The 72,089-nt window shown below is 36.9% G+C and overlaps 2 protein-coding genes across 3 annotated transcripts; one reads left to right on the forward strand and one right to left on the reverse strand.

Moving 5' to 3' along the window:
• Nucleotides 1–1,050: 1,050 nt before the first annotated feature.
• Nucleotides 1,051–32,714, forward strand: LOC140165064 (F-box and WD repeat domain containing protein 10B-like). 2 transcript variants are annotated; one of them, XM_072188484.1, is made up of 12 exons: nucleotides 1,051–1,366; nucleotides 7,831–8,477; nucleotides 11,097–11,385; nucleotides 12,445–12,474; nucleotides 14,328–14,532; nucleotides 16,941–17,179; nucleotides 18,160–18,363; nucleotides 19,825–19,946; nucleotides 21,422–21,570; nucleotides 27,207–27,394; nucleotides 28,790–28,948; nucleotides 29,793–32,714. In XM_072188484.1, exons 2-12 carry the CDS (start codon nucleotides 7,937–7,939, stop codon nucleotides 31,657–31,659), a joined length of 3,993 nt encoding a protein of 1,330 aa, XP_072044585.1. In that variant the 5' UTR covers nucleotides 1,051–1,366; nucleotides 7,831–7,936; the 3' UTR covers nucleotides 31,660–32,714. The 2 variants fall into 2 exon arrangements, with proteins under 2 accessions (XP_072044585.1, XP_072044586.1); XM_072188485.1 differs by lacking the exon at nucleotides 12,445–12,474.
• An 8,058-nt stretch (nucleotides 32,715–40,772) lies between these two features.
• LOC140165065 (uncharacterized) lies at nucleotides 40,773–55,866 on the reverse strand. The gene is made up of 7 exons (XM_072188486.1): nucleotides 55,435–55,866; nucleotides 52,556–52,858; nucleotides 51,449–51,639; nucleotides 49,747–49,873; nucleotides 48,600–48,684; nucleotides 45,103–45,314; nucleotides 40,773–44,556 (listed from the first exon to the last, which is right to left on the reverse strand). The coding sequence occupies exons 1-7, from the start codon at nucleotides 55,580–55,582 to the stop codon at nucleotides 44,264–44,266; spliced, it is 1,359 nt and encodes a 452-aa protein (XP_072044587.1). The 5' UTR covers nucleotides 55,583–55,866; the 3' UTR covers nucleotides 40,773–44,263.
• Between the last annotated feature and the right edge of the window lie 16,223 nt (nucleotides 55,867–72,089).

Below are 72,089 nucleotides of genomic sequence, written 5' to 3' on the forward strand. Positions count from 1 at the left end.
AGACATATCGAATTGCATTCTGAATAGGCCTACGAAGAATGTCCTTCTGATATCAAATAATTTGGATTTTTTGAAATTCGCAATGTAGGCCTAATACACATTTAATGGCAAATGATTAAAAGTTGATATTTTTGATATTTAACAGTACTCGAAGTAACCTTTATAAATCTGATGATTTATGTATGTAGGTGGGATGAAAAGCCGACGATCAATTGTTGACCTTTCGTATTGAAGATATGGATTTTTTTCCCAAAACACCCAAAAAAATTAGGTCTTTTTCGGAAAAAAATCCATATCTTCAATATGAAAGGTCAAAATTTTCAATTGATCGTTGGCTTTTCCTCCCAGCTACATAGGCCCTACACTTTAAGAATAGGCCTATGTCATTAGATATAGCCTATAAAATTTACTTCGAGGACTGTTAGGCATATCAAAAATGTGAAAAATATCAAATTTTAATACTTTGTCATAAAATGTGTAGGCTATATATCGTGAATTTCAAAAAAAAGAAAATTATTTGATATCAGAAAGACATTCTTCGTATTCAGCAGGTATTCAGAATGCAATTCGATATATGAAGATCTTTGTTTCAAAACCCCTTACATCCACTTGCCCATTTTTGAGAACACATCTAAAAATCATCAAAAAAAATCACTGATAGGGCCCTATATGGGGGTTTGCAACAAAAACAGTTTTTGGTGGGATGTTTGGGTAGGATGAGCATCCTGCCAAAAACTGCTTTTGTTGAAAAACACCTTATACGGTATCAGTGATTATTTTGATGATTTTTTGATGTGTTCTCAAAATTGGGCAAGTGGATGTAAGGGGTTTTGAAACAAAGCTCTTCATATGTCTAATGTGCTCTCATGTCCCACAAAAATAGGGGCCTATAGTCGAAACGCTCAAAACGCTCATCTCATTCCAGCTCCAGATCCCTTGAAAACAACTTTCGTTGGTGTTGGCAACGAAGTTCCCGGCAGTTCATAAATCCGCATTGGAGTAACGTTGTAAGTCGCGTGTCACAAGAAACCGGCTAGTCAGTGTGCAGACACCACGAAAGTAAGTCAATCAATTAATCAACAGCGAGAAAGTCAATAAATTAAGAGAAAACAACCGTAAACAAGCTATTGATTTTCTTGGTATGGTAAAATGAATCTCAAGTTCTCAATAACGGTATGTTTCACAGCTTGAATACGCGTAATTAATAATGGAAAATCAAGTAAAAGATGACCAAAACAAACCTGCGGCACTGCCACTGCTACACTGCAGAATTCGGCAACTTTTACCCCTGGACAATTTTGCTTGCTTGGTCGCACTGACTGCATGACTAGCTATGACTGGGTGGTACACTGCATGTAGTAAAAAGGTAAGTGTGGATGTAGAAATGTCTAATTTTGTACTTGGCAGAGAGAGGTTATAAATAATAAATAATTTTTCTCAAAAATTATAGCGCATTTGGCGGGGCATTTTTGGTCATCATCTAGTTCGCAAGGCAAACTTAAAAACCGGGCAAAACAGACGTGTCATTTATCGGTATGACATTTTCGTTATTGACGCTGCCCTATTTTAAGTTTGCACAGAAGAGGCATCTCAGATTTAGTGCGTTGATTGTCAGTAAATTGCACATATACTCACTCTAAATTGTTCATCAAACTAATCCTGCGTTCCTTATGAAAAGAACCATATGCTGCATTGTATATACAATCACCAAAAAAGATGAAAAACGCATCTAAAAAATTTGGTACGTGCAAGCTTACGGGACTAAAATCAAAGTCACAAAACAGCTTATAAACAAAGTGACGTCATCGCTTTTCCACAGAGCCAATGACGTAGCGCTGACATGTACCATGTGACACCTGATCATGTGATATTTCATATTTACGGCACTAAAAGTTGAAGTTGCATTGAAATTGTGTGCTCAGGAAAACTTATTTTTTTTTCTTTTTTTATAATGGAGTATTAATTACAATTTCAGCCATTCACGTTTAGGTAAGAAGTACAACAACCCGTGTAATTAATATTATGACAAACATGCAGATATTTAAGCTTCTGGAGCCTTGTACTGTTTATTAATTGCTCTAATTGAAATAACGTTGCACTCGCTTTCTGCATACACATCAACCCATACCGTACTAGCAGAGCTAAGTACGGTATGGGTTCCTCGTACTAGTCATCATCAGGTCATGTTTTTTATACTGGGACCCTAGGTGGTGCTGTCACATTTTGCTAAATCATTTTGTCTACTTATTCCTATATTTTTGCTAAAATTCATCATGAACAAATGGTTTTGGTCTTATTTTGAAGATAAATTATTAATATAATGAATAAATAACAAATACAATTAAACAAATGTATTAATTAATTACAACAGCTTAATTAAGTTAATTAGTCAGGGGTGGTGCCGGAAGTGGAGGAGCCGGAAGCGGAGGAGCTCTGTGTAATTCCAATGGGAAGTTGATGTTCATTAATAAAATTTATGCACTTTGTTGCCTAGTAGTTAGTAAAAATGCATTTTGCATATTAATGTTAATCTTATTTTTTAACTTTCTATAACTATAATTGCCTAGTTAATCTTAAATGAACTTAGTAATTAAGGATCTAACAAGCTTTTAATTAATGCAGTGGAATGTGGGTCATGCAATACAATGGGCTTTAATTTTGCATGCATGCATATGAAATAAATTTCAATATTGTTTTATCTTTGAAATATGAAATAAATCTTCTAAAAGGAGATTATTACAGTCAAAGGATTTAATCTGATGACATATTGATCTCTGGTTATTGTAAAATAGTTTATTGATGTAGGCTAATTGTACATGTACCTTTGTTACTAATTATTCACTGAATATTGATTTTTGGAACACCCTATATGCCGGGCCTATATGTGTACATCCATATCAAAACGATGCACTTGTCGGCTGCTATACATGCGTCTCATTTCACATAATAGCTAGGAATAAATACCAGACTCATATCAAGCAGAGGTCAACTTCAAATCATCCCAAGTCACATGGTTTAGGAACACAGAGAACATTCATTAACCCTTGATGACTTGGGGATGATTGGAAGTGACCTCCACTTGATTACGTGAAATGAGACACATGTAGCAGCCAACAAATGCATCGTTTTGATATGGATGTACACATATATAGGAATTGGATAATTTTAAAAATTGGATATTATAGCAATTCTGTAAACTATTTTGAATATATCTTCCAAATTTAATGGCACTTAGGGAAATTTTACATAAATTAAAAAAAATAATTTAACTTTTTTTCACACCCTGTATAACACAATGGGGTTTAACAAATATAGTGCAAACTATACATTTGAAAGGACTAACTGTGTACATTTCAAATATCAAGTTCATTTTCCAATTTTTATATACTACAATGTACATTATGTACATGTATGTAGAAATATTGGAGCGGTAAAGAAATTTAATTTTTTCGGTATTTTTCAATGGAATCACCCTGTATATTTTTTGGTACACCCTGTATATCCATTCAAACTTTACAGATTTGCAATCATGACAATATATGCTTTCTAAAAATGTATACTTTTACTAGTTTGGGTGAAAACTTTTTGAAATATAATCAGAAATACAAAAAAGGAGTTGATTTTTGACAAATTGCAAGATGTGACACAATTGGGTCCCATCTCAAAAAACATGACCATTTGATACAAGTAAGATATGTATATTGGGCAAGGACTACAACTACTGCACTGAAAATTCAGCAACTCAAGACAAGTAGTTATTGATTTATTGATCAAATACTGGTTTTCCTTCATTTTTGACTGTAACCCCACAACTGTTGTTTTTGCTGAAATAAGATTTCCAGTGCAGTAGTTGTAGCCTTTGCCCCTATAATATACATATTTTACGTGGCACCAATGCGCTATAATTTTTGAGAAAAATGCAAAAATAGGCACAAAATTGGGCAGGGGTGTAGTACCCCCTTAAAACAACATCTAGGCATTATTGTATACGCTAAAACAGCTCTAAGTATGGGTATTTACACCAATTTTGCGATAAAAAATAGAAAATAAAAAGCCCCCTCTTCCTCCTTTTTTTCGAAAACCCGGACGTGAAACATAGTGCTGTAATCGATAAGCTTTCTGGGTATCGATATGTCGGGAGGCAAACATCCGACATGTCGATACTATTATCGATACTCACGCAGTTTGAAACACAGATTTGAGTTTACCAATTTTATTATCAGTAAGTTCCAGAAACAAGTTAACAACAAGTGTATTGAAGCCTAACAGCTAAAACTACATGGATCATGTATCAAACAAACGAAAGTGGTATTGCAAATCCGCAATTTGAGATAATCTAAGCATGTGTGCCATGTCGTTTGTGTATCGATACTGACATTGAGTGTTTCGACATGTCGGAAGTCTATGTATTTTCCGACTATCGATACTTACGACAATCGATTACAGCACTAGTGAAACATATTTAATTTTTTACTTGGCCTAATGGGTGTCTATCTTGTAGGTATGCCAGGTGAATTCAAATTTGCCATCAAACTGCATCATTTTATATATCAAATTAAAGCCCTTGAGTATTGAAAGCCAAAACTGAAAAGGGCTACATGTAAGAGTAAAATTGTACAATTGTGTTTGGGAGTGGCCTTCTCTCTTTTCTCTTTTTCCTAGCTATTTCCTTCCATTTCTTGCTTTGTTTATCAAAGCTATCTAGGCCAGCATGCATATATTAGCCTACACTGGCTATCCAGGCTTGTGCATTTGTATGAGCTTGGAACGGTCCATGGTTTTCCATGGATTAGCATGTGTTCCTCACGGACCAACCTGGGTAAACAAACAAAAGTTACATCTTGTCAACGATTGACTTTCATCAAAAAGATTCAGCTAGCAAAATTCCCAAAAAAAGCATTTCGGTGGTGTTTCTAGATCTTAGACCTCATGTTGATAGCAGCTTTTTTAATGGAACTGCTATCAAAATCCCTCTAAAATTCCATGTGCGAGTGACTTATCACCATAAAAAAAATCATATATTTGGGTTTTAAAAGTGAAGTATCTAGACAACATATTAAAATGTAGGTTTCCTTGACTGGCCAGTTCTTTTATATTTCTATGTAAATATATGTACAATGTATTGTGTTCTAGGCTAATTTGGCTGACTAGCAAATGTGTTAATTAAGGTTTGCCTGGCATACCTATATCTTTCTTAGAAGTACTACGCCTACGGTCATACAGTGGGAATTTGTTGTGTACGTTTCCCCGATAGCAAGTACCGGCACTACTGACTGCCACACAAATTCAATAACTGTGGGTAAAAACCTTCCCGCAGTTCGCATGTCATGTTGGCTCCCAATCTCCAAGCATGCTGTGGGGATAAACTTACAGGTGCGGTGGATCACCACGATCTTCTGTAATGTGTTTCCAGGCTATTTATTGACCAACTTAGTGGAGAATCGTGTTCCGTTTAAAAAAAAATGTCAGTATGATAACAGTCAATGTCTGTGCTGACGAAAATAAGTTAGATGCGGACAACTAGTGCATGCCATATCAATAGTAATACATGGTGTAATGACAGAGTCTTATTTTTTCCGCCTTTTCTATAAACTGAACAAAGAAAGTATCGAACCTATACCGTATGTCATGACCGTTGTTCCTTTAGGCCTACTATTACAAGCTGTCACCGACGGTATAGGTCTTTCTTATAATGTATACACAGAGTGGGTGCAACGCAATTTCAATTAAGAGTTTGCACTAAAAATACAAGGCTCCTGTACCTTAAGGGGGTACTACACCCCTGCCCAATTTTGTGCCTATTTTTGCATTTTTCTCAAAAATTATAGCACATTGGGGATGAGTAAGATATTTATATATTATAGGGGCAAGGACTACAACTACTGCACTAGAAATTTTATTTCAGCATAGACAACAGTTGTGGAGTTACAGTCAAAAATGAGGGAAAACTAATATTTGATCAATGAATCAATAACTACTTGCTTTGAGTTGCTGAATTTTCAGTACAGTAGTTGTAGTCCTTGCCCTATAATATTATCTTACTTGTCACCAATGTGCTATAATTTTTGAGAAAAATGCAAAAATAGGCAAAAATAATTGGGCAGGGGTGTAGTACCCCCTTAAATAGTTGCATTTATCATATTATTAATCACACAGGTTAGTGAAGCATGACACTATGTAAACAACGCCGATCACAACGGATATAGAGCCCAAAAAAAATGCTCAAATCCGTCATCAAAATAAATTTCGGTAACATTATTCTGTAACACAAAGAATTGTAAAATACGTTTGAAAATTGGCAATGATTGAGTGACTGAAGTAGTTATAGTTCCACACTCTATCTTCTATCCACACAGTAAACACACGGTATCCAGGGTTGTCACTAGACTGAATTTAGTGCCGGCTAAATTTCCATGATATTTGTCCAAAATACTCTCATGCGTCACTTTCCAGCTGTTTTTTAGGGTAAAAAGTACAATTTCTCTACTTTAGTGCCGGTTGGCAAGTCCTCATATTCCCTTGAGTGCCGGTTGGTCTGCCTGAGTGCTGGTTACTACCGACCGGCACCGACCAGTGTAGTGACAACCCTGACGGTATCATGTTGTTGTGGATAGTACATTGTATAAGGGTCATACAAGTTGTGTTTAGTATGAAATAGGCGGAGTAGTTACAAAAGTTTTTATTTTTTGTGTTTTAAACTAGACATCAATTTAAGTTGGAAGTATTTACAATATTGCATGAAGTAAAGTATCATTTTATTCCTAATACGGTACTCTCTTCTTTTCCCGGGGGAGGGTGGGGCACTCCAGTCCAACTGTGGAGGTGACGCGTATGTAGGGCCTTTTCAGCGTCGCTGTCAACCAAAGACCTCCATATTTTTTTACGAACACATGCTCTGTCACCCGCAGAGCCCCTATTTTTCCATTTGATCTGTCACCAAAGACCCTTACAAGTTCAATTTAAACAGCAACTTTTATTTATCACTGATTTTGTTACTTATTTAAAAAACAAAGAAATTTGAAGCCATTTAGAACTAGGAAGTTGATTTTCAAGGTTTCTGTGGTGCTGTTTCGGCTCTCACCCAAAGGTTCCATTTAAAAAAAGGTATGTTCTCTCCAGATGCCCAATGACCCCATATTATTTTACATTTTGCTCTCACCCAATGACACCACACACCCAAATATGTAAGTTAAACACCCACTTTTTACCAACATGGCCTATGTACACAAATCATTAAATTTACACACCCAGGTTTTTGAATTTACACACCCAAACCTTCAAATCTGGCCAACTTTATCCAACTTTGTAAAAAAAAATTGGCATTTTTTTTAGTAGCAGTATTTCTCTGGTTTCCAACCTTGAATAACAAGTCATTTTGGGCCTATAACTTGCTTTTCTGGCCAAAAATATTTTTTGAAAATTAAAAAAAAATTTTTTTTAGAATTTTTTTTATGTCGACACACTGTCGACGTCTGTATACGAATTATATCGACATGTCGACATAAAAAAATGGTGCCGACGACTACTGTCCACCCACCTATGATCATGATAATATCAGATTACTACCTTTCTTCATTGTCATGGTTCTGAGAAAATAACCAGAGAAAATTGCTGATTCCAATCAGTTTTTATGTCTTACTAAGTTACTCACAACACTCCTAAGGCGACAAGAAAGAATTAGAAGGAGCCTATAATACACTGAGAACTTTACAGTGCTGTGAGTAAGACATAAAAACTGATTGGAATCAGCAATTTTCTCTGGTTGTATTTCTCAGAACCATGACAACGAAGAGTTTTTAGAGTTAATTATTCTTTACATTTTTTTTTCAGATTCCTGCCATGAAGGACAAGGAAGAGATGTAGATTCACAGTGGCTTTGGCAGCTTTCATGTGTTTCTCCAGGCCTTGATGCCTTTGAAAACTCTAACTCCACAAAATGAAGCATCCACCAGAAAATGCAGAACACTTTGAGTTCAATCTCGGCAAAGCTCCCAATCTAAGATGCGTGAATAGTGAAGTCACTGTATGCAACGAATGCGAATGCTGCCGAATGCGCATCCTGCTGACTGAAACCCGAGAATGGTTTCCACGGGCGGGTGAACACACAAAGCGTCGTTTCATCCTGGGGCTTGTGAGACGCTTCCATAGCGTCAACTTACTCCAGTATGTTATTATGTTATTAAAACCCCTAATAGGGAAAGACTACACATATGCTCGTTCAAGAACTAATCCCGGGATCGTGGGTGATCGAGCCGACATGGGATGCAATAGAGCCTTGAGGAATACGAGTGTTGACAATCAGATAGCTAGTCTCTGGGACTGGTTTAAGGATGCACAGTATTGGAGTAAAGCTAACTATATCTTAGGCCTGCTGCAGTTTTGCGATGGTAATTTACTACACACTATTGGGACGCAGGCTAGGACAATGCTGGCAGCAGAGTTGAAAGCTGCTGAAGGGTTTAATGATGATGACGATGGTAAGAATTTAGGGGACAAACCAAAATATTTCTGTTAAAAACGTCAATGCTATTTTGACCCACTTCCCGTTTCATTATTTTATAGACAGGGAGGGAGGGTCAGCTAAGGAACAAAACATGTATGGCTTCACAATCTTTTGCTTTGTTCCCAATTAGCACCTACGTATGCTTACATACGATAACAACTTTGTATATTTTTAGGTCATTTTATAGCCTCCAGAAAGAAAGAAAGAAAGAAATTTAAAAAAAATCCAGATCGACTGACCACCATACTCAGGGGGCCACTCAGAATAATACTTGTAAGCATCCGTGTGAAAGAAAACACAGAGTGGTTTTGAATTTAAGCAAAACGAGGATCCGCACGGATCCGTGATTAGGGTCTCAAAACACTAATTTTTCTAGATGAAGGGGTGTTTTCTTAAAGGATGAATCTCGCTTAGGGTAGTTTTTTTTTTCCCAATTATCGACCATTAGTGGGTAAGGCTGGCATTTTCGGGTTTGACTTGCTGGTACCCGCCCGAGATTACATTACCCGGGCAGGAAATACCCTGCCCGGGTACCCAAAATTCAAAAAAAAAATGAAGCATGAGTGCAGTGTCCCTGGAATGCTTAGGATCATTTTATTTATTTATTTTTTTGCAATTTGGGTACCCGGTTACCCGCCCGAAAAATGCGCCGGGTACCCGGGCACAAAATTACCCGAAAATGCCAGGCCTATTAGTGGGGACATATTTATCAAGTTATACTGGACGAAAGAGTGGTTTCCGAGTGTGTGGCTTGGTGTACATGTACATGTACATACTCGCTTTAATAGGGTGTTTTTATTTGTGAGTAAAATCCTCATTTAGGGTTAGTTTGACATATTTTCGACATCCTAGCTTAGGATCATTTTTGAAAGTCAATTCACACGCATGCTTACAACTTTGATACATGAGTGCCCCCCCGGACCCGGACATATACTTGAAAACCGGGGGCACTCAACTTTGAAGTGACGGTATGTGCCTGTCAATAGGCCCGTCTTTGAAGTCGGACTATACCCGATGACCCCTTTTTTTGAAAACCATACCCGATGACCCCCCTTTTTTTAGTTGCGGCTACCCAATGACCCCCTTTTTTTGGTTGAGGCTACCCAATGACCCCCTTTTTCTAGAATAGCATCATCAAAATGGAACAAAAAATGCGAAACTGTCAAATTTTGCTCAATTTTTTCAAAATTATGCCGAGATTTTCAAAATTTTACTCAATTTTTTCAAAATTTTCTACCCGATGACCCTTTTTTAAAAATCTTATACTCGATGACCCCTTTTTTAAAAAAAAAATTGTACCCAATGACCCCCTTTTTTATTTTGTTTGTACCCAATGACCCCCTTTTTTAAAATAACGCTTTGTACCCGATAGGCCCCTACTTCAGCGACTCGGTAGGCACATACCCGTCACTTCCAAAGTTGAGTGCCCCCCCGGGCTTGAAAAGTATGTATGCCCGTAAAACAGTGCTTATTTTTCGTAGCCTAAAACACTAATTATATTCACCCATTGGAATTTAAATTGCATTTACCATGTTTACCACAATGTGGATTGCTGTACTTGTAATTCAATAATTCTTGGATCCTCACAGACAATAAACAGGAAAGTGATGCCTCTAAATCTATACTTTCATAATACATTGTAACAGCTACTAGGTAGTGAACAGGTGTTTATCTGTGCAGAATACACAGCATAATATATACTCCCTGTCAAAAACAATTATGAATGCTGTACTGCTAATGACAGGCGGTAGCCGGTAGCTGCAGTAGGTTGCATCGAGGTTCATTATCCATACGGATCATTTGAAAATGTTTTGATTAAACATGAGAGGAACAAATGACATTTTAATAATTGGGATAATTTAAAAAAAGAGTTATCATCAATATGATTTCTTTCTTCCAATGGGTGTAGGATTTGATTGCTTTGTTCAGATTTGTATATGGTACTGTATGTACAGAGGCCTTGGAATGAGGTGGATGCTAGCAGGGACTACACCCCTTCCCCCCCAATAACTTAGGTTCAGCCTGGTAGAATACCTTTCAGCCCCACCCCCAATAATTCCAGGTGAAGTAAAAAAAATAATGTGATCAGATACTGAAAAAATAGCAGTTTATGACCTATATGATGCAATATTTTCTGACTCTGAGCCCCCCTCAGGAGTCGGGCACCCCCCTAGGTTTATTAGTCCCCCATGTGGAAATTCTTCGTGCACCACGTATGAGCTTTTTCATGATGACTATATTGTTTTCAAGTTGATTATTACAATGCATATTGATATTCCTTGTGTCTTTGATCTTTTGGATGCATGTACATAATACATTATAATTCAAGACTGAATTAAAAATCCTGTCAACTAGACCGAAAATGCCGTACTACGCAGGTCAGCAGCCAATCACGCCACGCCTTTGCATTGACGTCAGACGCCAACTAGTCCTTTTAATTCGGTCTTTGATAATAGATACAACATGCTTAAAAAGGCAAACAAAGAGTTCTTGTTATTATTATATATCTATTGTTATAAACTTAATTGATACAATGGATACCTTGAATTAAATCTTTAAAAAAAGTTTTCCTTTTTATATTTTACCAATTCAGAGAAAGATGAAACTGAATCACTCGCTGACACCGAATACTCCTACAACACCTGGGACCATCCTGAAAATGCACCACTCAGACTAGCTGCTAAAGAATACTCCAAACTCAAAGAATCCCCACTGAGGACTAGAGTACGCAGTTCAGAAAGCTTAGATTCTGAGCATGTGGTGGTTGAAGATGAAGGGGATGAGAATGAGGTCAAAGGTCATGATGATGATGATAGTGATAGCATTGAATCTTCAGATGTGTCCTCCCCAGATCCTACATTGCCCATCATGCCTACAGCAAGGTTAGTCAATTTGAAAGGCTCATTTTTGTTTCTTTCATATTTTTGGTGGTACGTCCTACACCCCCTGATAAATTTTGTGACTAATTTTGCATTTTTCTCAAAAAATAACCACATACTGGTAACAAAAGTTATGTATATTATAGGGGCAATTTGAGGAAAATGCAAAGATAGTCACAAATTTATCACCTTAAGGATTCTTATTTACTCATCATTTCAAATGAGATGAGAGTATAAACCATGTCCCTTGAATGTACTTTTGTACAGTCTAAAAATCACATCACTATTGCATTTAAGCTGAAACTGTAGAAGTAATCATGTTGTAGGGGTGGCGTTGATGACATGTTAAGGTGGTACAGGTGTGTGCTGCGGTCAAGGGTCCCTTTTTCAAGCCATCCACCAGTTCTGAAGACCCCCAGTTTAATAGGCATCATGCTCTAGTTCAGTATCTCTAATGGCTATTCCAGTTGAAATCCACACTACATGTTCCCCTAGTGGAAGATTTTGGAAATATTTTTCATAGAGGGAGAATGTAACTCGTCAGGGTTAATCATTTTGAAACCCATACTCATTACTCCCCCTGTATTATAGCTTTACCTACATGGATGTCTTCCACAACTGGTGTGAGTATTTCAAATGGAAGTTACCCAATTGTTGATTGTATTCAAAACTCATACTCCCTCTGTAGAAGACTTTAGCTAAATCTTCCACAGGGGTAGTGTGGTTTAATGGAATAGCCCAATTGAGTAAAACTCCCAAATTGTAGCTGTTGTAGCCAAAATTTGGAAAGTTTTTTTTTCATAGCTCAACCTATAAATTGGCCCAATTTTACTTCATTAGACCAAACACATGGCAAAATTTCAGTTCAGAAGTCCCCATTTATGTTAGGAAATTAGTTTTCAGTTAAGTTCAGCATCACATGTGTACCTTATCAATAGGAATGCTATGTCACTGACAAGTTTATATTGATAAGTTTGTTTCAGTTTTGTAGTCATACATTTTACAAATTGTAAATATGAACACAATTACTAAGGTACTTATTATGTTCTACTATATTTTTAGTCCACCAGCCAGTCCAGTGAAAAAGAAAAGGTACATTCTATAATGGATAAAGTTTCCGTTTAAAAAGGGGAAGGTGATGTTGGCAAAAAATTAAATAAATAGAATAAACTGTCAATTTGTAAGTTTATGTCAGTGTTCACTATAAAGGGCGTGTCTTTTCATTGTTGTGTTTGACATTGTGTTTGACATTGTTAGTTGTACTTGTATGTAAAATAGAAGGGGCAAACTATTAAAATGCACTATTTTGAGGCAAGATTTTTTACTATTAAGAAAAAAGAAGATGACTTAAGTGAAATCTGAGAAAATTTTCATCTTTTCAAATCATGGTGTAAATGAGTGAGGAGATAAAGTGGTCAGCATCACTCTTCCCTCGTTAATACATGAACACTTTCCTATTGCGGCTGTCTGCACAGGTACACCTGACTGGTAGATCACACAGAGTACCTACACAGTACCAATGCAGCTGCACAGAACCCACCAGCAGTGGTACTGCACTGGTACTACATGGGTACTCCTCTTGTACTGGACAGTTAGGCCTACCAACCTAGTACCTTGTGCAGGCGGCGGCAATAGGATCAGTGTATGGTTCAATTTTCCCAGGGTATGCAAGTTGCTTTCATTGTACCTGTCATTTGGTTGTGTAATCAATTGTTTAGATACAAGCTTTCCTCAGCTGCATTTTATTTGCTTATATTGGTATCATGTATGATAAACTGTTAGCTTTTATTTGACATGTAGGATGTATGTATCTCAAAGTTGTGGCTCATTTGCTCTGTGTTTTTCCCCCAAATTTACTTTTGTAAGTTGAACAATTATATCGTTATTCCAGTTAAAAATCCATTCATCCTCTATGGAAGATATGATCTTCCACATAGGGAGTATGTATTTCAAATGGGGTTACCTGAACTCCATTTGAAATCTACACTCACTCTGTGGGAGATTATAAAGGTCATATATCTTCCATAGGGGGGTGTGTGGATTTCAACTGAAACAGCCTAATGTCACCACAACCAGGGTCTTAGCTAGAAATTGAGGGTTGCCCGTCATTTGAATAAAATTGTCTGTCCTAATTTGACCTTTAAAACATTTACCAGACATCTATAGCCCATTGGGGGTTCAAAGAGTTCAAATATATGCTGATATGGCCTTGTTCTACAAATTGGGTCTACTAAAAAGGTCAATTAGCTTCTCAAAACATACAATTTATAATATAGCATCTGTCAAAGGCATTAATTTTGCCCGTCCAGGAGCAAACTGGCCGTCTTAAATGACGGCCAGACGGGTGGCTAGCTAAGACCCTGACCACAACCATGTAGACCAGGAGAAGATGGAAATGAAACATCGTGATCGGGTTGACTCATTTGTCCATGGAATAATTGGTCTTTTTGACATTTTTTTTGCTGGAACATTGTGTTCTGTGAAAGCTACACACTGTATTTTCTGTTACAGCAAAGTAAACCCCATGAGAACTACCTTCTGATAGGCCAAAAAGAAGTTTTCATTATCAATTGGACAAATCAGCAACATTGTTAGAATAATTTCACCACACAAAAAAATTGGAGTGAATTATTTGCAAAGCTACATTCTGATTGGTGATTAAAAGTGAAGATACCATGTAATTGACCAATCAGAGGCAATGTTAGATTGGCAGGTAGTGCTGAGGGGTTAATTTACATGTACAATTTGCCTTTGTCAAATTTACTTCATCTTGCTCTGTATGTTCAGTGAAATGTGAAGCCTTAACCTGCTGCCATGAAAAGACCCTTTTTAACCCATACTTAATTCTGCAATGTATTGCATGATTGCATCCATGTCTATATTTCCTTCATTAATAAAAAATATCTGCATTAAGACTGTCACACGTTCACCCAACCTCTATTCAGGTCTGCGATAGGTGGCATCAGGTCCCATGTTGACTTCATCCGAGATCTCCCCATCCATATCTCCAAATATATCCTGAGTCATCTGGAGTATGCACAGCTGGTAGAATGCTTCAGTGTCAGTCGTCATTGGGAACATATCGCACACAGTGTAGAGGAAGACTTAAGGATGAGGCAGATTCTTTGGGAAGATGTCATGCTTATGCAGGTGAGGCTTATGAGGCACCAGAACAAAATTTGTTTGATCTTTGGATTGACTGTTGATGCTGCTATGATACTTGTAATTAATGAACTATGAACTAATCAGAATTAATACTAGTAAATTTGTATTGGTCACTATCATTACATGCACAGATTCATATGTAATCACAATTAACAATCAATTAATTGATTTATAAATAATGAGGATCGATGGTCAATCGGAAAGATCATACTAATTTGGTTCTATTGCCTTAGCTAGTCATTGCTCAAGCAGATATTTAGTTATTGAATCGGGTACACCCCATCAGTCTGAAACACTGTCAGTCTGAACCACCGTCAGTCTGAATTTTTACTTACCGTAGACTACGAATTGAAGAAAATTACTGCGTCTTATCATTAGCAGGGCACTAAAACTTGCCATTTGTCTTGTCAATTTAAGGGGGTACTACACCTCTGCTCAATTTTGTGCATATTTTTGCATTTTTCTCAAAAATTATAGCGCATTGTAGACCATATGGGACAAGGCTTGCTAAGTGCTTCAGAAAGTAGTTTTCGTTCTCCCTTTCTGGGTAGAGGATGGTTTATACATGAAAATATAGCTATTATATCACTGATCAATAATATAACATTTCCCACTTTCAAAAGTTGCACGTTACTGTGTAATTTAGGAGTTATTTGGGGTTAAAAATGTGTTTTTTCGTGATTTTTTTCCATTTTTGCCCAAAAATGTCAAATATTGAAATAGCTGTATTAACTTTCAAAATAAATTGAGTAGAAATTTCATTTCTATTGTAGATGTTACATATTACATGGATGTCTAACACTGGTGAATAAAAATGTCACAGCACAACTCTAAAATATAAAAAAATGGCAAAAGCCATATGTTTGTGCTATTTCGGCCATTTTTGAGCTAAAAATGTAATTTTTGCATGGGGAAAAAATAAATATAAATTTTATTGATTTAAAAATATGTCATTATGTCAACCTAGTTATTCTGAACAAAAAAAGTTAATGATGGTGAATGTCTGTGACCTATAGTTTTTGATCTATGGCCCTTTCAAATTCATATATGGACTAAAATAGCATGTTTTTGTTCAATATTTCCAATATTACGCCAAAAATGGTCCTTTATGGCCATTTTAACCAACTTGTTAGTTTTTTGAAAGTGGGAACTTCACTTAATAATATGAACATGTAATTGTACTTTAATGTTAAGCTATTTCAAGATCCACTAGTATGCCCACTACCGTGGTAGCAGCAATTTATCTACTTTCAATGCAGTAAAATGATGACTAAAATGATTTTGCTGCATTGAAAGTAGTAAAATTGACGATATATAATTGCTTCTGCCATGGAAACCGAGCTACCAGTGGATCTACAACTAGCTTAAAATGAAAGTACTATAATATATCCATAATATATGTGAAGTTCCCACTTTCCAAACACTGAAAATTTTGTTAAAATTACAAAAAGTACCATTTTCAGCCTAATATTGGAAAAATTGACAAAAACATGCTATTTTAGTCCATATGTGAATTTGAAAGGGCCATAGATCAAAAACTATAAGTCACAGATATTCACCATCATTAACTTATTTGTTCAGAATAACTAGGTTGATATAATGACATATTTTTTAAATCAAGAAAATATATATTTATTTTTTTTCCCATGCAAAAATTACATTTTAGTCAATAAATGGCCAAAATAGCACAAATATATGGTTTTTGCTTTTTTTTTATATTTTTGAGTTGTGCTATGACATTTTTATTCACCAGTGTTGGAAATCCATATGACATGTAACATCTACAATAGAAATGAAATTTCTACTCAATTTATTTTAAAGTTACAGCTATTTTAATATTTGACATTTTGGGCAAAATGGAAAAAATCATTAAAAACACATTTTAACCCCAAATAACTCCTAAATGAGTAAAGTAAAACGTGGGAACTTTTTGGATATTAATTCAGACATATATTTACTCTTGATTTGTTATGTTTTTATGTTCTGCCCAAGAGTGGACTACGGAAGTGAAAGATAAATGCCCATGTCCCATAGTCTATTGGGGACAAGTAAGATATGTATATTATAGGGGCAAGGACTACAACTACCACACTTGAAATTTTATTTCAGCACAGACAACAGTTGTGGAGTTACAGTCAAAAATGAGGGAAAACCAATTTTGTGATCAATAAATCAATAACTACTTGCCTTGAGTTTCTGAATTTGCAGTACAGTAGTTGTAGTCCATGCCCCTATAATATACATATCTTACCTGTCACCAATGTGCTATAATTTTTGAGAAAAATTTAAAAATAGGCACAAAATTGGCCAGGGGTGTAGTACCCCCTTAACTGACCATAATCTTAATTTCATGTAATTATTTATTAATTTTTTATTAATTTCTATTATACCAGGGTTCATCCGCACAAGGTGGCAATCCAGTGTACGCATCTTACGTTGATGTCGGCGTACCAGAGCTTGTGGGTGATTCCTATGATCCACTGCTATCCGACACACCTCCTGATGAAGATGTCCAATTCAAGAGTGAAATCAACATCCATAACTCTTATAGTGGCTATGTGACGAGGGAAACGCCAATGGAGGAGAGGAATGTGTACTGTGGGGCTTATAATGTCATGGTTCTTTCAGATCAGTAAGTGAAACAAATAGGAGATTTCCAGAGGAGGCTTAAGGGCATTCCTACAATGCACTATGATTGGGAAATTTGACCAATATAACCTAATTTTACAGGCAAAGTCCCCATTGCCACACACACAAAATGGTAATTTTAAAACTGCAGCCAACGAGCTAATAGTTGAGACTTAGGACTGATATTTGATTTTCTTACAGGAAACATTCATATTGTCCCGCTGCATTAATTTTATTCCTAAGTCTCGATGTTTTCAATGTTAAATAATAGGATGAAAACATCAGATATTTGCACACAATCCCAATGCAAAGTATGGTAAACTTGCCACATGTGTACAAAAACCAGACATACCAAGGTCAGAAACCCCATTGGGTCATGGGAATGTCTTTAAACATCCTCTGGGAGATTTCATAATGTTTCACTCCGTTGTAACACATTGGGAAGAAATGGGAACAAGTGATCCCACCTGGGAATCGAACCCAGGACCTCAGGTTTGCAGGACTTAGTGATGGGAGCTTCATAATTATTGTTGTCTTCAGAAGATTGCACTTATGTGCCTGTCTCACTGTCACAACCCTGAGGTCCCGAGTTTGGTCCCCAGGTGGGATCACTTTTATTTGTTTTCTCTTTTAAAAATTTATTATGATAGCATAATGGTTGAAACTTTTTTTGTACTTGGTTTTCCTCATCAAAAAGGTGAGTTCGTTTTTTTTTTTACTTGATTTACTACTTACCTTCAATTTGACAACAATGATAGGTACGTGTACTGTACAGTAAGCCTATATATGGACTCTCTTTGGTGGTTAAAAAACAGTGTAAGGATTTGATCCTATATATGCATTGACCCTTTGCTAGGCTTCATATCACTTATCAGGTCATACACTATAATACAGATTTGAAATTTATCATCTTGTACCTGTCACTTAACTTTGCCATTCATCGTAATTAACTTTCATATTATGTACCTTTCACAATTTTTGTAGGGAAGACTTCAACCGTGTAGTCCACTACAACTTTGGAGGGCTGGTAGCGGTTGGATCATTTGACCGTCATGTGAGACTGGTGGACATTGCCACTGGACATGAAGTTGGACCACTTATGACCGGTCATGCTGGATCAGTAAAGTGTGTCTACATCAATGAAGCTAGAGGGTTTGTGCTCAGTGGAAGTTATGACATGAGTATTAGGTTAGTATATAACACACCTGTAATTTTAAAGGAAATCTCAGGCAATGACAGCATTATGCCTATAAAAATAATTATCAAGCACAAATCACAAAAGTTGTCTCTCAACACACGATATTCAAAATTCCCGCGCCGAAATTGTCTAGTGCAATGACGTCATGGTTATTTGTGCTCAAATGTCGCCAGTCTCCATTGTATTAGTGGGACCAAGGGTAGCACTAGGTTGCTTTTTGGGGTCCCGGACCCACCAAAATAGAGTTGGGACCCCCTGTTTTTAAATTTTCTGCAAGTTCAGGGGTCCCTGCAGACTCCCAGTTTTTCAATCTAGCGCTATTGCAGACATACTATTTATGCTGCATTTGTGCATCTCAGACTCACCAAACTCTACTTCGGACCCTTTACTTTTTAATTTTCTGCAAGTTCGGGGGTCCCTGCGGACACTGGAGTGTTTAGTTCTAGCGCTACCCCTGAGTGGGACGTTATTGCACTAGACAATTTCAGCGCCCGGGAATTTTGAATATCCTGTACGGTATTGAGACACGGCTGTTTTTAGTAGTTTTTATGGTCAATGTGATTCATGCTTGATAATAATAAGGTATAATGTTGTGATTGCCTGAGATTTCCTTAACAACAATGTAAAGGCACTCTATAACAGGTGCCGATTCAGGGGAGGAGGAAGTGGATGGTGGCTTCAACCAAAAAAAAGAGAAAAGGAAACATTAAAATGAAAATAACCTAAATATATTTCCACCTATAACACTTTACTGCACAGTCGCAGCTTTTTCCACAAGCACCTCCTGCACTCAATCCAGAGCATGATGTATATGGCCTAATGGTTAGGGAATTCAACTTGTGACGACAAATCTGTCAGGGCAAGTCACTTTATCTTGCTTGTGCTACTCCACCCAGGTTTTGGGGCTTTATTGCCTGCATTCACATGCTTTTTCAGGTTTTTCTCACCAGTTTCAGTTTTTTTGAGTGAAACTGAATGGCACCTTAAAATGTAAAGCGCTTTGATATCCACTTAATTACAGATCTAAGGCCCTATATAAATTCCTGCATTTATTTCAATTATTTACAAAGTCTGCTTCACAGCCATATTAATATATTATTCATGAATGGCCCCTCCTTTCAAAAACCCAGATCAGTGTCTGTTCTACAGGCATGAGAATTTTCAGGCTTTAGCCTGAATTCACGCTATTTTGTTGTCCAAATTTACGCCTTTTTTTCAGCCTGTTTTAGGCCTTTTAAGGCTGAATTCACACGCTTTTTCAGGCAGTTTTCAAAAAAGCCATTCTCATGCCTGGTTATATAATGCAAATTAAAAATATAAATATGAATTTGTGCCTATCAATAGGCTAGGCTTCTTGATTTGAATGTTAAATGCATCTTGTAATTTCATTTGTAAAATTTATGGTTGCAGTTTATTAAAAAAACAAGCCTCTTTTAACCATGTTTTAACAGGTGTTGGGACATCAAGACAGGCAAGCCTAAGAAGATATTCCATGGTCACCAGGATTCTATCCTTTGTATGAATATGTATGAAGACATTCTGGTGTCTGGAGCTAAAGATAATGAGGTCAAAGGTAAGAATAACAAGGTCAAAGGTTAGCCAAAACCCCAGGGGTGCACTCGACTCGACAGCAGTTCGAAACTAGGGTTTTTCGGTGAGAGCTTAGACACCAAGAAAAGGGGTCTTTCGGTGAGAAGACCCTCAAAAAGGGGGTCTTTCTCTGAGACTGGGGGAAATCTTACCAAAAAAGGTTTTTTTTCTGTGAGACTGGATAAAATTTTGGGTCAAAATATAAAAGTTGATACAAAATTTACAGAAAGTCATCAAAATTTGAAATTATTTGAAAAATATGAAAAAAACGGGGTCATTTGGTGAGAGATTATCAGAAATTGTCAAAAAGTTTTGAAAAAAGGGGTCTTTTGGTGTCAGGAAAAACAAAAGAGGGTCATTGGGTGAGAGGAATTTAGTCGAACAAAAAAGGGGGTCATTGTGTGAGAGGGAGTTGAAAAATGGGAGTCAATGTGGCAGCACATCCCTGTCACTCATTTTTAGAGAGTGCCCTCCCTGTGGCCAAAACTTAGACAAGATCTAATCAGTGTTATGGTGAAGTCCATGTTGGCATGTGGGTATTTGATGTTTAAATCAATTCAGAGGTAATTTATTTTCACTGACTATACTAGTATATACATGTACCATAGATCTGTACCTGAGTGAGGCTAAATATCTTTTTAGTGACTGACTGTACTGTATTGGCCACAAAATGCTGCTTGTCGCTGGTCACCACCGGCATTTGCTGACCAGATAGCGCAGTGACCTAAAATCGTCATTCGATCAGCAAGTGTCATGACACTCTGAAACCAGCATTAAACACAACTATACCATTCAACAAATTACTTCAGCAGTGTCCGTCTGCCCTGTCTGATTATCGCGTAAAAAGAACAAGGTCGTGCATTGCTACGCAGCTTGACCAGCGAATGAGGTGCCAATGTGATGATGACGTGATTCAATTAACCAATTAGAATCCCACTTCCGTATATGCCATAAACTGCACCAAATTTACTGACCGCTGAAGTTCTCTGCTGAAAACTCCTCTCTTTGTCTACAGCAATGGACCAAAATAACATTAAAGTATGTTTAGAGCATAAGAGAAATGTAAGTTTTTAACCCCCTCTCTCAATGAAACTAGCTTTGTTTATAGGGTTACATGCAGGGTTGTAGCTACGCTACGGACCCGCCCGGCACTCTTAATTTCCACCCGGCACTCAAGTTAATTTTGAGCCCAAATACCCAACACTCCACCAGTCTCAAATATTTCAAAATCGATGAACAATCAATATAAAAATTAGCAATTCTTATCAACATTTTTTTACCATCTTATATAAATTTCACCCGGCACTAAAATTTGCCTAGCTATAACCCTGGTTTCATGAATATTTTGGTTTTGTACCTAATAACCATAACATTATAAAATGTTTTTTTTTTTTCCAAAATATATATTATTATCAAAAATTATAATTTCAATATTCTGACCTTGTTTTCCTTCCACAGTATGGAATTTCTTGAGTGGCAAGTGTTTCCGTACCTATAAACATGCTCATCAGATCAACACAGTAGCAGTCTATGATGATATAGTTGTCAGTGGGTGTGAAGGAGGCAAAGTCAAAGTCTGGAGTATCAAGAATGCTTGTCTAATTAAGGTGAGACACTTACTCCCCACAGCAGCTAATAGGTGTATCCCATCGTGCTCTGCGGTACCATAGTAGATCTGCACATGCCATAGAAAGTGTACACAAAATCCCTCACTTCAACTTTCAATTACTCACTTATATCAGGGGAGTTAACATAAGACATTAATTTGAAAAAAATATGATCTCTAAAGTATTGTGAAACTATCCATAGCTCTCAATATTTAAGCCGCTCTTAGGGCCTACTTATGTTTTGTATGTATTTGCTATGGAGCAAGCAGATAGAGTGTAATGCATGATGGGATACTCCCTTCAGCTGCTGTGCTTACTCCCCATTCCAGAAAAATACAGTACTAATTTTTTGGGATAAAAAAAATATTGTCAAGTTCTGCCAAATGAAACATAGCTCAACCCTAATCATTTATTTAGTACTAACTGGAGGTAAAAGAAAAAGTTCAATATTTTACTAATTTCTTGAAAAAAGAGCCAAAAACACGCATTTCAGCATGTTTTCTGACAATCGAGTCACAAAAATCAAAGATTTGAACAAGTCTATTAAGCATTCATTCTTGTGTTTATGCCAAAATTTTGCTCTAATTTTCACTTGTTTGTGTTACTTCAATTAAATGATTGGTTATAAGAATAAAACATTAGAATGCATAAATTGAAATTAGACTTTGTACAAGTCTTTAAACTGGATTGTCACATCGTATGAAAAACACCCTAAAAGTACATGTTTTTGGCCCTTAGTTCATAAATTTGGCCAAATAGGAAAATTAAACTTTTATTGCCAGTTAGGACTAAATCAATAATTAGGATTGAGCTGTGTTTCATTTGGCAGAAGTTGATAATATTTTTTTATCTCAAAAACTTAGTGCTGTATTTTTCTGGAATGGGGAGTAGAAATTGACATCTTTCTGGAATGGGGAGTAGAAATTGATAAGTTCAAAATGAACACAACTATAATTGGAGACTGAATTAAAAAAAAACTAGTTTGTATCTGAAGATCAACTTTGCACACCCTGTGATTATTTAGCGTGTAAAAGGAAGGTTGATTCATCTGGTGCCTTTATCAGAGAAAAGGAATCGCACAAAATGGCAAAAAATTACTGTACATTTACAAGGCAAAAAGCAACTTTTCTAGGCATTGTTGTCATGGTGCCTTCAGGAAAGAAAGTTTCCAATTACTAAGACCTACCTTTTGAATTGGTTTGTATGTTTGAAGGTGCAAAAATAAATATAGAGCATGGTGTTTACTGCTGCATTCAGACATTTCAATCACCACAACAAATCGTAAACAAATAGTTATTGACAAGTGACGCCAGATGCAATTAGTATTTTAAATTCATTTTCCGATCATAACATTTAACTTGCGTAGCATTGAACTTGTACATAAGATAAGTTTTTACCACATTTTCTTTTTTTTTATAATTTGGCATATATTATACCAGAGCATGGATTGGAATGGGGTCAGCATGGTAAGAGAAAGGATGAAACAATTCTGCAAGTGAATTTGTAAATTTGTGTCAGTGGGGACAATTTATGTTTAAATATGCTGATGCTTGTATCGAAAAGATTGACTTAAAAAAATCTCCCCCTCTGTGAACCAGTTTTGTTAGCAACCCACCAGTATACATGTGTCCACATGAAAACCTGAAACTACAACCAACTGTCCTCATATATTTATAGAGAAATTAATCTTGTTAAAGGAGGTGGACGGCAAGCACAACATTATTTCTTATATGTAGAAAGATAATTATCAAGCACGAATCACATGGTTTTGGTTTTTTAAACAAACTCATATTGAACATAAAAACAAATAAAAACAGCCGGCTTTCAACAAGCTATGTTCAAAATTCCCGCGCCAAAATTGTCTGGAGCAATGACGTCATGGTTATTTGTGCTCATTTGTCATCAGCCTTCATTTGTATTATTTGGACGTCATTGCTCTAGACAATTTCAGCGCGGGAATTTTGCATATAGCGGGTTGAGAGGCGGCTGTTATTCATTTTTATGGTCAATATGAGTTTGTTTAAAATAACACCATGTGATTCATGCTTGATAATTATTTTTTTTGCATATAAAACATAAAACGATTGCTGTACACTTCTTTTAAAATAACCCATTATTATAATAACTGACCTGACAGGTTTCGACCATCTTGGACGAATGCCATCACCAAAGTGATGGTGGTTAATTTTTCCTTCTGGTTGTTTGATCACCAACAGGGCGAACTAGCACTCAGAAGTGGATCATATATGTCATGTACATGATCCACTTCTGGGAGCTATAGTGTGCCCTTTGTAGGTGATCAATCAACCAGAAGGAAGGATCAACCATTGAAGAATAGCCAGGGGGAAGCTGTGGGGAAAAGTTGCCCCCACCGAAATTTTCAGGGATGAAAATGGGTAAGGCAAAGAGTAAAGTGTCATTAAAATGACGATAAATGGGACCATAAATTGAAAAATGGGGATGAAAATTTGGCTTTGTCACTCACACTAAAAAGCTGGACACGCTGCTGATCAACCACCATCACTCCGATGATGGCCTTTGTTTTAGATGTCCAAAATGGTCAGGTCAGTAATTATAATAATTGGTTTTGAAAAGATAACTTCTCCATAAGTAACACACAAACCCAATGACTTTCTTCAAGAACAACTACAGTTGCATATCCCCACCTAACCACTCTCATGTTAGCTTGTTGTGTAAGACACATCCCCTGCAACAGCCAACATTGGCTAGTAGAACCAGTCACTCACTTGCAAGGTCTGAATCAAGCTTAGTACAGTACTGCAGGTGTTTGTCTGTGTATTCAATTGCAACCATTATGGTCATTTTCACGGTAAAGGGTGTAACTTTGGATTTTTAACATTTTGATCCGTAGTTTTCTAATAAAGCCACAGAATTCCATGATTTTTGGCCACATAAGTCATCTAGTTAGCAGCTACCTTGGGTAGCATAATCATCTTCGGAGTTACTGCGTTCAGTTTTAGCAGGCTTAAATGTACCTAATATTGCCATTTTGAAAAACTGTAAAAAACAGTAACATTTTTGTAAAACCCTGTGTTTTCTTCAGTTAGTTCATGGATAATTTTTCTTATCCTGAAAGTACGGTCATATGTTCAGTAAACACATTGAGAACCGGACTTCGATATTTGTCGCTTCGGAGGCTTCATTTTCCGTTAACAATTGTTAACAAACTTTGTGGGTATAGCTTTGGTTCATAATTCTTGGTTATTTCTTCACTTCTTCTTGATTCATAACAGTTGATATCTTAACTTGAAATGGGTAACAAAAATTAGTTGATTTGCAAGCTTTTAAAATTTTTATAAAATCTTGACTTCAAAGAGCCGATTTTCCGTTAACTTTTTGAAGCCTCGAAACAAACTGTTCAGCAAGCTTGGGCAAATATAAATAAAAGAGCTCATCCAATCTATTTATCAAAATGTAGCAAAGTAGATCCTCAAGTCACTTGTTTTTAAATCATGGAGATATATATCACCGTTTGAAAATGGGACCCAATACAAACTTTCCGTTAACAATTGAAGCCTCCGAAACAAATGAAGCCTCCGAAACAACAGTAAACTTAATTATCATCTATGCATATCTAAATTGGTATGTTCCATATTGATATCTGCATTGTAATTGTTGCATGATATGTGCAGAATGTCATAAATTAAAAAAAAAATTGATATTATGGTTAATGCTTGAAAAATATACTGATATCCAAGAAAGCCCGTTTCGGAGGCTTCACATGCAAATAGCACCATACTTAACAAATGGGTGAAAAAATGACCATGTTATAAATCTACAATATCTGCCGCATAGAATCATTGATTCAATACACACAAGAAAATAACAGCTTAGATGATCCCAACAGTGTTGTTTTCAAAAAAACTACTTCTGCAATGTTTAACCATTGTTAACATGAAGCCTCGAAACAAAAAAAAAAAAAAAAAAAAAAAAAAAAAATGACTTGCTGTGATAATTTAATTTTTGTCACAACTGAAATTCAATACTTAGAAGCAAAGCATGAAAATTGGTAATTGTGATATTTTTTACCTATTTTTTCATGTCAACTTGTAGTAGTTAGCCAAATATTTTACTTTTATGATCACCTGTGTTGTTAACTGAAGCCTCCGAAACACAAATCGCTTGAATTGCCAATTCTAAAAAATAACTCCAATTTCTGTGAAACTTGGCTGGGAGGTTCCTTTCATCAAGTAGTATTTGTACATGAAGTTAGACATTTAAATTATTTTAGGAACCCAATTAAAAATTAAAAAATATGTTTAAGGTTGGGAAATTTCCATTGCAAATGACCCTTGATGTTAAAAATTTTCAAAATTGCAATTACAAACATAGCAAAACATGGTATAAAATTTAACTTATATCTGTTGACTTACTTTGGAATGGGATTTCACATGTATTCCAGCTTTCATGTCATAATTTTCTGAGCTTATGTAAAATACATTTTTTCTTAGATTTTAACCAAAATGTTATGGAAATGTCAAATTTTTTATTCGAAATCAAAAGGTTTAAGCCTTGAAACACTATTTTACTGGAATTTAAGTTGCTTCTATGCATGATTACAGTAAACAGAAACATATTTAAGTGGTTTGAAATTTTGACCCTAAAAATCAAAAGTTACACCCTTTACTGTGAAAATGACCTTATACTATCCTGATTAAAAGCTTGTAGAATAACTTTTGTGGTTCCTCAATCTCTACCCCATGATCAGTAATAAATCATGTCATTGCAGCACTTCCAGACAGTACCTATTATTGACAGATGAGGGAAAAAATAGATTCTTGATCAGTATCCTATCCAATCCAGTATCACTAAGCCTAATCCTAACCATTACCATTACCCTTACCCCAACGCCTACCCTTAATCCTTATTAACTGAAAAGGTCCTAAGAAGGACAAATCAACCTAAGAGTTAATACCCTATTACAATGGGGAATTATCTCTACACTCCTTTGTGCCTCAATTCAACTTAGGCAATGTTAGGTCAATAAAGAATTGAATTTAGGGCACTTTTTAGGACACCCACTTCACATAATAATGGAACCACTTCACTCCCAGGAAATCCACTTGAAGTGAAGTGGCTGTCCTAAAAGTGAAGTGATTGCCTTTGTTAAGTGAAGTGGGTGTCCTAAAAAGTGCCCTAAATTCAATTCTTTAGTGACCTAACTTTGCCTAAGTTGAATTATAATTCCCCATTGTAATAGGGTATTAACTCTTAGGTTGATTTGTCCTTCTTAGGACCTTTTCAGTTTACAGAAATATAATTATATCCCTACATAATGTTATGAGTTCGGCAGACAGCTGAATCCATATTTGTCTTTGGGTAAATTTATGTTGTACATGAATTATTTTTGAATTACTGAACAAGGGATCAACATTTTAGCTATGGAGGGCAGCATATTAATTTTTTAACGGTTATCAGTGTGATAAGTAAGCTTCAACGACACGACTGCTGCCGTCTACCGTGTGATAGACAGCATGCAGAGACTAGTGGAATACAAGCTAAATCAATGACTAAGAATATTTGATAAGAGATACCAGTACAATGAACAGCCTTCTTTGTTGAAGGCATATATCTATAATGACACTACACCTTCACCATACATTTTATTCATGCAGGTATTTTATCGCTCACCTAAGCAAACCAATAGGTTTGGTTTTCCCAACCCACACACCCATCAAGGTCCTATCACCAGCGTGAAGCTTGACCAGTATCACATCGTATCAGGGAGTCGGGATGGTTATGCTATGGTTTGGAGTACACAGGGGACAATTACAAAATGCATTAGTGCTCTCAGACATCCAAAGTAAGTCCATTGGGCTATACCAGTTGAAGTCCATACTCCCCTAATGGAAGACATGACCTTAATCTCCTACACAGGGAGTGTGAATTTCAAATGATGTCACCCATTCAGGTAATCCCATTTGAAATTCACACTCCTTGTGTAGAATGTTCAGGTCATGTCTTCCATAGGGGTGTGTGGACTTCAACTTGTATATCCCATTTGAGCAAAACTTTTGAGTAAGTTTCACCTCTTCTAAGGGGTGACTTTGAAATCCTTTTTGCTCTGTTGTACTGTATAAAGCAGGGATGTAAATCTTCAGGAAATTTCCTGATGTCAGGAAAGTTTGCTTGGATCTTTCCTGTACAAATTATCGGGAAATGCACATTTTCAGGAAATGTTAAAGCGGTTTCAGGAAATTATGTCAATGCTTGTTTTCATCCCTGATAAAGAGTAAATAAATCAAGTGTGGTAATCATGCAGTTCAGATGATCAGGGTTGTCAAACCCGCAATTTGGTAGCCCAAAAAATAGGCGACTTTTGAAGATCTTCCCTGCGACTTACAAACATTTCGGTTTTCATAGAAACCCAATGGTTTAAAAAAAAAAAGGGCCACTATTCAATATTGGCTCCTGGGACTTAAGGTAGTATCTTGTCCCATAGAAACTAATGGTTATGAGAAAAATTCGATTATTTGACCTGTAGTTTGTTGTGAATTTTTTGGCAAACTGCACCTGATGAAGTTGCTCACATGATAAGCTATAGGCCCTAACTGTATTAAGAGGTTCAAATTAATGATTTTGAGAAACTCTGTAGGATTCCTGCATTTAGTGTAGCAGCTTAGACCTCCCAGGACAAGGTTTTTAACTTTTTCCATGTAGGTCTCGATTGCGGACGACATGTTTCAATTTGTTTTTAAATACAACAAATTCAGAATTGAACATTTCGATTACCATATTTGGAATCAAGATGAAAAGTGTATTAAAATGAGTACAAACAAGCCTAGTATTGGTTCAGTAGTTCTTGAGATAGCTCTTGATATCTTGAGTAAATATTTCAAAACATTCAAAATTTTGAAAATTAAGTTATTATCCTCTTCTGAGGGTTTATTCCATGTCTAAATCATGCGCAATTTTGCACTTACACTTTCTGTACAACTGAAATAAGTTGTTGTACAAAGCAAATCTCTTGCCACTACACCAGGGAGCGTTGGGCTGCCAAGGTTGAAAATAATAATCTATAAAGCTTTTTGGAATAAATTGCATGTTATCTACAGTACATGTATATTATAGAAAGACTGAATGCGATGTCGCATTTGGTAAACAATGGCACAGCCTAAATGATTCTATAACAGGTCATGTGATTGGTTCCTACAATTGCCCATTATCCAATCATGCTATATTGATGATTTTTTTTCAGGGAGGTTTTGTGTGTAGACATATCTTATCTTCGTCTCATCACTGGTTGTGAAGATGGCAAGCTACGTGTTTGGAACATGTTAAGTGGTGATTGCTTGCGTGTACTTAGAGGCAACAGTAGATCTGATCCTATAGATGCAATATACCCATGTGGAAACAGGTAGGTTTTGTACAATCAAAGATACTATGCTATAATGGAAGACAGATAAAAAAGACTAGTTTGAGTCTGACGTCATCTGTCAATCAAACTCAAGCACGGTTTAGTTTAGCGATTAGTTGTTTGGTTATTAAAAACTTCCGTCAGGCAATGGAATTTGGGAAGCTGTACAGATAAATCGTGGATGTTTACAATCTAAGTGCGGATAGGTCTGCGTCAGATTCAGCTGTATAACTGGCCTAGTTGATGCGATCTGATTGTGATGATTCAATATGGCAGCGAAATTTCAGTGCTCTGAATCCTTCCAAGACCTGGAAAAAGGTGCTATATAAATCCAAAATTATTATTACCCTGACCATTTTTTGTAGATGGCTCAAAATTAGACGACCTTTGAAGGTTACTTCCAAAACTTGCTTAGTCTATTACCATGTTTCTCATTTAATTGCTGAATGCTGATGACATACTCATGTTACTAGCTCTCTAACCGAAACCCCACATGATCTTATACTCTGATTGCCTAATATTGTGCACCCTCTTTATTGATAGGCAAATTTCTTTTGTGAAACTATACCGGTAGTTCTGGTTAGATACATAAAAGCATTCAGAACAAATCGGAAATGAGTGATTTGCTTAATTTAGTATCAGAAACTGCTTTTAAATAGAACAACATGCCAACCAACTCAACTGCTTTCTGCATTGTTACAAGCAGATAGGAATTGATAATTGTTTTTTTTTTACATTAAGTGCAAGAAATCACTCGCAGGGACAATCCATAAAGATTTATGCATACAAGTATCTTCATATTTTTACATATGTACAGATATTGAAATAAATTTTGTCTTTTCAGCATTGTGTTGTTGACAGTCAACAATTTTCTGGTACTCAACTTTGAAGAGGTCCAATGGGATTACACCCAAGAGGAGAAGATTGAATTATTACGCTACAAGAACCACTACGGTGATGCTCCACTACGAAAACACAAATATGCGTACGTGAGGGCACAACGCAGCGAGCGAGCTGGAACAGCCAATCCTAAAATCATCCACCACAGGGCTATACAAAGTGCACCTAGTGAGCGTAGTGCATCGTCACGCCAGCGGCAGTTACCCCATAGCACTCGAACCCTAAGCGCTCGTAATATACGTTCTGCTAAACAAACGCAAAAACATGTAGTTAATGTACAGTTGACAAAGAATTTGAAAGGCAGCATTTATCATAATGTGCAAGGGACTCAACCTGAAGAATACGATGAGAGTATGAGGGCTGGTATTGCACAGACTTTGGTCATATCGAGAGGTAAAGGTCTTGCATCTTTTACGGCAGGTTCTAGACCTCCAACCGCTGCTACGCATAAACCTACTTATAGGAATATGATATCAGGAACGCAAAATCTTAGGCCACATACAGCAGGAGTGGTACGAATAGTCGATAGCAGGCCAACTACAGCAAAAACACGCCCTATGTCATCTGGGACAATACAATCAAATCACAGGCATACTCCTGGATCTAGACCCCCTTCTGGTAAAGTAAGGCATTCTTCCATTACCTCGGAAGCCCAATTGCAAACATTGGGTGTTGTGAATCCAAGAAGCAATGGACCTTTGGCAAGCTCAAGACCGCCAACTGGCATCATGAAATGCAGCATCACTATGCCATCGGAGACATCACGTCCAGCAACAGCTGGAACCTTGAAGAGTCATATTGGTAAGAGGACAAAGTTCCAACTGCCAATGCGAGGTCATAGTGCACCTGTTCGTCGTCAAGCTACAGATGCGCTGTCTTTGTCTGAAGCCAAAGCGTTGATGATGTCTCAAAGACGAACCAAGAATGACCCCATCCCAAGAGATAAGCTTCTGTTGACTATAAACTGTATTGAAAGTGCAAAACTAAACACAGGGTTGGTTAATAATACAGCAGCAAACTGTCTTGAGATTGACTACAAGCCTTTGCCTACAGAGTCCAATAACTACACACAGATTCAGAATCGCAATAACAGTGCAAGATCCAGGACATCTGATGCAGGATCAGTAGGGAGGACTGCGTCAAAAGCAAAACCTTCTGAAGTAGTTACTAGACAAACTATGGTGACGCCATTAGAGGTCAAGAGCCATGAGGTCAGAGGTCAGGAAAGTTTACATCCTAAAACAATCCATTCATCAATTCCGAGAGGAACTGTAATGAGACCACAGAGTGCACATACCATAGTTACTGATCAAGAGACTGTTAAAGATTCGATGCTGAGGCCGCCGTCTCGGAGTTCTTTAAGAAGAAGCCAAAGTACAGGTGCGTTGCCATCAAGCAATAATAATAACAACACAAATCCATACATCCACGTACCAGCTAGAAAGAAGAAGACCCACGGTTGGTCGACATCGCACACAGAAGCTGTGGTAATGGTCCCCATGTTTATGCATGGTGCCAGTCGGATTGAACCAAATCAACCGGAACGATCCACCTCAAAAACTAGGATCTCAATGCCTCAGCGGAAAGTGGAAGATCCATTGGGACCCAGAGAGGATTTTCAAATCAGAACAAGACAGCAAACGCAAGATTATTTGACGTATGTAACTGGATTACAGGCTAAGTATGAGAAGGATAAGAAGATGGCAGCGGAGCGTAAACAACAGCAAATGTGGAAGGCAAAAGCTTCAGGGAAGCTGATATATGGTACCGGTGCAAAGGCACGAGTCATCGCACCTGAAATTGGGGAGTGAATTACATCACATGGAGATGCTGGTTAAACAGTTTGACCCATATGTGTGGCAGAACTGGATGTAGAACACGGTTTTACAGGACTGCCACAGTACACAATTCTTGAAACAGTTCTTGGTTTTCTACATTCATACTATGTATTGTGGGATGGTTTCAAACCCCAACTGCTGGTCATCTGCCGGCATCCTGGCAGAACCGTTGATCGTCCCTGGTTTCTACTGTTTTGATCAATAGAACAAGGTTTTAACTGCCTGATGGCTGGCAGTTGAGTTTTGAAGCCATACCTATAACTGCATGCAGTGACCTTAATTCAGTATATTTTGGTAATTGCAGCAGAAATGACTGAAATATACAGCCAATTTAGGGAACAACCCAAAAGTTTGATGAAGTCCTATAAATGAAAGTCCTTTCATTAGAAGGCTAACCCCCTCCCCTCTAACGTAAGTGTCAAATATTGAAAATTCCAACCCAAATTCATAGGATACAGACAGGGCCCTCGCTATGGTGGATGGGGTTGTGGAGGGGTTGCGACTATGCTAGGATATTGATCACATTATGGAAGATTAAGAAACAAATATTCTATTTTATTTTAAAACATTTTTCTTCATACCTTTTTTGGCACGAAAAAAAATGGACTTGCAAGTTGCAGGTTGCGAGCACTGCACTCTACATTGATTTGAAATCATTTTGAAGCAACCACTGTAAAATGTCAATATCGTATTTCAGAAAGTACTAATATTTTTAAATTATATATTAAATCCTTAAAACGATCAACTTTGACCGATGTTTTAACTACTTTTTTACAAACGTAATTGTACTTTCTGACCCGCATCCCTCCCTAACGAATGGACTTTTGTTTATAGGACTTCATCAAACTTTTGGGTTGTTCCCTTAATGTAAAGTATGAACACACCAAAATCAAAAATGTTTGTAATGTTTATAACATTTTAAAACATTTTTGTGCTTGCTGGGTTGTAGGCCTACCCTGGAATTGTCTATCTGTGCACATAAAATGATTAAGTGAAATATAAGCCTACCTGTAATAGTTTCAGCACTCAAATGTGTACATCCATATCAAAGGATGCACTTGAATCGGCTGCTACATGTGTCTCACATAATAGCTAGGAATGAATACCAGACTCATTTCAAGTGGAGGTCACTTCAAATCATTCCCAAGTCACATGGTTTAAGAATACAGAGAACATTCCTTAACCATGTCACTTGGGGATTATTTGAAGTGACCTCCACTTGAATTGAGTCTGTTCTGTATTCCTAGCTATTATATGAAATGAGACACATGTAGCATCCACAAGTGCATCGCTTTTGATATGGATGTACACAAATGTAGATATTTACAAATGTAGTAAATGTTCTGTATTTATATTTTCCTGGCCTTGAATTTGTGGAAATTGTTTGCAGAAGGCAAAAAGAATCTTTATATTCTTTTGTGTGTAAATATTAGCATGTATAGAGAAGACTTTATATTTTCCTGATCTTTTTTTGTAAATATGTGTTTTGATTATGTATAAATTGACTAGGCAAAGCAAATGTTTTATTAATTTAAATAGAGAATGAAGCAATATGATGGCTGAACTTAATTCTTATGATCTCTTGTTATATATCGTTGTGGGGTGGACACCCCATACAGACAAATTTAAATTACTATTTAAAACTGTCCCTTTATAGGGTATGGAATACAGTGTCACTCACGACTTAGAGTCATCCTCATTTGAAATAAAATTCTGTCCTCCAGGAGGCATCTGTAGGGCAATTCACATGACAATGCAATAAACAGGTGATAGGTAAGAATGGTTGGGGAATCAACTAGAGACCTGTCCCTCTGTCATCTTAGAATTGTCCCCCCAACATGGCTGCCATTTCAATGTTATACTGGGGGGGGCTCCGGTTGGTTTATTGCATGGGGTCTTAAATAACTCATGGAGGGCAATTCCCCAAGTATGGGTGCCATCCAATTAAGGCAAAAATTGGCCTGCACTGACTGTAAAAATAATTGGTACCGTACTGACGACAGTATAGTCCCCACTTCAAGTAAATTTTTCAAAAAAATTCCAGAAATTGTAAAAAAAAATTGGTTTGGAGTGTCCATGGTCCTAGAGCTAAATGCTAGGATCATTTGTTGTCCATTGACACTCCAAAACCAGTAAATAAATAAATTTGAGTAAAGTCCCACCCCCTAATTTTGACAAATTTTCACCTAAAAAAGGGGTGGACTATACTGAAGTCAGTATGGTATTAATATCACATGTGTTGTTTGAATAATACCAAGAGATGTGGTCATGAACGTTTTTATAAGATGTCTGTCTTTCGTCAATATGCAGTAATCATGGTAGTTCATAAACTATACAATTTGTTTGGATGGTCACAATGTTTTTAACAAATTAAGAGCAAGATATTTGAATTTATACAAATCCAAAAATTTGGGTTGAAAATTGCAGTATTGTAACCCTGGCCCCCGCACTCCGTGCATCCGCGGGTATTCATGCTTGTTGGTGAACTTTAAAAACACCCCCTTTTGCATCTCATTTCGTGAAGTTTTTAGGGGAAAAACACCTCCTTTTTTTAGCGATTTCGCGAATTATTTGCCCTTCGACAATACCCCTATTTTCGTTAAAACGCGAACGATATTTCTAATATACCCTTTTCTGGCAGAAACGTGTAGGCTGCTCGATGAAAATACCCTTTTTTTCCAATTTTGCGAACACGTGGTTTGAAAAAACACCCCTTTTTTGTGTGTTTCGCGAATCGCGTTTCTTCATCTGAAAACACCCCTTATTACGCGAAATTTTCGACGAGCATGAATACCTGCGGATGCACGGAGTGCGGGGGCCGGGATTGTAACTAACAAAATTATCTGCATATTCCTTTTATTGCTCTTAATTTCCACAAGACCGCAAATAAGGTCATCAGGATTGTTGGTAATAAAGATATTTGAAGGTTTCTTTTACAAATCAAAAATTTGGGTTGATGTTAAGTACCTCAATGACAGTTTCATGCTAAGACTTAACACTTTCTCAAATTTACTGACAAATTCCTGCACATTGTTGGTTGCTTCCGGATAGAGCTGGCGTAGATGGCGCTGTTAGGACTTGGGCGTAACAACCAATTTGAGAAAGTACTAAGTCTTGTCTTAGCACAAAACTGTCATTGAGGTACTTAACATCAACCCAAATTTTTGGATTTGCATAAAGAAACCTTCAAATATCTATTTTACCAACAATCCAGATGAACTTATTTGCGGTCTTGCAGAAATTAAGAGCACTAAAAGGAATATGCAGAGAATTTTGTTAGTTACAATGTACATTATAATACTGCAATTTTCAACCAAACAATCATAATCTGGAAGATAACAATTAGTCTTCCAATGGTTAGAGGTTAATGACTGCGCATCAGTTGTTTTGAGGGTATTGTGAAATATCTAAACATTGTGCTTTGGAACCGAGGGATATTCCGAGGTCCAAAGCACAATGTTTAGATATTTCACAATACCGAAAAAATAACTGATAAAAGTCATTAACCTCATTCATAATCACTTTTCACTTTTTTCACAATTTTATCTGTCGTTTACCCTGTAAAAAATCGATTAGCCCATTAAGGAAATACCGCTAGCGACCAATCACACTAGCACGCAATCATGCGATGTCCAAATACGGCGCCAGCGTCCGTAAATTGTTCAAACGCGTAACACGCCACGTAACGCGGTCATTGTAGAGCGTACTTTTAGCTACGGCACGAGACACGGTCATTATACTTTTTCAATGACCTGCATTTGCGTCCGCGTATTTAAAAGTTATTCTCTGTGATTGGATCGCACTTGCTGCGTATATTAATGAGGTTATGAATAGCTATTAAACTACAGCTAACAAAATTCTTCACATATTTGTATGAATTTCAACATTTATAATTGATTAACCTTATCAAAAGTTGTGACCAGTCAAACAATTGGACTTTCTTTTTGTGCAACATTTTAATATGTGACATGATCAAGGGGAATGAGTCACATGTCGACCCTGGTCGAAAATGAGTTTAACATTTGTTTCTAAAGAGGACAATTAGAGCTTTCAGAAACTGAAAACCCCATGTTGATATGACTTTTCTTTGCGAAGTTACGTCAATTTATCAATCGCTGAAAACAATATAAAACAAAAGAATTTAAACACTTTCTTTGCCAATATCTCAAAATCAATATTAGCGAAATCCAACTCATTCCCCTTGATTGTGTCACATATAAACATGTCAATGAAATGCACATTGTGAACAATCTATACAGAATACAATTATTGAATGTAGTATTGGTAAATCCATTAATGATGTACTATTATTTTTTCCTGAGGGGGAGCAGCTTTCAAGGGGGAAAATTTTGATTGACACCCCCCAGCTATGCCATTGCGTGTCTTTGAATTGGACCACTCTCTTGTTAATTGTTAATGTAATAATAATAATGTATAAATTAAAATGTCTTTGGTAAAGTGTTCCATCTAAAATAAGCTTATATTCTAATGGAAGCATTGTATTGCCGTCCAAAAACTCTGTATTCTAATGAAAGCACTGAATTGAAAAAATGTTCCGTCCAAAAAGCTTAAATTCATGTAAGCTCTTTATGAATACAAGTCGTACCTTAATTCTAGTGTCAAAGAAATGTCTTTGGTAACGTGTTCAATCCAAAATAAAGCCTGTGTTCTAATGGAAGCATTGTATTTCTGTCCATTAACTTTGGTATGTATTCTAATGAAAGCACTGAATTGAAAAAAATGTTCCGTCCAAAAAAGCTTGTATTCATAAAGAGCTTACATGAATTTAAGTCATACCCTAATTCTAGTGTCAAAGAAATGTCTTTGGTAAAGTGTTCCATTCAAAATAAAGCCTGTGTTCTAATGGAAGCATTTTATTGCCGTCCATAAACTTTGGTATGTATTCTAATGAAAGTACTGAATTGAAAAAATGTTCCGTCCAAAAAAGCTTGTATTCATAAAGAGATTACATAAATTTAAAAGTTGTACCCTAATTCTAGCGTCATGAAAAAAAGGCTAACTTTTTGGAACTAACAAAATCAATATTAGAGGGATTGCGATTTCCAGACGTACGTATTGAATGCCTGTGTGATCTATTCAAAATCCCGTCACAGGAGAGTGATTTTGAATAGATTGCATAGGCGTTTGATATGTACGTTTAGAAATCATAACAACAGACTGTTATTCTAATTGGCCAATTATGTGTCAAAGAAGCGATTGGCGCAGGGCGCTGGCATCAAAGCCAGGCATAAGCCGCTCATTAACAGGGCGTACACGTCAATCAAGAGCAAGAGAGTGCCGTACTTCTCTTATTTATCAAACACTTTGGGTACAGTCTTGGCACCATTAATTGTTCTTCTTGAATGAGGATTTCAAATATTGTTGGTACTTATTTTACAAGTGGTGTCTTGGCTCTTGGGTGTTTTTTGTACAGGTAACACAGTTGGATTGAGGGGATAGCACCAAAAATATCTGAAATCCTCATTTAATTTTATTAAAGAAAATCTTTGTGCCAAGATTGTACCCAAACAAATTGAAACACCAGCAATGGCGACACTTTCAAGTGAACTATTATTTATTGGGTTTCCAAAATGGTTGAATGGAGAGTTTGTGGAAAGTAGTTTGCAATCAAGATGTAATGATACTGCAATATAAATATTAGTTGCAATAAAAAGATTTGAAACCTGAAACAGTGTAACAGCTTGTGTTATTGTAATCAAGAAGTTGTATTATTTGTTAAACACTACAATAATATTGTTATGAATTCCGCAGACGGGCTAATCCGGATTAGGCTTTTGGTAAATTCATGTCACGCATGGATTATTTTTGAATTAGAGAACAAGGGATCAATGCTTTACCTATAGAGGGCAGCATATAAATTTTTTAACGGTTATCATCTTGGGCCATAATAATCGGATAATATTGTTATGAATTCGACAGAGAGCCGAATCCGGCTTTTGGTAAATTCATGTTACGCATGCATTATTTTTGAATTAGAGAACAAGGGATCAATGCTTTACCTATAGAGGGCAGCATATCAATTTTTAATGGTTATCATCGTAGGCCATACTGCAGTGCACCGTTAGCTAACCATGCATGCCGCCCTCTTTTGAGTATTTATTTTGCTGTTATCATCTGATCTCTGTCAAAGAAATGATATGCTGCCCTCTATTATTTAAAGCATTGATCCCTTGTTCTCTAATTAAAAAATAATGCATGCGTAACATGAATTTACCAAAAACCGAATCCGGATTCGGCTCTCTGCCAAATTCATAACGATATTATCTGAAACGAAGCTTATCGAGGAAAAGACGACTAAAACAACCATATTCCTGGATTATAAATGTAACAGGTCACATCAAAAGGGTAGAAAGGAAAAATCATATTTTATAAAACATTTGTTTGGCCAAAAAAAATGATGTTTGCGTGCCCTCAACCGACTGACCCTAATTTTGGAAATCGGAAAAAGGTTTTTTTCTATTTACTGTATAAAAGAATACCGATCCTATTTTTGGAAATTCCTGAAAAAGTTTCTGCATCCTGATGATGTAAAAAAATGTATTTTAGAGCTTGTGTTCAACATTTTAGTTGTTTTGTAATGTTAGTTGATTCATTTTGACACCAAAATTGTCTGTTTTTTCATATTTTGAGTCTTAATTAATACAAACAGTAGAGTTTGCTAGTAAAGGAAAAAAAAAAACCAAAAAGAAATCCCGACCGACCGACCCAGTTTTGAAAATTCATTTGAGGCCAAGCAAACAATTTTTTTATTGGCCTTGTGTTAAGAATTTCATCAGCTTTATTTTGAGATATCACTATAGTTAAAATTGATCATTTATCAAAATTCACATTTTAATAAAATAAGTCACAATTTCTTTTTATTATCTTTACTTTTTCATGCATAATTTTATCCATATTGTAAAATGCAGTTTGCTGCTAAGTCATCTTTTGATGTGTCTTAGGCTGCGTTCACATAGAAGTATACTGTATATGGTATTCGCTATACGCTATTCGAACAGGCGAGTTAAAATCAGTTTGCCAATTTTAAAACTGAACCTTCGTCTAATCAAATGCTTGTAACTACACTTCTTGAGATCACATTGCATTCAACGAGGTGTCATAATGTGCAGAATTAGATAGTGCATCTATTAAAAACAAGAAATTTACCTATGGTTTGGTTTTAAAATTAGGACGGTATACACCGGGGGGAGGTACTCAGTAAAAATGACCATACGGGGACGTGCTGCAAACATGGGTAGCATTTTCAGCCTTCTGGTATATCATTGACCCCTTTTTCAAAGCCTATTTTGGTATATGAATGGGTCCTTTTTTCAAAAATTTTCTCAATTTTTTCGGAAAACAGCCCAATTTTTCCATAATCTAGCCAAAATTTTCCCAAAATTTTTTAAAACTAAGACAATTTTGGTTAAATTCGGCCGAAAATTTTGACTTTTGGTATATCAATGGGTCCAAATTTCTTGAAAAATTGGTATATTTATGGGTCCACTTCCAAAATCTCAGCGGCACGTCCCTACCAAAACCAAACTTGAGTACCTCCCTGGGATATACGCTGAACTAAAATCAAACACGCACGATTTCCACTATACTATACTATACGCAGGCGGCGGATGACATGATCGAGCCGGCAGCTCGTGAAACCGCCCGGCCGTATGGCATTTTCCATATACTAGGTTAGCTTTGTGGGGTTCATTATCGAACCCCCAACGGTTTTAGCTTGTATTTATGTTATTTATCAACATAGGCCTATTTGTTTGTGATATTTCAAGCGTTTTAAAATTTCAAAATAATCCCATTCAATTACACGGTTGACGATGAAAATTTACTGAATTTAGGGACTGCACGTCATACACCACCTGACTATACGCAGGTATCGGCCTCTTCAAATGTGTCCTCTTATGTGACCCAGTACTATGAAATTACCTTGCTCGATTTAAGCTATACGCGTGCACCTGCAAAAACGTGCACCGTATACCCGAATAGTATACTTCTATGTGATCGCAGCCTTATGACAAGAATTCCACAGAATTGACTGAAAGTGAAGACAAAATTCAATTTTAATTATTATAGTCTGGTATTTATTGCAAATAATGTGTTAACTTTGACATTTCATAATTTAATACATTGCATAATAAAATACTATTTAACAATAATAATGATACTTGCAAAGTAGGCCCTACAAATCACAAGACATAATTATGAAAAATAAACAACATAATTGGCAAGATTTAGTACATATCTTGAAAGCAGAGGAGTAATTTCAACTTTTTAGGCACTAGCCAGTCGAGCTAGACTAGAACTAACTACCAACTTGCTATTTTACTAGCACAAAATGAAAATTATTACATATCTGTCCTCTGAACAAAATAAAGTACATACATATAGCGCTGCTACGTATAGAACAAAGCGCTCAAAAAACAAAGCAAAAGAAGAACATGGAAGAGAAAATCAGCAAGAACTGCTGCAAAATCTAAGAAAACAAAATGACTTTAGAACCTTTTCTTATCTTGAAAATACCCACTGATTGTGATTTCCTGATACCAATTGGCAGTCTATTTCAGGTGTAAGGTGCAACATAGGAGAAGGTCTTGCATTCAGCTCAGTCAGGAGGGTGGTCAGCAGCAGAACACAGGCCAGCACGCACAGAGCAGTGCAGGAAACACAATCAGATAGGTACTCAGGAACACTCTTAGCGAGACATTTAAACAGTGACTAAAACTTTTGAAAGTGATGCACTTTCAACAAGGAGCCAGTGCAACTGTTAAAAGTACTGGATGCAACGGCCTACAAACCTATTTTCTTGACAAAATTTGACATTAAATGCAATACAAGTCAATCTTCTGGTGAAATATATGGCAGATGAATAACAAGTCCATTTTCTGAACATTCTACTAGTCTTCTACTCTCCCACACGGGTTACATTTTTACCATCTAGCCAGCCAGGCAGGTATACGTTTAACATTTATCAGCCTGCCATCTATTAAAGTTACCCACCACTGGTGTTTTGACAGGTGTTAAAATATACCCATTACAAGTAATAGACGATACATTTTTTAAGTGAATGGATATAATTATATAGCTCAAATACAGGAGTGCTCCTTCATCCGTTTAAAGAAGGCATAAGACACTAAATTAAAACTGAACCAAAATGAAAAAATTTAAACTGAATCAAAATGAAAAAATAAAATGACATGCAAGAATATAACAAGCTAAAAGAAACATAAATGTAAATATATAATACAACAACTAAAATAAATTACTACTTTGTGACTAAAATAAGAAGGCAGTATGTTTTGACTTCAGGGGGATGGGTAATAGCACACTTACGGTGGGAAAAATACAGCTGTCTGAAAACCATTTTTCTCGCGATCCAGTTTTAGTCACTCAGAAAAAATTATGATGGTGTGGGGCCACATAGGTAATAAAACTTGTTCCGTATTATTTTTCAATAAAAGAAGTTCAAATGTTGGTTTATAATGGTTTCAGGCAAAAAGTGCAGACACTATTACCTTTTGCCTCAGTGCACAGAAAATTACTGAAATTGTTGGTGCATTTAGAATTGGGTAAGTAAATAAACCATGAAAGTGCTCCACCCTTTGAATGAAACACACCACAAATCCCACGCACAGAGAACATACCTGTATACTCTGTACACTGTATCTAAAATAAAGTGAGCAAAATCCTTCAATTCAACTTTCATTTAGACTCTTGTTTGAAAAGTATGACCCCAGAGTATTGTGAAACTATCAACTATACCAATATCCAAGAGGCTCTCACTTATTATTGTATGCATTGCATATGCTATGGAGCAAGCACATACACTGCATGCATGATGGGATATGCCCTCCATCTGCAGTATTCACTATCTACATCCTACACACTGGAATTAAATAGTGATTTCTTACGTTTTACCATTTTACTCAAAATGAAATGATAATGAAAGGTACAATTTTGTGAAGAAAAACAAACATAATTTTTGCAAATTATTTAATACTGCATATTTAATATTACATGCCATAGTATTCACATGACACCATAGGAATGTTAACCCCCTGAGCACTACCTGCCGATCTAACATTGCCACTGATTGGTCAATTACGCGGTATCTTCACTTTAATCACCAATCAGAATAGAGCTTTGCAAATAACATTTTTGTGTGTGGTGAAATTATTCTAACAATGTTGCTGATTGGTCCAATTGATAATGAAAACTTCTTTTGTCCAATAGGCAGGTAGTTCTCATAGGGTTAAAACATTTAAAATATTTGAAACAAAGATACTAAAGAACCGAGAGAAAACAAAACAAAAAATTTCAGAAATCTCACAAAATTACTTCAACTCTTCAATATGGCAAAATAATACCTAAAACAACTAGTACAGTGCATGACTACATGCAGGAATGTTTTTCTAATTTACAATTCAATCATTTCAAACAAATAAACTTTATAACACTACTGAGAGAAAAAAACATTTAAATCATTTCAAACAAAGAAACTATAAACTACTGAGAAACAAAACAATAAAAATCTTTATTGGTTTCAGAAATCTTACCATCTACAAGCATATATGCCTCTAAATGAGTTGGTTTTTTTTATGAAAGACACAAAAGGCTGGCACCCACCACAAATATTGCAAAATCCTTTACATCCACTAATTGAGCAATTTTGAGAAAACATCAAAAAATCATCCAAAAAAGTACAGATATATGGGGGTTTGCAACAAAAACAGTTGTAAGCATCCTGCCAAAAACTGCTTTTGTTGAAAACCCCTTATAAATCAGTGATTTTTTTGATGATTTTTTAACGTGTTCTCAAAATTGCTCTAGTGGATGGAAGGGGTTTTGCAACAAAGCTCTTCAATATTGGTCTTACAATAATACATGTTTTACAGCAGCTTGTATTATAGTTGCCACATGTTTTTGTGGAGGGTGTCTACCTTTCATAAAAAACCCTCTTTAGAGGCATATATGCTTGTACATGGGTTTACAGTATTGGGCTATTTCATTTAAAATTGGAAATATCTTCCACAGGGGTAATGTGGATTTTAAATGGAATATAGCCCATTGCTTCACAGAAGGAATATGAGTCAAGTGGAATGAGCACAAAAAGCTCCATTTGAATTTCATACACACTTTGAGAAAGATTCAACCTGGATCTTCTACAGAGGGAGGATGAGTTTCAAATGGAGCTGCCTAATGTATTCATTCCATTTGAAATTCATACTCCTGCTGTGGAAGATATTTCCAAAATCTTCCACAGGGGTAGTGTGGATTTTATATGGAATAGCCCATTGCTTTAAGCCTTCCTTTTGGCAAAGAAAACTAACATAGTGAATGTTTGTCTAACTTTCATAAAATTGTTTGAAATAAATAAACCAATTCTCAAACTGCCGAGTGAAACAAATACACATACATCACGGACACACATTCACCCTAACATTAACGAATGTATTATTATATGCATTGAAGAGTGCAATTTAGTGAATAAAAATATATGTCCCAAAATGTAACTCTATACTTTGTCCACAATATATATATAGAATATTCATAATTATCTATAAACAGTTCAGTATTTCAGTTTGTACATGTATATATTACATTCATTCTTTGGTTCACCTCAAGTTCGGTAGTGACGTACGTGCGTATTTTGGTGGTCACAGATTCGAATCATGCACATAAAGTTAATTGCGCAGAGCGTATACGCATGCATACAACGGTGGTTTGTTGATACACTTGCGCCGCAATTGCGAAAATCATTGACTTCACTACCAAACTTGAAGCGAACCAATATATTCTTTGGTTCACCTCAAGTTCGGTAGTGGCATCAATGCTTACGCGGTTGCGCTGACAGCTCACTGACAAACCACCCTTGTATAAGGGGGAGTATGCATTGCACTATGAACTTAACAAGCAATTCAATACTGTGCCCAGCGAAATATGCACCTACGTCACTACCAAATTTGAAGCGACCCAATGTATAGTAATAATTTGTCCAATAAAATGTAATATATTTGAAACTGGGTGGTAATATTGGAACAGCTGCAATTTAACTTCATGATATTTTTTATATTTACAATCAGATCATCTATGCATAAATCAAATTGCAAGAAAATACAACTGCTGCGGATGCCAGAAGTTTGAAGGGTCCATCCACAGAAATAGCCCATGGCAAATATGAACTACTCTTACCACCTCTGTGTAACTGTACCATAGACACATGTGTTTGTATCACTCCTGCGATGTGAGCTGTTTCAAATGTCTCCTAGTTTGTGAGTGTTATGAACAAGGACAGATTATTTTTAGCTCTGACTGCATAGTGGGCAAAACACAAATTTTCATCCAAGCCTGATGAATAAATATGACAGGGAGTACGGTTCATCTGACCAGTGGTATAGCATGCAAGAGGAGGGAAGGGGGGGGGCAGTTTCCCCCCCCTTGGAAATCATAGGACATCAAACTCATCTTGTGCAACATTAGGTTTCTGGCTAAACAAATAAAGTTGCTCCTCCACTCGATGTCGGCAGCGGTGTCACCATAGTAACCGCCATGCAAAATCATGAAATTATAGGACATCAAGCTCTCGTGCAACGTTAGGCTTCTGGCCAAACAAATACAGTTGCTCCTCTCTCGATGACGGCGGCGGCGTCACCATAGTCCGTAATCGCCGTGCAAAATTGGACAGCGATGACTCATTTGTTTCATTTCTTTGGAAGTCAAAGTTGGCCACTTCAACATGGCGCATTCTGTCTTTTCGATAGGATTGGACGACAATGGTGATGGAGACAATACTGAAGATGATACCAATGAGGATACCAAACACAAGGCCTGCTGTGATGGATGCTGCTACTACAGGTGCTGAAATGATAACAAAAACAATAAGGTGTGGTTTGCTTAGGCCATCTTAATTTAATAATTCGTCTCAAAGCCCCAGCGTGCATTAGTAAAACTGCACAATAATAGCCTTGATGCGGTCCTGAAGTGGCAAAAACAACCAAGACCTATGTAGTTGGATGCTTCATTATGCAGACTAATTCTCAAAGTACATGTATTAGTTGGTGTTGGTGTTTTACCTACATTAGGCACTATGCTACTCAGGCCCGTACGCAGGATTTCATTTGGGGGGGTGCTGATTTTAAAAAAGTGGACTTTTTTCCAAGGGGAGGGGGGCAATTTTGTCCCAAAATTTGTTCACAAAAGAGTAAAAACCTGATTTTTTTTTATCGCTACGCTCGCAAATTTTGAAATTTGGGACTTTTTGTACACTTGTCCAAATTTGGGGGGGGTGCGTCCCACCCCTGCTACCCTCAAGTGCACGGCCCTGATGCTACTTGTATCATATGTTCCATGTAAAAATTCCAAAATCAAAGCCATCCCCTACCTAGACCAAAATGATATACTTACCAAGTTTAACATCAATACTAGTCTCAGATATCAACAGACTGACATCATTGATAGCTTTCACTCTCAGATGGTACGTCCCTGTGGTGTTGAATCTGTACTTGAAGGTATCGTTACAGAATGGTGAAGACACTGTCCAGATGCATGTGTCATTGTCAATGGTAGAATTGTCTTGGGTGTGGTGTACCATACTCCAACAGAATGACACGGGGACACTGTAATCAATCAGAGTACAGATGGAGAGGCAGATTAAAATAATGTCAATTGTTCATTTAATTGATCTGTGCAAAGAGCTATTTCACTTGAAATTCACACTACCCCTGTGGTAGATTTTGGAAATATCTTCCACAGGGGGATTGTGTTTTTCATATGTAATTGGTTAGGGTTAATCATTTTGAAACCCATACTCCCCCTGTATTTTGACTTTACCTATACCTTCTACAACTGGAGTGGGTATTTCAAATGGAAGTTACACAATTGTCTATTCTATTCAATACTCCTACTCCCTTCTGTGTAGATGACTTTGAGTAAATTTTCCACAGGGGGCGTGTGAATTTTAAATGGAATAAGCCAACCTGACAACCTCTTTTATCAGGCCATGATATAGGACCAAGCACTGGCGGGATAAGTGAAAAATCTGATAAGTGAATTATATGCTTTGAATGTCTGTACTAAGATTGAGACAGCATGGGGTAATAACAATGAAAGCTGGTATTTGAGTGCTTTATGCCATAATTTTGTCCTTCTAAATGCTTCAGTGCATGAAATCAAACTCTCATAGCATTAAAAACATGTTTTCTATGAAGATCACATATCTGGATAACAGAGAGATCCACATAACAGATGTCCAGATTCCAGATAAGGGATCTGCAGGTTAGACTGTAGTAACATTTGATGTCATAGTAAGTTTCAGAATAAATAGTGGGTGCCCTAAGATTGGAATTAGGGTCATGGTCTGATTGGACTATTCCAGTTGAAACAGTGGCGTGCACAGCACATTGCAAGTGGGGGAGGTTGTTCAGTTACCCCGAATGGAGTCTGATTTAAGTGTGTAAGGTGCGGTTTTAGCGTTTCCCCCGAATGACCAACAATATGCCCCCTGCCCCATTCCTTTCGCACGTCACCGAGTTGAAAGCCATACACCACCATATGAAGATATATGATATTAATCTCCAACACGGGGGTGTAGATTTCAAATGGAGTCACCCATTCAGGTAACCTCATTTGAAATTTGTTGTTCTTGTTGTTTCTGTTAGCATCCTTCCTCCACATCCCTTTTCCAAATAACCCTTTCCTTGCAAAAGTTTGTCCAGTCTAAGGTGGGACATGACCTTGTCCATTAACTTTGTTATCTCATACACCCTGACAAAGTCATGTTGCATCTTTCTTTAAATGGTCTCTTAATAACAACCAAAGTATGTTCATGACCTTTGCCTCATGTGTACGATCCATTCATTTTAGTTTAACCATGTTCCAACTTATATGGGCTAGTCTATGCATGTGGACGGATCAATCCTCTGATGGCCTCTTGCTGTCTCTCCATTGGTTACCGGTAAAACAAAGAATTATTTGTAAAATCATTTTATATGCATTTAAATGTCTAAATATAATGGTCTATTGCCATTTGGTCTAATACAGTTTCGTCTAATTTCCGTTTAGTCTATATTCAAATGATTGGTCTATTACCAGAAAGGCTAATTGCCACTTAGTCTAATAATCATATAGTCTAATATTGTTTGGACTAATAACCGGTATGTATTGTCTACTAACCATATAGTCTAATAACCATTTGGTCTAATATTTCTTGGATAACCATTTGGTATAATAACCATTTGGTATAATAACCATTTGGTCTAATAACCGTTAGGTCTAATACTCATATGGTCTAATAACCAGTTAGTCTAATACCATTTTGTCTATTTATTAATAAACTAAATGCTTGTAAGACTAAATGGTGTGTAGACCAAATGGGTACTAGACCAAATGGCTATTAGACTTATTGGTTATAGACCAAATGAGTATTAGACTAAATGGTTGTTAGACTAAATGGTTTTAGACTTATTGGTTATTAGACTAAATGGTTATCGGACCAAATGGTTATCGGTCCAAATGGTTAAAGGACAAAATGATTATTGGACTTAGTGGATATAGACCTAATGGATTTAAACGAAATGGATGTAGACGAAATGGATATTAGACCAAATGGTATTAGACCAAATGGCAAATCCCCTAAATAATCAGGCCCCTACATATCTCATTGATCTTGTCCAGCTACTTCAGGATGCTGCTTCTGGCAGATACAGATACAGACTTTGTTCTATACTGATGCAACAAGACTTGCTGTTCCTCAATCTAAAAAATGAGTCGGAGACAATTCATTTGTTGTTGTTGCACCTCGCATTTGGAATAGTCTTCCCGTACATCAGGGAACCTGAAAACATACTTGTTCCAGGGTTAATTTTTCTGCAATTCTTTTTCTGTATTATTCCTTGTGTATTGCTATACTGTGTTTTTTGTTGCTTTTGTTAGGCGCTGTGTGCTCTGTAGAGCGCCCTATAAGTATTGTGTAATAATAATACTAACCTGCCATTACATGACACATTGTACTGCCCCACTGATCCAACAGACTATACTAACCTGCCATTACATGACACATTGTACTGCCCCACTGATCCAACAGACTATACTAACCTGCCATTACATGACACATTGTACTGCCCCAATGATCCAACAGACTATACTAACCTGCCATTACATGACACATTGTACTGCCCCACTGATCCAACAGACTATACTAACCTGCCATTACATGACACATTGTACTGCCCCACTGATCCAACAGACTATACTAACCTGCCATTACATGACACATTGTACTGCCCCAATGATCCAACAGACTATACTAACCTGCCATTACATGACACATTGTACTGCCCCACTGATCCAACAGATTATACTAACCTGCCATTACATGACACATTGTACTGCCCCACTGATCCAACAGACTATACTAACCTGCCATTACATGACACATTGTACTGCCCCACTGATCCAACAGACTATACTAACCTGCCATTACATGACACATTGTACTGCCCCACTGATCCAACAGACTATACTAACCTGCCATTACATGACACATTGTACTGTCCCACTGATCCAACAGACTATACTAACCTGCCATTACATGACACATTGTACTGCCCCACTGATCCAACAGACTATACTAACCTGCCATTACATGACACATTGTACTGCCCCACTGATCCAACAGACTATACTAACCTGCCATTACATGACACATTGTACTGCCCCAATGATCCAACAGACTATACTAACCTGCCATTACATGACACATTGTACTGCCCCACTGATCCAACAGACTATACTAACCTGCCATTACATGACACATTGTACTGCCCCACTGATCCAACAGACTATACTAACCTGCCATTACATACACATTGTACTGCCCCACTGATCCAACAGACTATACTAACCTGCCATTACATGACACATTGTACTGCCCCACTGATCCAACTGTTGTTTTTGAGCTGCCTGTTATTGTCAAATTACTCACAGCATCTAGGTAGAGAATGTAAAGATACACAATTTAAACAGGAATTTTTTTTATTGTATTTATAATTTCACTAAATAATGTTGCATAAAATATTCTCAATATCAAACATTTGATTCTTACAATGAGGATGAGGCACACCTGAAAAGAATTGATAATTATCTAACCAATCAAAACATAGATTTTAGATATCTTTTAAGGGGGTACTACACCCCTCGATAAATTTGTGTCTATTTTTGCATTTTTCTTAAAAACTAATAACACAGTGGTATCAAAAGTTACGTTTATTATTGGGGCAAGGTATCCAATTACTACACTGGAATTCCAGTGACCCAAGACAAGCGGTTTGTTATTTATGATAATTTTTTCAAAATGCATTGAATTTGAATGCATTTTGAAATCATTAATAGAGTATGACATGAAAACAAAGTATCAATTTTCATATTAAAAATACAAAATATCTTGAATTTTTTAAATTTTTTTTAGGTCAACCATGAATGATCCTAGCATCTAGGTATAGGTCCAGGGACACTCCAAAACCGGAAAAAAATAAACTTAAAAAAAAAAAAAAAAAAAAAGTTTTTTTGAAATTGAGTATCCCACCCCCAATTGTGAAAAATGTTCACATAAAAAACGGGTGGGACTATACTCGGACCAATACGGTAATTGGATTCCTTGCCCCAATAATATACATAAATTTTGTTACCATTGTGTTATTATTTTTTGAGAAAATGCAAAAATAGTCACAAATTTACCACAGGGGTGTAGTACCCCTTAACCTTATAATCCCTTTCAGCCCTACTGGCCACTCTTATAATATCTCTGATTGGCTCAATACATGATTAACCCCTCTTTGTAACCAATGAAAGTAGTTCTTGAATCAGTAGTGCACATGCTTTAATCCACATGCATAGGTAGGCCTAATGTGAAATTGGACTTGCTGCATAGCCCTACAGGATTGGAAAATTTTTAAATCAACAAATTGGAACATAAAAGGGCGATGTAAAGAAATTAGGTGCATATCACTGCCACAAAGTCTAATATATATATAATGTTTTTATGTTACCTACCTAACAGATCAATATAGTAGGTCAAATAGCCAGATTTTTCTGTTCTTTCTTCATCTTGTAAGAATGCTGTTAAGTTGACTTGAACCTCATAGCTGCCTGGTGTACTGTAGTTATATAGGACCATAGGCTGTGATTATAAATTAAACAAACAAAGAAGAAACATGATATTGTCATTATGGGTGATTGCCAAATGCCAATGTTGCGTTTTCACCTTAGATAGCTTCAGCCTTCAGGCAGTTGATATCTTGGTAGCTAGTGTCTTAGCTAGCCACCCGTCTGGCCGTCATTTTAGACGGGGAGTTTGCTCCAGGGACGGGCAAAATTAATGCCATTGACAGATGCTACATTATAATTGTAGGTATTGACAAAGGCTATTGACCTTTTTAGTAATCCAGGTTTGCAAAACAAGGCTATATAGCAGCACATATTTGAACTCTACTTTGAACCCCAAGGGGCTGTAGAAGTCTGGTAAATGTTTTAAAGGTCAAATTGGGACAGGCACATTTATTCAAATGATGGGTAAACCTGAATTTCTAGCTAAGACCCTGTTGGTGTAGCCTCTTGGTTATTTTCATAAACATTTCCATTTTGATTGACAAAACCAAGTGAATTTTTCTCATTATGGTACAATATTTCATCCTTCACATCAGAGGACTTCATCAGGTATGTCTGATATGGTCATCTGATCTACTTTCCTGTAGTGGCGTAACTAGGGTTGGTAGCGCCTAGGGCAAGAAACAAAATTGGCGCTCCTTCCCCACCCGAGAATATCTAAGACGCGGACAGTGGCGTAGCTAGGTGTTGTGGCGCCCAGGGCTAAGCCTAAGGATAATGCCCCCTAATTCCTGAAACAATTGCGTGTGGAACACGCAAAATTTTGGACAAATAAGGCCTACCACTAATTAATTTTGGTAAATAGAGAAGTTGAATATCGGTCTTAAAATGTTCTTTCAATTGATTTTGTGCTGAAATTCTGAAAATTTTGACTTTCATCGCTGGAAGCGCAGAATCAATGTTGATTTGGTCAATTTGACGCCCCCTAAGGGTGGTGCCGGGGCAAGTTGCCACCCTTCCCTCTATTCCCCCTGGTCTCTTTTCCAGTCTTGAAAAGAGGACATTACTTGGTTTTGTCAAGGAAATTGGAAATATTTAATCTAATCAACAAGCCTAATGAATCTATTGGCTGTTGGTTATTTTCTTTTTGTATTTTCTCTTCTCTAGATCTCTAATTTTACCTTTGAGCTACTAAGTCCAAATTAATTTTTGTATTCTACCCTTAATTTATTCTTAATTTTTGTAAACTAGTTTCTGGTTAGACAATAATAAATGCACACAAGGCTTATATTAACCAGGCACCCAGGTTGTTTTTTACCCCATGGTGCCCAGTTTTGGCTCCTGGGTATCCAATATTTTGCACTACAAACTATAGGACCAGGAGCCATTTTTGGGACCAGGAGCTCATTTTAGCACCAGGAGCTCATTTTAGCTCCTGGTCCAGGCATACTTAATATAAGGCCTGAATGCACACCATCTATTTTGAGGTCATTGTGCGAAATCGGCGGGTTTTGTTTTTGGCCGATGTATTTTTGTGAAGGAGCGGTAGCTACCGAGGTAAAATACCAAGGCCCAAAATAAAACCCGACACTTTCATACAAAGAACTCAAAATAGATGGTGCAAAGTTATTATTGTAACTCTTCTCACCTCTACACTGAGTTCTGAATTTCCATCTCCATACAGCCAATCATATTCTATAAAAGCATCTTTGAAGAAGTTGCTGGGGTCGTGGATATCAACAGTCATCTGCACAGATTTCTTGGTGGTTACCAAACATTTATCAGTTGTATTACATACAGTCCCGTCTTGTTGCACGCTAAGTTTGACATTCATGTATTCTATAGAAATCAAAACATGTGGAATTATCAATTATCAGTACTGAAACCTAAACCTTCATATCAAATTTGGTATCAACCTTAGAAGGAAAGTGTATAGAAAATTATTATATAAATTATTTTGCTATAGACTCATCAGACTCTGATTAAATTGGGATGGAACTAGTGGCAACTTTTTAATTTGGCTGTGTTTAAATCAAACAGAACCCCATATAATCACAAAGTGCATACCAAACATTTTTGATAGCGCACTTACTTAAAGTGAAGGTACAAGCTGTGTACATCATTCTATATCAATTCACTGTGTTATGAGCCAAGTTAACAAGTTAAATAAGTTCCCTATTTATGGTTGGTGTTAACCCTGGAATTATGGAAACCTTTGGGCCTCATTAACTTCCTAAATTGTTGGACTAAACTCTAAAGCAGGCCCTCTCGACTGGTGGCGCACGTCACTTGTGGCGCTTGGAGTCAGTTGGAGTGGTGCAAGGTAATTTCAATATTTTTTCACATAAATCTTGAACAAACAAAGAGAAAATACCCAATCTGTGCCTTTAAAAATCTTAAAATCAAGGAGCTTGGGGGGGGCTACCCCCTGGACCCCCCATAAAGCTTCACCACTGTAACATACCTGCTATGTGCTCTGCCTGGTCTAAAGTACCTGGTATATAAAAGTATACATAATTAGAAGAATTGATTTGGGCACAAATACTTGTCTAGTTTCTAAAAATTTATGTTGCCTGAAAAAATTTGGGTCAAAAAACTATTTTCTTCCAAAACTGAGTATTTTTGGCCAAATTTGACTTCAAAGATGGATTCATCAGAACTTTGTCATTCTAAATATGACATACTTTTTATACTTTAACCAACAATTTAGCAGGGTTAGACAACCTTATCTTCATTCCAGGTGGAGTTTACATACCTGTTATCTCTACAGTGGAAATGCTTGTTGCAATTTCTTTCATGGACCCTTTATGCAAAATTCTCAAAAGCATGGTATGGTCTCCCAGATTTTGTGTACAGTTGTACCGTGACGTTGTATTGCACTTGTTTGAGATCAGTTCTGTTGTTGACCAGGTGGGCATCAGCTTGCCGCATTTTAATTCGGACCAGTAGCAGATATATTTGGCACCAGGATTGGGAAGACTGGACACTGTGGCGTAGTATGTGGTGTTTGCACCCAGGATTGTGGGGCCATCATTGACTATTGTTAACATGATGCTACCTGCAGGAAAAAGACAATGCCCATAAATGAAAATAAATCTTGATAGATACATGTATGAATCAGATGCTCTACAGAGCACGTATACTCACCACTATACGAGGGGGTATCAAAAAGTTTTAGTAATCGCCCAGAAGTGAAAGAGCTATATCAATGAAATTTTGTCACTGCAATCACTGGTCCTTATGTACATTATGGTCCGAAAATGGTCTCATAGGTACAAATGTATGTTTACTTTTTTACAGGTGGCACTAGATGCCCATAACCTGCTTCCCCAGTTATTGCACATAAACTGCAAGATTGATAAAATTGAGGCAAGCCGCATTATTAAGATCCTGCTTTTGAAGGGTTGCAGTCAGTGTCCGAAATAAGGAAAATATGGAGGTTGTCCCGAGGACAACTAAAGCATAAATTCTGCTTGTCCTCAAAACATTTTGGTTTAAATTGGTTATCCTCAAAATGTGTCATATTTTAGAGGTAAAATATAGTGGTTGTCCAGGGGATAAGTACATAGCTCAATATGGTTGTCCCCAGTGATTTTTGGACAAGAGGACAAGAGGATAAGTGCTTATTTCGAACACTGGTTGCAGTGCCTAGAAAATTGATGATGAAATGAAAGTAATCTTCGGTGGTGATTGTGATACATGTATGTCACTGTCGCTTTTTGGAAAAGGAATTTTTTATTTCATCACAGATTTTCTGTGCACTGTAACCCTTAAAATGGAACTTAATCATGCTGCATACATGTAGTGCATGCCTCAATTTTCTCCATTTTGCTGGTTATGCGGTTACATAGGCAGGTAGTGACATCTAGCTCCTGTAAAAAAAATAAACATACTTATGAGACCATTTTTGCACCATAGTGTACATAAGGACCAGTGATTGCACTGACAAAATTTCATTGATATAGCTCTTTCACTTTTGGGCGATTTCTAAAATTTTTGATATCCCCTCGTATATTCACTAAAACTACCATTATTGTCAAAAATCAGAAAAAATAGTATGTTTTACCAGAACTCAAACCAAATCAGGCCAAAACTTTGACTCTTTGTCATTTTTGGCTAAAATGTCATTTTCAGTCCAAAATTGGCCTCATTTGGTCATGAATTAAAAAAAATAAAAGCCAATATCAAAAAAAAAAAAAAAAAAAAAAATAATAATAATAATTTAATAATCATGGTGGAAGGATAGAAAAAAGCAAAAAAACAAACAAAACCCAACAACAACATAAACTACAAAAGTCAAATACCGATATTGGCTTTTTACTTTTTCTATATACAATGTAGTGATAGTGTGTTTACAAAAAATTTAGGCAAATAATCAAATATGTTTGTTTTTACCACAACTCTGTGCTTTTATTTTAGATTCCTTGCATTAATAATTGACTCGACCAACAGTCTCATTCTCCTTTTTTCATAAAAACTGAGATTTTGGTATCAAATGAAAGCTCATATTTTTCCTATTATCCCAGTGAAGTAAACCATGCAGACGCACCGGACTCGGGTTTTTACAATGTAAACGGTGATAAATAAACAGCGAAACTTGATTGACAACCTTTCAACAAAGAAAACAAGCTAAGGATCATCCAATTCATATGATTATTTCATGAGGAATGTCAGTTACCACTCAAGCCTTACAAGAATCAGTGATTTCGCTGAACATTGACCCTGTTCACATTGGAAGATTTCTTCATTCGACGAAGATAAGTTAATCTCGATTAACTAATTAAGCATGTGTACACATTACGCTGAACGATGATCGGACTGTACACATTTCATGAAAATTAATGAAGCTCGAACGAAGCTATTAATGCCCGGCTAATATTTAAGCTGGCGCCCGGCGAAGGTCACTTGTCACATGACGACTTTCCTTCATCGAACGAAGCGAGCATACACATTACAAAATTAACTTTGTCGAATGAACTATTTCTTCGTCAAAACAACCTTTTTAGCTCCGTTGAACGAAGCAATTTTAATATTCGTCAAAGGAAGAAAAGTGCGTACACATTTGGAAAAACGATTTTAAATCTTCGTTCGAGGTTCGTCGAAAGAGGAAAATCAGCAACAACAGAATAAAATGACAATGTTGAGCCGTTACTAGCCGCTACCTCCAACTGAATTCAACATGTAAACAAACAAGTTTCAGGCATGACGAATCCTATGCGCTCATGCGTAACATGATTTTGTTAACATGTGTTTGTGTATACGCTAAATCCTGTACATTGTAAAGTTGTTTTCTTTAAACTTCTGTGGTCATGCCTTTGCTCGAGAAACACTAGCCACAAATTTGCTCACGGATGCGCATCCGTGAGCAAATTCGTGGCTAGTGTTTCTCGAGCAATCGTGCCTATGCGTATCGCGTACACACAGGAAAGATAAACAATCACGCTGATTGGCTGATCAACGCACTTGACAACAAGTCGGTTGGCCCATTGGTTGTCTGGTCGGCGCGTATTAGGCGACCTTGTCACTGTTACGCGATCGCAGTTCACCAGCGCGTACCCCGACCACGGAAGTTTAAAGAAAACAACTTTACAAAGGTATAGGAAGAGTCCTAATTTATTTTAAAATTATACTTGCCTGGTTTTCTTCCAGATTCAACATTGAGGTTGTGTGGCTGTATGTTTTCATGTTCATGTACAATTTGTACCACGGATGATGAGCTCAAGGGTAAAATAGCAAAGCAAAGATATATGAAAACAAACATGTACGTGTCAAACCGCATCATGACATAGAATCATGACGTGTTTAGAAAGTTGATAAGCATGATAAGCTCAGGGCCCCTGATACTTTGTTGTCAATCCGTTTTTAAGCTTATCAATATCAAACGTCATAACATGCGTTAAAACTAATGATTTTCACACTACATCTTGAAGAGTACACAGCATTCATCATGGTCTCTAATCTACTAAATCAGATGCTATAATCTAGGAATAGGTTTCCAAATGAATTTCACTTTCAATCATGCTTTTAATTCAGTATTGCGGATGTGCTTCGTTTTCTTCCTGTGCAGGGTCGAAATCTTAGAACATGTGACTAGACATGTGACGTCTTTCCGTATTTTAGACTTGCATCCAGTCCTCAGTACTATAGTGGGAATTCCAATTGAATGAACGCAGCTTTCAATAGCGTGACGAATTTTTGCGTACACTGCGCGATGTACGCCAGCGTGTGCGACTGTGCGTGAGTAACGCGAAAGCGAATCTAACCATGCCAACACACTCATGATTGGTTAGCATTGTATCCAAGGTCGTGCGCTCGCGTTGTAGTTTGAAATACGCGATATACGATCGCGGTTGAATCGAGTACAGCAGTTTAAAGCTGCGTTCATTCAATTGGAATTCTTACTATAGTAGTTTGTGTAGGCCCTACTTTTGGAGCCAGTCCACGAACAGTGATTTATAATCCGGAAAAATCATCAAAATTCAAATTTTGGCGCCTTTGCTGGTGGCATGAATGTGCTAACATAACCTGCTAATAAAAATGGTTAAGCCAAAAACAAAATATTTATACATGAATAGGCCTATTTTTTTTCTCTAGGCCTACTTTAGGCCAATATTGAGAATTTTGGGCTTCAACTTTGTCAATATAGGCCTATAGGCATACTACTATTTTCCTCTTTTTTTTGGGGGGGGGGGGGGTGAGGGGTGGGGTGGGGGAGTGCCAAATTTTTCACTTCAAAAATACCTACAATTTGAATAACTTATCCTCCACTTTTTATAGGCAATTTATAAATAATCAATGGATATCGTTTGAAGTAAAATCAAAATCAAAGAGGCCATTTTGTGGAACTACCGTAAAATGGGGGTAACTTTGGGCACTTTTCAGAGTTTTTAAACCACTGCTTCCAAACAAAACCAATTCTATTTCTAATTATCTCTTTTTTATGACATTAGTTTAGGATTCCCTTCTACACATTGAAGTTGAAAAAGATTTTTAATAATTTTGGAAGGGTGCCCTAGGGGTTAAAATAGCCTGACCAAAGTTACCCCGCATTTGGGGGCAACTTTGGTCAAAGTATTACATTCCATGAAGGTAACAAAAATAAAAAAATTGATCTTCGCTGGATATGGGCAAGTTTTTTTTTTTTTGGTGACATTTGACTCCTTTCAAAATTACCGTAAAATGGGGTAACTTCGGTCAGCGGGGTAGGCCCCTAACTTTGGTCGGTCAAATATTTTTTTTTTAATGGTCATATTTTCGTACAGCAATATAATTTTTAGTCATATTTGGTGTCAATTTGTTAAGAAATATATTTGGAAGAAATAATAGTCGCTCATTGGGGATTTTGGACCCAAAATGAGCATTTTTTAAACATTTTTTTCAGAAAAAATAAAAATCAATATTTGTGAGCAAGGATGTATGCTTGATTAATTTTGCAAGGGGTCAAATGTCACAAAAACCATCAACTTGTCCATATACAGCGAAAATCAGGTGTTTTTTTTTTCCTTCATGGAATGTAATACTCTGACCAAAGTTGCCCCAAATGCGGGGTAACTTTGGTCAGGCATTTTTGAACTCCTAGGGCACCCTTGCAAAATTATTAAAAAATCTTTTTCAACTTCAAGGTGTAGAAAGGAACCCCAATGTCACAAAAAAGAGATAATTAGAACCATAATTGGTTTTGTTTGGAAGCAGTGGTTTAAAAACTTTGAAAAGTGCCCAAAGTTACCCCATTTTACGGTAATCAAGCACACATCCATGCTCACAAATATCGAATTTTATTTTTTCTGAAAAAAATCATGATGTAAAAAAATGCTCATTTTTGGTCAAAAATCCCGAGGAAATTGGACATGAGCGACTATTATTTCTTCCAAATATATTTCTTAACAAATTAACACCAAATATGACTAAAAACAACATTGCTGTACGAAAATAATGATCATTAAAAAAACCCCCAAATATTTGACCGACAAAAGTTACCCCGCTGACCGAAGTTACCCCGGTGTAGGTAGGGCCTACATAATAATTTTTGGACAAAGGTACCAGCCGGGTAGAATCAGGCTCGTAACTAGGGGAGGGGAGGGCGCCTGGGGCAAGAAACAAAATTGGCGCCCCTACCCCCCACCCCACCCAAAAATATCTTAGAAGCGGCATCAGTGGCGTATACCTAGGGGTTGTGGCGCCCAGGCCAGGGCTAATGATACACACTACCTACCACTAATTAATTTTGGTTACTAGGAGTTGAATATTGGTTAAAATGTTCTTTCATACAAAATTATCCATATCTTGAAGAGTATTGATGCTATTTATATAATTTTGATTTCGGTATCATTTTAAAGCTAAAGGTTTTTTCAGAGCTGGGTCACATTTATATTTTGACGAAGGGCCAATTATACATGCGGACAATGCATATACCCCCCCCCCCGGGGGCAGGGCTGTCAACTCTCACGCATTGGCCGTGAGTCTCATGCATTGGGTCACTTTCTCACGGTCTCACGCCAAGGTAGTATAATCTCACGCCTAGGTAGTACATCTCACGCAAAAAGCTGGAAAATGAGTCCAATCTCACGCATCGTCATGAATAATTTGTTGCTCCTACCCCACCCCACCGCCCCCCCCCCACCCGCTTATCGCGCTTTTCACATTCTCGAGCGCCCTGGCTCAAATATTCATGGTGCAAAATGAACATTGGAGTCGGCAAATCGGTACGCCTCTGTCTCACGCCAAGCAATTCCAAAAAGTTGACAGCCCTGCCCGGGGGCACTTCAATATGAAATGGATATAGGTGTAGGGCTGGAACTTTTTCGGTGAGAGCAAAATGTAAAAAATAATGGGGTCACAACAAAAGAATCGGTTGTCCTGCGTTGAATACTAACTTTTTCACAACTTTGTGATATAGTGTTATGATACTTCAGTTAAAAATAGTTGAAAACACTACCGGTATTAAAGAACGATGCATACACTACACTGCAAAAACAAGTGTTAATAGATTAACACTATTTGAGCAACACTTTTTAAACATGTTAAACCGTTAATATATTAACATTTATGTTAAAATATTAACAATTGTGTGTTAAAATATAAACACAAATGTTAATATTTGAACACATTAACGGTTTAACGTGTTTAAAAAGTAACACTTAATATATTAACACTTGTTTTTGGAAAGTGGTGTTAACGTGTTAAAGCATTTAAAAATGAATATCCTCATTTAATCATAGTGTTAATGTGTTAATAAAAGTGTAAAAGTGTTAATATTTTAACACATAATTGTTAATATTTTAACACAAATGTTAATATTTTAACACATTAACGGTTTAACATGTTTAAAAAGTGTTGCTCAAATAGTGTTAATGTATTAACACTTGTTTTTGCAGTGTATGCATTATTGTGATAGTCATTGATAATAGTTGATTGAAATAATAGTTGAATGAAAACACTGTTAACCTTTCTAAATTCAAGTTCATGTATTTATATTCATATTAGATGAATGCTTGTAGATGTGAGAATCGTGTTGAAAATGTCTTAGTTATTTCACTTAAATAATATTTGAAAACACTGTTAAAGAACTATGTATACACTGCCGGGATACACTGGTATTGTGGTACTCATAAATTTATATTTTGACGAAGAGGCAATTAAAGGTCATTTTGCTCGGACAACATCATATCATTGGCAAGCTAATATTATGACTATGAGGCCAATGAAAATGACTCTTTTTTTGTTGAGAAAATAAGACGTTTAAAATTAATATTCCGCAAAAACCAACTTAAGCGATGAGTTCCTTCGAACGAGACAGTTCCTAGAAAAACGTTGACGTCATGAAATGACTGTGCCTGCTTTATGAGAAGGGACTATAAACATTCTCAATGCACAGAACGTATACTGTTGTTGTTCACAGAAAAACTCTGAATTAAGTATTACAATTTGAATGGTTTTTAAACATATGGATAAAATCAGCCGCTTCTTTTTTTTTTTTTACATCTTACTATAAATAGGGAAATGTTGTATGTATCTATGTATGTATCTATCTATGTATGCTATAAAGGCTCCGTCAGTTTCGATCCAAATGTCGCCAAATTCATACGGGAGATCGATGAATATACGGGAACGTGTTTAAACTTTATTTGGTTGAAAACGGTCAAGAATTGGCCTCAAAATCAGTGAAAATGTGGTACGTTGCTATGCTGGGTAAACAAAAAGGGAGTCAGTTGTCAAGCTAGCCCGTGCGCGTCGTACGGGCGTATCTAATGCCAAGCCGCTCGCGTAGCGCAGCGATAGCGCGCGGGTAACGCAGCACTACGCCATGTCGCGCGTAAACGACGTAGAGTCGCGCAATGAATGATAATACGGGTGAACGACCGACCGTAGGCGTAATAAATACGGGAAAAAAGATGTGTGTTAAAAAGTACAAACAACATGAAGAGGTAGGCCTACTGTAAAACAAAATGAGGACAAACAGGTAGGCCTACGAGTATGTGGGTTAGCCTATAGTTAGTCACAGTAAGAAAATGAAAACGGGAATAAAATAGGCTAAAGAAGGAAAGAATAATAAAATCTAATAAAATTAGATGATTTAAATAAAAAAGCTATTAAACTGAGGACAGAACTAAATAAATAACATGAAAACGGGAAATCACAAGCTAAGCAGCAAATAAAAAATGAAGTCAACAGGGAAATTGGACAGATTTAGAAAATAATGGGAACGGGATTGAGTAAATAAAAAACATGGTAACGGAAATTTGCAAGCTTAGCAGCAAAATGTTTTTAAAAAATGGAACAAAATTGGCCCATGTAGAAGAAACTAAAAAGAAAGAAAGAAGCTTAAATGGAAACTTAGGCTTAACGAGGGTCAGACTCAGATAAATGAAATTTACCTTTTCAATGATTCTACCTGTTCAGTACTTCCTCCCGTTTTAGTGAACCCTCCCATTTACTCACCTAGCGGGGACCCGCGCGTAGCGCGGGTGTCCCGCTAGTCTTACTATAAATAGGGAAATGTTGTATGTATCTATGTATCTATGTATCTATCTATGTATGCTATAAAGGCTCCGTCAGTTTCGATCCAAATGTCGCCAAATTCATACGGGAGATCGATGAATATACGGGAACGTGTTTAAACTTTATTTGGTTGAAAACGGTCAAGAATTGGCCTCAAAATCAGTGAAAATGTGGTACGTTGCTATGCTGGGTAAACAAAAAAGGGAGTCAGTTGTCAAGCTAGCCCGTGCGCGTCGTACGGGCGTATCTAATGCCAAGCCGCTCGCGTAGCGCAGCGATAGCGCGCGGGTAACGCAGCACTACGCCATGTCGCGCGTAAACGACGCAGAGTCACGCAATGAATGATAATACGGGTGAACGACCGACCGTAGGCGTAATAAATACGGGGAAAAGATGTGTGTTAAAAAGTACAAACAACATGAAGAGGTAGGCCTACTGTAATTAAAAAAAGAAAACAAAATGAGGACAAACAGGTAGGCCTACGAGTATGTGGGTTAGCCTATATAGTTAGTCACAGTAAGAAAATGAAAACGGGAATAAAATAGGCTGAAGAAGGAAAGAATAATAAAATCTAATAAAATTAGATGATTTAAATAAAAAAAGCTATTAAACTGAGGACAGAACTAAATAAATAACATGAAAACTGGAAATCACAAGCTAAGCAGCAAATAAAAAATGAAGTCAACAGGGAAATGTAAGAAAGGACAGATTTAGAAAATAATGGAAACGGGATTGAGTAAATAAAAAACATGGTAACGGAAATTTGCAAGCTTAGCAGCAAAATGTTTTTTAAAAATGGAACAAAATTGGCCCATGTAGAAGAAACTAGAAAGAAACTAAAATGGAAACTTAGGCTTAACGAGGGTCAGACTCAGATAAATGAAATTTACCTTTTCAATGATTCTACCTGTTCAGTAATTCCTCCCGTTTTAGTGAACGCTCCCATTTACTCACCTAGCGGGGACCCGCGCGTAGCGCGGGTGTCCCGCTAGTATTAGTAAATTGTGATATTACAATTCATATGTATATCAATATCATGAGAAATATTTGGGCTAAAAAATAAAATATAATTTCAGCTTAGAATTTCAGCGTGATCAATCTGAGACTAGCATATAAACCGTGAAAAGTCCACAAACTCATGTATCTGATTTCCCTGTGCGATATTGCAATGCTATAGTTAGTAGTATATAGTTTCAGTTGGATGAAATATTACAAAGCAAACGCATAGTAACAATACTGTGTGAGGCTTTGTTTCCGAAATGAGAAGAATAGTCTGTATATTGTTACGCAGCATTGTTATGGTAAATAATAGTACAACTCACTGTTGCTAATGTCAAACTTGTGATTGTGATTGTGTCACACAAGTAAATGAGAGCATGATATAGTGTCCGCTTCATTTACTTACGTCATCAGCCCGATGCCTTGAAAATTGATTTCGCTTCAAACGGGGGAAGAACACGTACGAGCCCGAATGTAACCCACACAATTTCTCTTTTTTCAGGAGAAATGTGCGTAAAAAAATTGCAACGAACTCGCGCGGTACTCGTCAACTTGTAATGTAAAACCCTTCAAACGGGGGAAGAACACGTACGAGCCCGAACTTTACTCACACAATTTCTCAATACGCGTAAAAAATTGCAACGAGTGTCAACTTGTAATGTAATAATTATTATCTTCGAATAGAGATAAACTTGATTTTGCAATAGACATGCCATTTAAAGAACAATGCATATGTATTTGGATACTCATGTTTGTACAACTTTGTGATATGTTAAATTTTATACTTCATTTAAAAATAGTTGAAAACGCTGTTACACTGCGATGCATGTAAAAATTTGACCTTTGACCTTTTTTTCTGAATGCTAATGATCATTACTGAAGTTATTCAGATGAGATTAGAAACATTTCTTGTGAATCCAGCACCTTTTGGCGACAAAATAAGTTTTGCTTTAGGGGCCTATTGAAGCTAAACTAGTGTTGTGTAAAAGTGGAATAAATGCGCGCGAAGCTCGCAAAAATTAGTACTTTTTAGGCTAAAATGAGGTTAATTTGGTCAGAGCCCCCATCCCCCCCCCATAAACACACATACAGGCGTCAACATTGGGGAAGGATGACTGCCCCTATCAAAATCGGATTTATTCCAGCACCCACCCCACCCCCACCAACCCCCTGGTGGTTTGGGTTGATTAAAAACACATGCATTCTACATTACCAGTCGCTATCCACGGATCATGGAATCACAGCGATATACAAGTTTATAGTCCTTCGTTAGGAATTACGGCGATATGCTATAGTTTATAGTCCGTCGTCTTCCGGGCGATGCAGCGGATGCGCGGATGTTTTGAAAACAATATTAAACTAGACTTAGCTGTGGTCTAAGACCACGAACACAGCCGTGTTGTGACCTCTTAATGACATTTGACCCCAAAATGTATGAAAACCCCATAGGCATTGGCTAATGTCAATGTATGCGTGCACGTGGCATTATTTTGCCATGTTATTTGTGGCAGAAGGGCATTTTGAACGTTTTTCGTCTCAGACCGGAAGTGGCCCTTAATGACCTTTTGACCCCAAATCTGTGTACACCCCATAAACACTGGGTAATAACAATGCATGTGTGTAAGTGGCATCACTGTCCTGAGTAATTTGTGGGAGAAGATGCATTTTAAAGGTATTTCGTTTTATACCGGAAATGACCACTTAATGACCTTTGACCCCAAATAAAAAAATATCATATATACATTGGTTAAACACAATTCATGTGTGAACATACCATTACTCTCCTATGTTTTTCTTATCTAATACATTTTTTTTTGATATTTCAATTTATACCGGAAGTGGCCCCTTAATGACCTTTGGCCCCAAATCTGTGTACACCACATTGACACTGGGTAATAGCAATGCATGTGTGCAAGTGGTGTCACTGTCCTACGTAATTTGTGGGAGAAGATGCATTTTTAAAGGTATTTCGTTTTATTCCGGAAGTGACCCCTTAATGACCTTTGACCCCAAATAAAAAAATACCACATATACATTGGGTAACTGCAACTCATATGTGAATATACCGTTACTGTCCTATGTTTTCCTTAGCTAATAAAAAAATTTGAAAGTATTTCGTTTTATACCGGAAGTGACCCCTTAATGACCTTTGACCCCAAATCTGTGTACACCATATAGACACTGGTTAATAACAACGCATGTGTGCAAGTGGCGTCACTGTCGTACGTAATCTGTAGGAGAAGATGCATTTTAGTTGAAATCACGTTTTTGACCCCTATGACCCCTGCGTGACCTTTGACCCCACAAGTTTCATGTGACATGTAGGGGCACGGTCAATGATCATTGTGACCAAGTTAAGTCAAAATCGATATAAGCATGTGAGTGCTAGAGCAAATGTAATGGTTGACAGAAAGAAGAAAGAAAGAAGAAGAAGATCCTGTAAGAAAAAAGACACAGCCGTGACTAACGTCACGGCTGTGTAATGAATTTTACTTTCTCCCAAATTTACGACTAGAAGCATAATAGGTAGAGTATATTTGATCGTTTACATTTCATCTAAAAAGCCTTCACATCCGGGATTCACAAAAAGTAACGCAACCGTTATAAATACGCCTATAAGATAATGATCGTATTCACAACTTGAATTTGCCATATAAAGAACAAAGGTTTATTACGCACATTTTGATACCCCATACGCCTAATGTCGTATCAATATTACCAAAACAGTAGTGTTCAAAGAGAAATACCAGTAAATTGCAGTATGTTATATTGATTTTAATTCAGCCCGAAGATAATGGCGGTTTTACATGCCACAAAACTTGCGTAATAACCATTAGTCGCTGTAAAATGTATTAATTTTTAAAATAATTTGGGCATTTTTCATTATAAACACTCCTGTGTTGCTAATTGATCGACATTGAATAAACCACTATCCTTACTGTGTTAAATTACGGTGAACACGATTTTAAGTTCTGAATATATAAGAAGCGAATTTTATAACGGCTGTGATACTTTTAGTGAAGGCTTATCAATTTGTATTATAATCTCTTCTGTCTAGAAACTTATAGCTGTCTTTTCTGCTTCTTTTTGCGCATCAACAAATAACACAGACGTAAATTACCTTACAAAGTGATTCTGTCTACATAGGCGTAAATAGTAAAGCTAAAAAAAGACAGAAAAAGAAAAACGCCCTTTCATCAATAGTGTTGCCTGCATCATAACCATATAGACATCCGAACATCATTTCACATTATTAAACGACTGGTATATTATATGATTTTATATGAGAAATCAGATCTACGTAATCAATCATTACATCGATTTATAATGGATAAACCGTGTGGAACCGACTGTTCTGAAGGTATGTTGATAAGAATTCCCTGCGGGGCAACATTTTTTCCACCCCGATCCTGGCTGGTATTCTCCGCAATTCTTGGCTTTTGGTTGAAAATCGCCTGAAAAAACAGAAATATGAGGAATGAGCAACTTTGGGGTCTTTTAGAGCTGAAATTATCAAAATCAAGGGTCTTTCGGAGCTGTATTTTGGTCAAGGTCTTTCGGAGCTACGAAATTCAAAAAAAAAAAAAAAAAAAAAAAAAGAAAAAAAAAAAAAAAAAAAAAGGAGGGGGGTCTTTCATGGGGAGCATACCCGTATGGTCATTTGTGTTAAGTGCTACTCGTATTAGTTGGCCTGTCTGGTCTATATGTTGTGTGTTAAAGAAAGTAGACAAAGTATAGGAATTGATAATTCGTGATGCTTCTGGTGAGATGTCACAATTTTCGAAATAAAATACTTCGATATTAATCAGCGATGTTATAAGGCCCGCTGATTACGAGCTGATCAAAGTATATACTCGTAGTTGTTATACAAAACGTTCTATAATCTATATAATTATGTGACGTGTCATGTCAAAAGGAGACACTTTTGGGCAGGATCGGAAATGGAGAAATAGCCAAAAATCTGCCCGGGGTGATATTTTTACAATTTGGGTTTGTTGCGAATTTGTGATGATATTTTAATGTTAAAAACATTGTCTGATAGTTTCAGACCGGAATATAACTGGCATCTTGTATTTTTTGAGACATTTTTCCAAGGTAATTCCTACTCTCAACATTGTCAATAATATTTTTTGAAGGTCGATATCTCAATTTCCAATTTTATGATACCATAACTTACAAACTCAATATCTTCACTTAGGAATGTCCGATTTCATTGGGGAAAACGGCGTTGTGGAGCAAAATATCTCTGTATTCAAACTTCAAAATTGATAACCTGCCCAAAAGTGTCTCCTTTTGACATGACACGTCATATAGGCCTATGTCTGATAGTGTTCACGGTTGTAATGGTTGTCATAATACAATGTTCAATTCCAGACCCAGACAACACCAACAGCTATCACACTAATATACACATATAGTTTTAGCTTTTTTTAACTTAGATTTTCTGCATCTATATCAACTTATTCATATTTTCTGTTTTTGTGGTAATTTGTATTCTATAAATTGTATATTTGTGTGGAAATTGAGGGCGCTATTCACATATATTTTTGATTTAATTTGCCAAATGATATAAGTTATTCCTAACATTTCATGATAAAACGTTTCTTGACAATTTCCTTGTTATTTGTTACTCTATTTCTGATTCTTTAATACCATTATACCAGTATCTACATCAAGTAAAATGAAAACAAGATTTAAGATAAAAAGCGCCATCAGTGTTCACCTTTTCTTAACAATTACTGCATTTTACATGCATTCAAACAACCGCATGATGTTTTGTCAAAAGCTTTTTATCATGATTCCAGTGGTACCTCCCGCGGAACAAACAGGCTTCGAAGATGGAAGTGTTGCGAAAAGTAGTACTACAGTTCCAACTAACCCGGCTAACTCTAACCCTAACCCAACTTCAAGTATGCCTACATTTAACATTAACCCTAGTACAGATCTAACTAACCCTAACCCAACTTCAAGTACAACTGCAGTTACAACTAATCCTAACCCCGACCAAACTTCAAGTGCAGATCCAACTAACCCTAACCCAACTTAAATTACAGTTACAACTAATCCTAACCCTAACCAAACTTCAACTGCAGATCCAACTAACCCTAACCCAACTTCAAGTGCAGTTACAACTAATCCTAACCCTAACCAAACTTTAAGTGCAGATCCAACTAAAACTAACCCAACTTCAAGTACAGTTACAACTAATCCTAACCCTAACCAAACTTCAAGTGCAGATCCAACTAAAACTAACCCAACTTCAAGTACAGTTACAACTAATCCTAACCCTAACCAAACTTCAAGTGCAGATCCAACTAAAACTAACCCAACTTCAAGTACAGTTACAACTAATCCTAACACTAACCAAACTTCAAGTGCAGATCCAACTAACCCTAACCCAACTTCAAGTACAGTTACAACTAATCCTAACCCTAACCAAACTTCAAGTGCAGATCCAACTAAAACTAACCCAACTTCAAGTACAGTTACAACTAATCCTAACCCTAACCAAACTTCAAGTGCAGATCCAACTAACCCTAACCCAACTTCAATTACAGTTACAACTAATCCTAACCAAGCTTCAAGTTCATATGTGACTAACCCTAACCCAATTTCAAAAACGGACGTCATCATCTGTTGCGTTGGACTCATAACCCTCGCTTCGTTAGGCCTCTCTGTGTGGACTATTTCTCAACAAGGTAAGAAAAATCCAGGTATTCGATGCTCATTGTGACACCTCATTTGAAGCAATCGTCTAAATATTGACGTCACAGCGTACATTTAAATCAATGTAACCCAAGATTTGAAAGTTGCAGTAAATTGTATTGATGTTGTATTCAGTATAATGGAAGGAAATCTGTGTAATGATATCTGAGTGTTTTTGTAGTGTATGTAAGTGCAACTTTCAAATCTGGACCTCACTATATTAAATTGACCGGTGTTTTATTGTTTTCTGGGCTATCAGTTCAGTTCAGTTTTATTTCATCAAATTCATCCATTAAATAAATACAATATAAAAAAGCATTTACAAACATCGTATAATATGGTGAAATGATGAGGATGCCACTGAACGCAGAGCGTGTTGTTGTGGCACCCTTTACAGAAGTTAGTATTAAATAATTATGATAAACTTTAGACTTTAAATTTTTAGAATAATAATAAATACAATAAGCTACAATAGCAAGATATATGCCTTGTGGGTTAGGTATAAACTAATTATCACAAGAGCTGTGCTTTCAATTATAAATCAATGAGTAGTGATGGTGAAAATAACAACCAAACCTACACAGTAGGTGTAAAAGGTTGTAAAATCCCATTATAATATAAAACAGTTCAGGCATGGCATAAGTATTACGGTACAATAATAACAAAAATGTAAAAATTAGCCCGGGTGAAAGCATAAGCACATGATTGCACGTGCACTTGCAACGAGTCTATATAATGAGCTATCGTATCAAATGAGGTGTAAAAATGTGCCGAAATAAATTCTGCTTCCAAAGCTTTTGACAGATTTGTAATACAATAGCCCCTTTTTATATAATGACCATTATTTAAGGGGGAAGGGAGGTTAGTTACTTTTTTTTTAGATGTTTATAATGAGCCACTTGTCTTGAATCACTGAAATTTCATTGAAGTAATTGGATTTCTTGCCGCTATAATATAAATAACTTTTGTTACCAGTGTGTAATTATGCAAAATTAGTCACAAAATTTATCAGGGGGTGTAGTACCACTTCTATGGCGAATTAAAAACATGTGTATAGGATATGGGCATATTATGTAGGCCTATATGTGGTGGGTGGGTGTTGGTGGAGATCATGGCGATATGTTTTTGAATTAAATGACAATATATGGTCTTGATTTCCTGAAGATGAGAGTTAAACAATATTGAAATTAAATTTAAAATATAAAATGTAATAAATATCGACATTCCGCCGTGTATAATTCCAATGATAGCTGGTGTCTTGCAAAATATCTATTTTCCTCAATATTATTATGAATTTTCATTCAATGTTGACTGCTATCTATAGGTGATATAATTATGGGGACCGTCATGAGCAACATGGAAAGTAAAATCGATGACATGAGACATGAATTAATACAGGAACTACGGGTCTCACAAGATGCTGTGAAACTCGATGTACATCAAAGAATAGAGGATATAAAGCTTGATCTAAACATACTGAAGGACGAAGTTACAGTTCCTCAAGGACCACCAGAGATGTCTTCAATGAATAATGACACGGGAAGTGTGTACATTCGATGGGGAAGTCAAGAGTGCCCTGATACCGCTGACCTAGTGTATACAGGTAAAGTGATAAAGAGAGGGGGTAGGGGAAATTTTATGAGCAAACGCGATGGTGAACGCAAAAGTTTTCGTCCCCAAAGTTATTCCACCCATTTTCGCTATAAATACTAGTATTAATCGTTCCGTGTTTCTTAGAGCCGTTTCCTCTCCCGTCTATTTTAGAGCTCGATCACGATGGTTAGGGCCCAGAAATTAAAACGTATTTTTAGTTAAATATTAAATTCCGATGTTTTACAGGAAATGCAAATCAATCAACAAATCGCGAATGAAGAGATTTATACGTGCTGGATATAGACATCAAAGCTATATTTTAAAACTGGTCAACAATACTCACTTTTTGAACCGAATATTTCAGAGAAACCATTCTCCGTCCTCAGCGGTGTAATGCTGTTGGTAGACTGACTGATGATTCTCCAGTGTTTCTAGATGTTGTTGACAATGTCCTTTTTGTCCTTTGTGATGGTGTTTTTAGAAGAGAATCATATATTCTAGAAAGTTCTCGGCCCCCGTCCCTATTTAGGGCGGGACTGGGTTCTTGTTTTATTTAATAGCTGTAGTCGAGGACCTCATGTCCGAGGCCAAGGCCAAGGCCAAGGACTTGATGTCCGAGGCCAAGGCCAAGGCCAAGGACATGGTGTCCGAGGCCAAGGACAACCCTCCGAGGCCAAGTACTTTTGTCTCCGAGGCCAAGGCCAAGGACCAAGGACTTTCATAATAATGAACCATACTAAACCACGCCCGATCGGGGCTCACAGTGTTGTCAAAATAAGGCAATTTTATATACCATTTAATAATGCTGCACGGCAAGCCTATTATAGAACTTTATAAAATAAACATGCCTAAAATGGGCTTTTTATCCTAGTTTCAACCAACAAAACCCAAGTATGTTGTATTTTTCGAACTTGTTCATCATCTCGGTTTGTTTCGTTGTCTTATCTAGACCAGATGCATCCATATAAGTAGCGAAGATTAAAATATAACACGCTTATCAAGTTATGTGTTTGATCCGCATATCTACCATTTTGACGTCAAAAAGCTATACAGTTATGTGGTATGTGCGACAAAGCAGCCTAAAATGGGCATCTATATTAAGATCAAATGCAGCAAAATGTAGCTGATGAGAAAACCAAAATAGATCAAATCAATTTGATCACAGTTAATTGACACCCGGGGGGGCACTCAACTGAAATTTTGGTAGGGGTGTGCGGCGCGGAGCGCCAAACTTTGGGAACTAAGAACTGATCAAAATAGGGGCTTGATGAACTGAAATTACGACCAAATTATAGGCTTTGGAGCTAAAAAAAAAGTCCAAAATTTTCCAAATTTCGACTAAAGACCTACAATTGTCAGAGTTTGAGGCTCAAAGAACTGGAACATGATCCAAATACCGTATGGGTCTTAAGGGGGTACTACACCCCTGGCCAATTTTGTGCCTATTTTTGCATTTTTCTAAAAAATTATAGTGCATTGGTTACAGGTAAGATATGTATATTATAGGGGCAAAGACTACAACTACTGCACTGAAAATTCAGCAACTCAAGGCAAGTAGTTATTGATTTATTGATCAAATACTGGTTTTCCCTCATTTTTGACTGCAACTCCACAACTGTTGTCTGTGCTGAAATAAAATTTCCAGTGCAGTAGTTGTAGTCCTTGCCCCTATAATATACATATCTTACTTGTCACCAATGCGCTATATTTTTTGAGAAAAATGCAAAAATAGGCACAAAATTGGGCAGGGGTGTAGTACCCCTTAAAGGGCATTTCGTGATCCACAGCCTCATCCCCCACTTTTCTCAAAAAAGTTGAGATTTTTATATCACTGGAAACCTCTGGCTACATAATGTTTATGCGCAAAATATTTCTTGCAGATTAATTCATTTTGCAAAGATATCGTGAAATTTGAATTTCGTTCTGGTGCACCAGAACGAAATTACAACGCATTGTCTATGGAGCAGTATAATACACATAATCATGCATAACTCGCAAACGCAAAATCGGAACCAACTGAATTTTTGGGAATAAGCTTTTTTCGTGGATATCTACTGAAAAATGTCATAAAAAGAGGATGCTAGGATCACGAAACACTCCTTTAAGAAACTGCCTGAGAGCCTGAAAAATGGACCCTTGACCGCCGCACATTCCCATACCACATTTACATGTGAGTACCCCCTCCGGGATCGAACGCGTCCTACAGTAACTTCCAATGAGTTTCTTTTATTTAAAGAACCTCTTGTATCAATTTGATATTCGTATTTTAGGAATCATTGGCCGAGTGGAATTTTAATATAAAACCACATATTAAATATTTGGCCTGCATGTGCATGTTTTGCAAAAAGCAAAGATGATAGTTAAGAGTGCACCAAAATATTGACATACTTTTTGTATTTCAATCAGGTACAATAAAAAACTATCCTTATCATGTTTCTCTAAAAAGTTCTAATTGATAACTAAACAGCAGATTGTGAAACTCTATCACTCTTTTAACATTTGCCTGAATTTTTGATGATTTTGCCAATTTTGCCTGTCCTTGTTGGGTCCTTGTTGTCGAGGACCAAGGACTTTGAGGTTCAAGGCCGAGGCCAAGGCCAAGGACTACACATGCGAGGCCAAGGACTACATGTCCGAGGACCAAGGACATCAAAACCTGTCCTCGAGGAGTCCTCGAGGCCAAGGACAGTACTCGAGGACTACAACACTTTCTTCACTTTTCTTGGCGAGGACTTAAACATTTCCAATGTCTGTTTATGTCCGGTGTCCTTGATGTGCTCTGCTAATGCTGATTGGTTTGAGGTTGTGTTCTTTCAGACGCTCGCCTAGGGCTCGCTTCGTTTCACCAACATACACTTTTTCGCAGCTTTTACAGGGTACGCGGTACACAACTCCTGACTTGTCTTCCTCGCGACGTTTGTCTTTCGGGGCAACAATTAAGGGAGGATTTTGTGATCCTAGCATCCTCTTTTTATGACATTTGTCAGTAGATA

The sequence above is a fragment of the Amphiura filiformis genome, chromosome 11 (genome assembly GCF_039555335.1).
Source record: "Amphiura filiformis chromosome 11, Afil_fr2py, whole genome shotgun sequence".
Taxonomy (NCBI): domain Eukaryota; kingdom Metazoa; phylum Echinodermata; class Ophiuroidea; order Amphilepidida; family Amphiuridae; genus Amphiura; species Amphiura filiformis.

Coding starts and splice junctions, on each gene's coding strand:
- LOC140165065 (XM_072188486.1), bottom strand. CDS start 55,582: ATGATGCGGTTTGACACGTACATGTTTGTTTTCATATATCTTTGCTTT. Junction 48,685..49,746: donor CTACTATATTGATCTGTTAG/GTAGGTAACATA, acceptor TTCTCTACCTAG/ATGCTGTGAGTAATTTGACA. Junction 45,315..48,599: donor AATGTGTCATGTAATGGCAG/GTTAGTATAGTC, acceptor GATTGATTACAG/TGTCCCCGTGTCATTCTGTT.
- LOC140165064 (XM_072188484.1), top strand. CDS start 7,937: ATGAAGCATCCACCAGAAAATGCAGAACACTTTGAGTTCAATCTCGGC. Junction 11,386..12,444: donor CCCATCATGCCTACAGCAAG/GTTAGTCAATTT, acceptor CTATATTTTTAG/TCCACCAGCCAGTCCAGTGA. Junction 21,571..27,206: donor AGAATGCTTGTCTAATTAAG/GTGAGACACTTA, acceptor TTATTCATGCAG/GTATTTTATCGCTCACCTAA.